Source organism: Euphorbia lathyris, chromosome 8 (assembly GCF_963576675.1).
Source record: "Euphorbia lathyris chromosome 8, ddEupLath1.1, whole genome shotgun sequence".
Lineage (NCBI taxonomy): Eukaryota > Viridiplantae > Streptophyta > Magnoliopsida > Malpighiales > Euphorbiaceae > Euphorbia > Euphorbia lathyris.
Window position 1 is genome coordinate 85,485,235 of NC_088917.1, and position 72,089 is coordinate 85,557,323.

The window sequence follows — 72,089 nt, forward strand, 5'->3', positions numbered from 1 at the left end:
TTGTGAACCCTTCTTTGGGAAGGGAGTAAGAGAGTGTAAAGACCTTGCGTCCAAGGAACGTTTTAACTCTACCTCGAATGGGGATCATCTACCGATGGATCCGCCCATGAGATTGTTCTCCTATCTTTGAGGAGAAAAAGTAGCTATGAGATAGCAGTACTTTTTAATGTGGAGAGCGTTTGATGCCCTCCCTCTTTTTAAGACTGGAATATTTATATTGCTGCAAGAAAATACTTAAAAAGAATATGGACAATAGAACAATTGCTTTTTATTAATAGGAGATACGCTTTAGTACAGCAAGCAGGTCTTATATGTGAGCCTCATTAAAACCTTTAATAAGAAAAACCACATGAGAAAAAAGCTTATTAAAGGAAAAAGAGTACTCAAGACCTTGTTTACATTCTATTTTCTGGCGAAGTACTTGCGGAGATTTTGGAGATTCCAAGTGCGCGACAATGTATTTCCGTCCATGTCCTGTATTTTAAATGTGGCGAACCCAATCTTGTCCACTATGCGATATGGACCAGTCTAGGTGAGCCGTAACTTGCCCTTCCCTTCTTTTGATTGGATTTTGTCGGCCTTGCGGAGCACGAGATCTCCCACATTCAATTCTACAAGTCTAGCGTTTTTGTAATGATAAGCTGCGATCCGCTGCTTGTAAGCCGCCATACGCACATATGCCTTATCTCTCTTATCCTCCACTTGATCAAGACTTTCTCTTAATCTCCGATTGTTGTCCTCCTCGCAATAGAATGCAACTCTGTCATTCGGAACCAATATCTCGACTAGGATTACAGCTTCCACACTATGAGAAAGGGCGAATGGGGTTTCGCGTGTGGCCATGCGAGGAGTAGTACGATACGCCCATAAGACGCTTGTTAACTGATCTGCCCATTTCTTATCATGCTTCCCCAGTATTTTCTTTATTCCTTTTACGATTGTCCGGTTTGTGACTTCGATCATACCGTTGGATTGTGAGTAATATACGGAGGTGAATCTGTTTAGAATGCCCAATTTTTCACAGAATGCCTTGAACTCCCCACAGTTGAACTGCATTCCATTATCAGTGATGATCGTGTGTGGAACTCCGTATCTTCCCACAATATTATCTTTGACGAACTCAACCATTCGCTCAGCATTGATGGAGGAAACAGCTTCAGCCTCTACCCATTTAGTGAAATGGTCTACTGCCACTACCACGTACTTCCTTTGTCTACGAGTAGGAGGAAATGGTCCAATGATGTCAATTCCCCAGAGGGCAAAGGGTCGACCTTCGATGATAGGCCTCTGGAGATGTTTGGCAGTATGATATTCATTCGCATGAATCTGACAACTATGGCAAGATTCCACCAGTTTCTGTGCATCAAGTTCTGCTGTGGGCCAATAAAATCCTGCTAGCCTGGACTTTTTTAGGATGGAGGCGGATGCCTCATGGGCTCCACATGCTCCTTCGTGCAACTCCTTGAGGACCTGTTGTCCCTCTCCTGGCAAAATGCACTTTAACCAAGGATGGCTAAAAGATTTTCTATAGAGGCAATCATTTATCATGGAGAAATAAGCCGCTTTCCTCACTATCTGCCGAGCTTCCTCCTTGTCCATAGGTAGTGCTCCCTCTAACAGATACTGGCGGATGGCCGACCTCCAATCACCCTCTACTATCGTGAGTAGGGATACTTCTTCCGAGGCGAATGCCGGAGCTGCCTTGATTTCGAATGGACATTGCGGATCCGCCCAGTTCTCCTTGCTGGAAGCCATTTTAGCTAGATGATCCGCTTCAGTGTTTGATCCGCGAGGTACATGGATTAACTCCCATTTAGTTTCTTTGGCTTCAAGGTGATCCAGCAATTTTTTAACTTCAGCAACGTATTTGGCCAAAACGTCATCTTTTACCTCGTAATTTTTTATCACTTGGTTGACCATCAGCTTGGAGTCACTATAGATCACGATACGCTCGGGAGTGATTTCTTTCAGCAGACGCAGTCCCAATATTAAGGCCTCGTACTCCGTTGCATTTTTGGTTGCAATAAAATCCTATCTTGCTGTATATCGGAGTTTTATAAATTGGGGGCCTTTGATCACGCCGATACCAGCCCCTTCGGCTGAGGAGGCTCCATCTGTATACATCGTCCATTCTTCGACTTGAGATTTAGGGAGATTCATCCCTTCTTCAGTGAATTCATTCACAAAGTCCGCCAAGACTTGACTCTTTAAGGCCGATATGCTTTCATATCGCACATCAAATTCTCCAAGGCGGATTGCCCACTCCATCAATCTCCCTGAAGTTTCCGGCTTTTGTAACACCTTCCTCATTGGTATATTCGTTCGAACTATAACAGTATGAGCCTGGAAGTAAGGCCTAAGGCGGATTACCGTGGTGACAACAGCCAACACCATTTTATCAAACTTGGAATATCTGGTTTCAGCATCCTTTAATACTTTGCTCACGTAATAAATTGGATACTGCTGGCCATCCTCTTCCCTTATCATGACCGTGCAAACAGCTTTATCTGTAACCGAGACATACATGTAGAGGTTCTCACCTTTCAGGGGTCGGCTCATCATGGGCGGTTCTGTGAGAAACCGTTTGATTCCCTAGAAAGCTTTTTCGCAATCCTCATTCCACTCAAATGCCTTTTGTTTCTTGATCACCTCATAAAAGGGCTGACATCTATGGGCTGAACAGGAGATAAACCTGCCCAAGGCTACGATCCGCCCATTAAGGTGTTGCACTTCCCTGATGTTCCGTGGCGCTTGCATCTCCAGAACGGCCTTAATCTTGTCAGGATTTGGGCTCACTCCTTTCTCGCTAATCATGAATCCCAAGAACTTTCCATACGTTGCACCAAAGGTACATTTCTCCGGGTTCAGTTTAATATTGTGACGTCGGAGTACGCCCAGTACCTCCCTTACATCATCTACATGTTTTTCCACAGTGGTGCTCTTGATGATCATATCATCTACATAGACGGAGTAGTTATCACCTTTGTTTTCCCCGAATATCTTGTTCATCATCCGTTGATAGGTTGCACCTGCGTTCTTAAGCCCAAAGGGCATGATTTTGAAGCAATAAGTGGCTTGGTGAGTCACGAACGAGGTCTTGATTCTATCTGAAGGCTCCATTGGGATTTGGTGATAGCTGGACTTTACATCAGTGAAGGAGTACATAGCATGTCCCGCGGTTCCATCTACGAGGATATCGATACACGGCAAAGGATAGTTGTCTTTTGGACAAGCTTTGTTGAGATCTGTAAAGTCAATACACTTGCGGTATGATCCGCCTGCTTTCTTCACTAGAACGACATTCGCCAGCCATTGTGTGTAAAGTACCTCTTCAATGGCATCCGCCCGCTGGAGCTTGGTGATTTCCTCCTCTATCACCTTCTGTCTTTCTAGGCCATGGTTTCTCCGCTTTTGGGCAACCGGAACTGCATCTTTATCGATGTTGAGTTTGTGAGTTATCACATCTGGACTAATCCCGGGGAGGATCTCATCCTTCCATGCAAAGACGTCTTCTGCCTCATGGAGAACCTTGGTGATTGCTTCTTTAATTTCTCCCTTGAGCCCTTTAGCCATTCGTACCTGTTTTTCATCCGCCATGAGGTACATCTTCGTTTCGCCCAAGGCCATTATGACCAGTTCCTCCTCGTCTTCATCTTTAGAATGTGGGCGAATCATTAGTGATGCTGAGTACGTCTCCTGAGCCACTTTTTGACTTCCTCTGATCATTACACCTCCCTTGGCCGTGGGGATGTAAAGAGTTAAGTGGCGTATGGAGATAAGGGCCGCTGCTTCGGAGATAAAGGGTCGCCCAAGGATAACATTATAGGCTAATTGGCCATCTAGGATGGAGAATTCCAGATCGCCTTTCCAGACTTGTTCTTCATCTGCTAACTCACAATCTAATGTTACCTGGCCTTTTGTTCGAATGGTATGTCCTGTCACTCCCAGGATGTCCACTATGGTGGTTTCCACCTGGATTGGGTCTACCATTAGTTTGGCAAATGCTCCCCTTGTGATGACATTGCACGAACTCCCAGTATCGATCATCACTCTTTTCATTTCCCAGCCTTCCACCATCATAGTAATGACCAAGGCATCCGCATGAGGGGAGATCTCTGGACCTACATCTGCAAAAGGGCGATTAAGTGATGCCCTGTCAAGAGCGGTGGTCTTTGCCTTTTTTAGTACAGGTTGGTACCCAGGTCCGCCTGCTATGACATTGATGGTCCCTTTTCCTTTCTTCTTCGGGTCATCTCTGGATCTATCACCATCTCCCTTCTTGCCATCATTTTGGATGAACCGATCCAATTTGCCTCTCTCGATAAGACGTTCTATTTCCCGGGCTAACTCCCAGCATGCATCTGTGTCATGACCATTTTTCCTGTGATATTTATAATAATTTTTAGGATTTTTACCAGTGTTGGTTCGGGGTATGAAATGCTCCGCTTGTGCTGGCTGTTCTCTATCCACATGAGCACTTCGCTCTTAGAGGCATTGAGAGGTGTGAAGGACGTGACAAATGCTAATTTGTTCTTGGAACCCCTTCGCCGGCCTCTAGAGGAGGAGTCTTGGTGCTTGTCCTTTTCTCTATCGCGGTGGCGAGGTTCGCCTTTGTCCTTTCTAGGCGGAGAAAGTGACTCGCGGCGAATGTCATCCACCTCCATAAAGTCCTTGCAGCGCTCCATCAGTTCTGCCATGCTGATGGGCTTCTTTCGAATTAGATCCTCCTGTAAACTCTTACATGTTGTGTTTTTTACCAGAGATTCTACTGCCATGGAGATATCCACATCGACAATTTGTATACACAATTTGTTAAAAGTGTTTACATACTCTCGAAGGGATTCGTTCGCCTTCTGTTTTAATTCGAAAAGCTTCCGTGACTTGACCACTAGAGGGATACATCCGATGAATTTAGCACAAAACTCTCTGCTTAGTTGATCCCAACTGTCTATCGATCCAGGAGGTAGAGATTGGAACCAGTCATAAGCGGGACCTCCTAACGTGGTGATAAACATTTTGCATAGCACTGGTTCCGTTGCACGGTTAAGGCAAAGCAATATTCGATATTTTCTGGCGTGGGCCTCCGGATTGTCAGCTCCTGTGTATATAGGGAGATTAGGTATTTTAAAATGCCTATCTGTTTCCTCCGCCTCGATCCAAGCCGTGAAGGGCGAATCTCTATTGGCGAATGGATTATGTCTTGCATTCTCCTCATTCATGTGGAGCACCGCAGCTCGAACTCTATCGTCAAAATTCTCCGGACCCGCCCTTGGGCGTCCTCTCCGTGGAGATCTACTTGGAGAAGATGAAGAGCTGGATCCAGAAGACGGATCCGATGGTGAACGTCCGCCTCTGCTTCCATGTCTGCCTCCTCCTCCACCTCCACCTCCTCCACCCTGTCCGCCCGGGGGAGCTTGACCGTTACCCACTCCATGGCCTCCTGAAGGAATGTGCCCATCAGCCTCTTGGTGTGGTGGTGGTGGTGGCCCATTCGAACGTGGTGTCTCTACTGGCCTTTTGCTCTGTCTACGTCCAGTAGATGGGGGCGATCTACCCTTGCGGGAGGATCTCGGTCTCCGAGGTGAAGGCGATTCGGACCGCCTACTTTTCTCCTTTCTACGCTTTTTGTGCTTTCGCCCTTCTGAACCGCCTTCAGAGAGACTCGACCGCGGGCGACTTGGATTGCCTGGTCCGCCCAGATTTATCCCTCGACTTCCACCGGCTTCAGAAAATAACTGCCGAATGAGTGGTGGGTTATTATCGGCTACAGTAGTAGTCACCATGGAATCCGTGGGTTGGAATTGGAAGAATGAGGAATCATGGGCGCCAGATCCTACGGTAACCTGTTGCCATTGAGATGATGTAGGGTTGGTACGCTGAAGCTCTGGTATGATCATGAATGACCATAGGCGTCTCTCCATTTCAGGGCCAAACTCTCTTCCTATGGCTCCAGCGCATGTTTCAACGAATGCATCTGGCGATAAGCTCCCTCCAGCTTATGCTGCTGGAGTGCTCAGATCAATGCGTCCAGCGCTTGATTCAGGTTGGCTCGAGGGTGTTGTCAGGGGCGTTTCAATCCCAGAGGAAGGATTCTGGCCTTCATTAGTTATATCTTTTCCTAATGTGAACGAAAACCCTTTATTTGATTAAGAGTTCCACGCTCACCGCACCAATTGATGACTTGTGGAGAAATTCCGATTTGCTTCTGTCCCTGTGGGGGCGTCGTTGGGTTCGACGGGGGGAAGCTCCGATGCCAAAGTCAGTAAGGAAGAACAAGAGAGCAAACTGAATTGACGAAGGATAAGTGAATGTGTACCTTGATAGCCTGAGACGTAGGCTATATATAGTCATGAAGTTCTAACCTTTGGTAGCTAGAAAGTCTCCATTAATGTCCCTTTAATGGTGGTTACAGGTTACTCTTAAGTCGGCGGTTAGCTAATTGATAGCTCATTAATGGCCTTTATTGCTAGATCGGCCCAGCCGTTCTAATGGAGGATTGAGTGTTTTATGGAGATCCGCCTCATAGGTTCGCCTGCGGGTCTCTCTTGGCAAGTTCTAGGAGATCCGCCCATCGGATCTCTTTACCTTGATACGCCGCGGAATTCCCGTGTCAGGCGACTAACACGTGGCGTTCTTTAGGCGAATATCCCTTTTGATCCTCGGGATAATATCACAATGTTATCACGTTATTTAAGCGGTGAATACTTTGAGGTTGATGGGGGAACCAACTACAAACTACTCCTAGCTACGGTTGAGGAAAATATATGTAACGAAACTCTTATTAGTAATACGGATGGCGATAAGTTACAACGATGATAAATAACGACTCCTAAAACATATACGCACTACAAGAATTCAAGCTTGTTGCGACAATTTAATTTGTCAAAATAAGTTATATTTTTGTCATAAGAAACTTCTTGTTACAAAGTGTTTTGTCACCATCCTAGTCACAATAAGCCCGTCTTAATAAGTTTTTAGTGACAAAATTGTATTACTTCATAATTAGTTTTTAATTATTGTTACAACTATAATTTGTCATTAATCTAGCTATTATGACAAAATTTAAATAACCGTGAAATATGATTTATTGTGACTACATAATGTAGTAAGAAAAATGTTACATACACACCCATACGCAAATGCCCATTGGACTTGCAGCGTCTACAACACAGGCCCAACCCGCTAAATCGTATATCTTATATTAATCTTTGACACACCTCCACATGCAATGCCCATTGGGCTTGCAGCGTGTACAACACAGGCCCAACCCCCATGTGTTTTTAATTCTACAAATTTCTGAGGTTGCCAGGACTCGAACTCTCGATCGTTTGGTCCAAGCAACTCTAATACCATGTCATGGAACCGTTTGAACTAAAAGCTCAAGATGATTAAGGCTTAATCGTATATCTTATATTAATCTCTGACACATTCTAATCCCCAAATAAATATGAAAATTTGTAAATTGATTTCCAAAACAATAGATTAGTCTAATTTGATAAACATTACTGTCATTTTGGTTTTGTTTTTTCATTTTTTTTACTTATTATAATTTTGTCATAATAAGTACATTAATTGCGAAAACAGTTATTTTATCGTATGAATGTTTCGTTACATCTTTATATATTTATGACAAAAATGACGTGACAATTTGTTTTTATTATAATACGTATTAAGTTCTACTTTGTTGTGATAAATATTTCGACAAAATATTTTTTTCTCACGATTTCTTTTGGTTTTTCTACATTTTCTTACTAATTATTATTTGATCACAATAAATACATTAGTTGTGATAAACAAATTATTTTTACGTATGAATTTTTGTCACAACCTTATGTATTTAAGACAAAAATGTGTGACAATTTTTTTTGTCATAATATTGATTGACTGGTGCTTTATTGTGATAAATATTTGGACGAAATATTATTTTGTCATAATTTTGTTTGGAATTTTCACATTTTTTTACTAATTATTTTTTTGTCACAATAAGTACATTAATTGTGACAAAAATTATTTTGTCAGACGAATTTTCGTCACAATATTAGATATTTGTTGTAGTGACGGTTAATGTTTTGCTCTTGCAAAGACGACTACGTGTAGTGTAACCGACCCGTGAAGTACTTAGACTACGTGGTTCCTAGTCAAGGCGTGTCTAATGCTTGGGACCATAAATTAGGGCCCGTAAGTTCCGTGGTTTGTCAATTCCTGCGGTTTTCGGAGTGTCACTTCCAGTAAGGCAACACCTATATGAATCCCTAAAGATAGCCCAAATGGCGCCGGAAATCGCGTTCCCCTACACAATAGTCAATTACGAGTATCAAAACAAGCAACAAATATCAACACATATATAGAAAAAGAGGTTAAGAATCATAAATTATAAATATGAAAGGTGTAAATATGGATTACAAACAAGCCTAGTACATAGGATGAGATCAAGCTAATATCAAGTGTAAAGGGAAGAATCCACCATCGGAACTAGCTAACCGGACTCAAAAGCCGTCTCTAAGGACTTGAATGGTGGAGCTCTCGAGCTTGGTGTGCGGAGATGGAGTGGGACTTTGATGAAATGCCGGGAGCAATGAACAAGCTCTCGAGATGGAAGAGTTTTATTACACAAAGCCTAAAACCAAAATCTAAACTACAACAAGAATCAAAACAAGTATAGTTTGCTCTCTCTAATGGTATATGGTGTGTATGGTGTTTTTGGTGGATCAAGAGCTGCCTATTTATACACATCAAGCTAGGGCAAAATTGTAATTTTGCAAGGTACAAGTATGGAGCAACATTATTTGTGCAGAAATCCCATAATACGCCCCGCGTATGGTGTGGCACGCCTCGCGTAAATGCCCATTCCGTCAGAAATCTTCTGCATGTGGACCAATTTCATGTCTTGTTGTCTCAAACATGCCCCGCGTAAATTGGGATGCGTCGCGCGTGTTCGAGACTCTGATCTTTTATTGCTTCATTTGGTCTTTATACGCCGTACGTAGCTTGAAGTACGCCCCGCGTAGATGAGTCTCTGGACTTTTTCGTTGAAGAACTCCCTTACACGCCTCGCGTGTAAGGTGGTACGCCCTGCGTATGGACCGTTGACTCATGGAGACCATGCAGTCTGAATTTTCAGGATTAGGCAATCATTTCTGTTATGTTGTTTTACGCCTCGCGTAAGTTGGCATACACCTCGCGTATGCTGAGTCAATTCTACGTGGTGTCTGCGGATAAGGCAATTATGTCTGACACCATGTTTCACGCCCCGCGTATAGGTATGGATTTTGCTTCTTCCTTGTACCTGAAATACAATTCTTGAGGGCCGAGTTAGCTTGACGTTTTTATTTCTTAAGCTAATAAAAAACAAGGAAAATCAACCGAAAGTACGGAGTTTATTATTATTTCGTTATTTTATTCAAAACACTCTATTTTTGTAATTAAACTTATGTGTATTACATCAATTAAATAAGTACCTTTGGGTAGCCCTGTTAAGGATCCCTCTGCAGTTCCAATACAAGACGCTCATTTAAACCGGACAAGGGTTTTAATGACCCGTTTTTTATGAGTTGTATTAGTTTCCTGATCCTTCCCGGTTTTCCTTCCCGTACTAGCTCCCACTTCCTGCCATTCCCCTTCTGCCTCCTTTTCCATATTCTCTGATTCATCTACCCAAGAACTGCTAAATTCAGACGTGTGATTAATCAAATTATCTGTTCCTGGGGATGGGGGCCTATCAATCTGATCCGCAATTGTATTGGCCAAACCTTGCGGACTTCCGGCAAGCACTGAGTTGGCTATCTTTGTTTCCTGTTTGAACTGATCCTTTTCAGGGCTCAAGGGTTGTTCTAACTGTTCCGTGCTCGTATTCCACTGTAAATCTGAGAGTATTCTACCCGTGGGTATGAAAATAGGGATTAAGTATCTATTTTGATTAATAGGTGGGTCCTTCTTTCTCATGACAATTTCATTAGGTGCCCGGCGTTGCTCCGATATTTCTGTTTTTGTTGCCTGTCGTTGTTCTACTTTTGTTGGTTTTTTGTTCTTACGACAGTCATAAGCCATATGCTCGATTGTTGAGCAGACTTTGCAGAAGGCGGGAAGTTGTTCATATGAAACCTCAATCCATAGCCTCTTTCCCTCTCTTTCAATTCCCAGTTGGGTTGGCAATTCTCCATTAAGATCAATATCCAAAAGCATACGGGCGTAATTCCCAAATTCCCCTTACAGGGTTGCTTTATCAAATCAGATTAGCCCTCTTATACCACTAGCAATATCTGCAAGGATTTGCGAGTCCCAATATTCCCAAGGAAGCCCATAAAGTCTAATCCAAACCTGCACGTTCGTTGAACGTTCTGCATACGGGTCAAAATTTGGAACCCAAGGCTGAAGTCTAAAGATCCCCGACTTTACATTCATGGCCCCTTTGCTCAATGATTTCTCTTTCGCTGATGGAGATGGTAGAATTACTTGAAAGAAACCACGATCGATGGATATTAGTCGCCATGTTTCCGTTATTCCCCATATCTTGTTCAAGGCATTCCAGAGATCTGCAACCTTCCATGGCGACTCGCCTTTTGATAGAGTTAACCGGCCTATCAGTGAATTCGAGCATAAAGTCAGTCTTCTTTTATAAGCCGCCTATGAAATTCGGATAGATTTAATACCCCCACAGTCAGAGATCTTTGTTTGGGGCGCTAGCGTGATTCCGATTTGGTTTTAAAGAACTGAAGCGAAGGAACGCTTCGGTGAAGCGACTGGAGTCGAGGAAGAGAATTAGATCTTTGGATTGAAGAGATTTCTGATGCTCAAGTAATCTTCAGGCGGCGCGTTTCGATCGGCCAAGGTGACCGCCAATCAGCGCCGAGAAACCCGCAAGCGGAGAGCAGAGGCAGCGGATAGGGTTTCTTCTCGTGGAGATTGTATATTCAATAAATAATTATCCCAACACATTATACAAAATTATTTAAAACTTGTAACACATTATACAAAATTATTTAAAAACTTGTGTCTTTACTAATTTAATATTCTTTTTGAGTAAAAAATGTATGCGGAAAACCAAACAGAAGCTTAGACATCTCAACCGTAAGTTAGCATCTTCGCGACACAACCCACGAAAGCGTGACCGATATTATTAAATGGAAAAAAAGGGTAAAAAGAGAAATAAAATCAGTATAAATGGAGAAAAACTAACATATTCTAAAATGAGAAATATTGTTCACATTATTCGAAAATGGGGAGGAGCAGAAGGCAGGGCTCACAAGTCCACCAGATGAGGTCATTCCTTACTAACGAGTTAGGATTAAAAGCATTCGCCACTTTGTTACTTTCCCTAAAATTGTGAGTGACCATAAGATTCCTGAGAGACAATGTAGCCAATCCTGCTTGATGCACTAAGGAATCGATGAAGGTCGTCTTCAGAAAAGTTCCTGTAACGATCTGGTCCTGAGCGGGTGGCGCCGGGGTAGAAGACATGAGCAAGAAGCTATGAACTGAATCTCACATTAGAAATGGAAATAGAGTGACAGATGTTTATTAATAAGATAAAAATCCAATATATGCCGATGCATTTTAAAGACGTGTGACTCAAGATGTTGGATTTTGGGTCAAAACGGACAATATCTACAAGATATTGGATTAGGATATTACAGTTTAACAACATAATGGTTATATTTAATCAGCATCCTTATGGCTTAAAAATTTACAAACTGATACCTTGAGGTTTATTCCGTTAGCAAACACTAACTAAATTGACTAATGATGTTAAAAGTCAAACGGAAAAAGAGTTAATTTTGTCCTTATATTTATTTATTTTATAAATTAACCCATTTTATTATCTAATTATCACAAACAAATCACAAAATAAAAAAATAAAAATCAAATAGACCATCTTCTCCACGGGTACAATGTTCGATTGAAAATACAAAGATGGCTTTGAAGGAATGGAGCCAGATAAATTATTGTGCGAAAGAACCAAGCGCTGTAACTGATCCAAATCTGCAATTTTCTCTGGAATCTTCCCACTGAATTTGTTATTCCCCAAGTCCAATGCAGTCAACTCAGAGCAATTTCCAATCTCAATTGGAATAGTCCCCAACGTATTAGGTACCGTTTGGTTCGCGGAATGGAATAAAGGAATAGAATAGCAAAGAATAGAATAAATATTTCTAAGAATAACTATTTCTATATTTAGTTGGTGGAATAAGATGGAATGAAATAGATAATTTTTTTACTCAAAAGACAACAATGCCCACAAATGTAATTTCTTATTTTTTTAAAAATTTTAATGTGCAAAACACACAAAACATGAAAAGAAAACACAAAAAAATGTACAAACAGTAAAACGTAAAAAATAAAAACGTAGAAATGTGGAAAGTTGTGAAATCGCAAAAATAGGAAAAAATGTAGAAAAACACATGAAATTGGGAAGATGCAAAAAACACGAAAAACGTTAAAACACGAAAACGTAAAAAACGTTAAAAACGTAAAAAAGTTAAAAACACGAAAACTTGAAAAAACATGAAAAAAGCCAAACACAAAACAAAATATAAAAACATGAAAAATTGTTAAAACACGAAAACGTGTAAATACGGAAAAAGATGAAAACAACACGAAAATGTGAAAGCATAAAAAACGGAAAAATGTCAAAATCACGAAAGTAAAAAATGTTAAACAAAAGAAAAACATGAAAAATTGGAAAAACACAAAAACATGAAAAAAGTGGAAAAACACGAAAACGTGAAAACACTATTAATTTTAGTTTTCTTAAATTCGCATTTTCATGTTTATCACGTTTTTTAAGTTTTCTCACGTTTTGTCACGTTTTTGTGCTTTACCATTTTCCGTATTTTTTCACGTTTTTGTGTTTTACATATTTTCACGTTTTTGTATTTTTCGTGTTTTGTTACTTTTGCGTGGTATTCATGTTTTGTGCTTTTTTCTGTTGATTTTTTTCGCGTTTTGTTGTTTTTCGGGTTTGTTCACTTTTTCATGTTTTCATGTTTTTTTTTTTACATATTTTCGTGTTTATAATGTTTTCGCCTTATTCTCATTTTCAGTGTTTCATAGTTTTCACATTTTCACATTTTTCATGTTTTTTTAAGATATAAATTATAGACTTGCTTAAAATATAAATTATAGATTTGCCAAAATTAAAGGATTTGAGAAATTTGATAGAGAAAATGTTAGGAATTTAGTGGAGGGTAGGTTTGTAAATTACAAAAATAAAGTATTAAGAATAGCTATTCTTTGGATAAAAAATAGCTACCGCGTAAAAAAAAATTGAATCAAATGTGGGAATAACTATTCTGTAGGAATAACTATTCTGTAGGAATAGCTATTCTATTCCCTGTATTCCGCGAACCAAACGAGCACTTAGAGTTCAAACTAAGAATAGAAAGATCAGTCAGATTCCCAATCACTGGCTACTCTTGGCCACAACAATAACAAAATTATCTGAAACATCTTTCGCCATCACTGAAGCAATTGGTAGTAAACATGAGTTAAGTTTATGGAGGAAATTAAACTCACCATTGAGAGTAAGAGGATTTCCACCTACAATTCGAACAGGAAGAGTAAGCGAGAGAGATTTGAGTCGATTTCTACCTCCAATTCAAACAATAAAAGTGAGCATGAGTGATTCGATTATCGGTTAAGGATCCAATACTTTCTCCATTTTTTGTGAGTGCGAGTTATAAGAGAAAGATATAAAAATTGCTTTTGACTGATAAATAGTAAAGAGTAATTTAGTCATTTCCGAATTCATAAATGGTAAAAAATCTAACAAACAGACGGAAGGACTTGGAAAATACATCATCAACCGAACCAGACAAGTTGTTTCCATTAAGATTGATCTGCGTCAGTGCCAAACAATTCCCAATTTCAATTTCAGGCGATATTTTCCCTGAAAACTCATTACTGTCTAGAAAAAGCAAATCAATTTTGAATTTCAGAAACTGAAACAAATTAAGAATTTTGAAGAAAAAGTAAATCTGTCTCGATTGATTTTAGAGAGAAAAAAATTTAAAAAAGAGGAGAATGGGCGTAGATAGGCCGCCGGAACCATTTTAATCCCGGGTAGTTTCGGTCCCCTGTTTCAAAAAATAATTCTCGTGGTATTGAATTAGCCCATTCAATATGGCCCATAAGTGTTAGACTTGTCCAAAATTCAAAATTTTAATATTTTGGACCTATTAAGTACACCCTAAATGTAAATTTCTAATTTTTTTTACCTGTTAGGTCATCCTTAAATCCAAATTATTATTATTATTATTTTGGCCTAGTAGGTCAAATCAAAATTTTTTATTTTTTTTACCTCTTCGGCCCTCTCTAAATTCATTTTTTTATATGTTAGGAATCTGAAACAAAATCTAGCTTAATTTTGAGAATTTGTATATTAATACTTAAAAATTGGTTCTTGACCACTCAAATTAACACACATATAATACAAAAAAAGATTGAGCAAGTTCGATTTAGCAAAATATTTTTTTTTTTGCGAACGGATGTGTAAAATCGGCCGCCCAACCGAGCAATTCTGTATTCGCCACTGAAAATGAGAGAGAAGGGAGAGTAATAAGAAGAACAAAAATAAGACTTTAAAGATAGATGGAGAGAAAATTTAATATATAAGCCTTTGGTATTTATTAATAAATCTCATATTATTCTAAACTTGTTTAAAAACGAATTAGTCACCTAAACTTAAAGAATGTCTCATTAGCCTCCTAAAGTGATATTAGCCATTAGTATTTTTACCTCTTTGCTCTCGTGAACTTATTAACAATGATCTATTAGCTTTCTAAACTTGTTTAAAGTGATATACATTTTAATTTATGGATCTCAAACTTAGAGTGAACTTGGAAACTAAATTAAGAGCCAGGTGTTAAGGTAGTGATTGACTTGTTGTATTGGTATTGTATTGTTAGTTTATGTCTAATGAAACTTGGAAGAAGTTTTTTATTTAAAAAAAAATTAATATATACATGACAGATTTAATTGTTAGCATTTTACTTATTTTTTTTAATTATGTTAGTAATATTAAATAACTTAGATATAATTATTGTTTTGAAAGTCCAATAGCAGCATCATTTTCAATAAAGAATGCAAAATGTTACCTAAACATATGAAATGGTAATATTTTTAACTTTTTTTTACTATAATAATAAAAAATTTACTTTCAAAAAGTATACACTTTTTTTAATAAATAAAATGACACCTAGGATGTGGAAACAACTCTTTACTTTAGGATATGTGGACCATTTGTTCTTTTATTTTCTTTCAATCTTATACTATTGTTGATAATATAGATTAGATAAAATTAATTTTCTAGTCCTCAAACATCTTTTTAGAAATATCAACCCAATTGAGTGGATAGAAAAATCTATTCATCAATTTTGAACAAAAATAGAATTCTATTACAAAAATAATTTTAGCTTTCAAATAAAATTTACTTTTTTTTTGTTTTCCAATTTCATACTTATCTCTTTATTTACTCAAAGAATGATAGTGTGTTTTCTTATAGTTGGAAAACATATTTAATATATTGTTTAGAACCAATTAGAATTACGTTTATAGATTAAATGGTTTTGAGCCGTCTAAAACAAAGATAATTTATGTCCTGTTTGTTTGCTGAAAAATATTTTGCAATGGAAATATTTTTTTTTGATTTTTTGGTATTTGTTTGTATAGAAGAATAAGTCAAGAGGAAAATTTGTACAGAAAGTAAAAAGTTTTACCTCTAAACTTTTGTTACCTTGCTCCATTCCTCCATTCCTTCATACCCATTTAAAAATAATAGTCATCCACCACTTTTTCTCATTTTTTTTTATGTTGTAGCTAAACACTGTAAAACATTTTATTTCCCAACATAATAGTTTCTTTTACCCACTATAGTAGTTATTTAAGGTGCAAGGCGCAAAGTTGGTCCTAGAGCCTTGACGCTAGGCGCAAATTAAGACGCCCACCCGAGCTAGACGAAGCGCAAAAAAAATCATAAATTCATAATACTAGTCACAAATAATCACAGATAGTCAAATACAAAAAAAAAAAAAATCATAAAATCATAAATTCATAATACTAATCATAAATTCATAATATTGGTCTCTGGTTGTCTCATGAACTCGATGAAAAGTATCGATACTTTATTTCTTCCTTTTTCTTTTATTTTCTAAACTAATCTCAGTCATTTATCTTATTTTTAATCCATAGTTGATAATAAAAGAATCTAAAAAAACCCAAAAAAAACCCTAAACAGCACCAACGAAGCAGAGACACATAAGACGCACACCTGGCTAATAGCGCTCACCTTTTTCATCCAGAGACGTGTTTTTAATAACTATGCCCACTATTTTTCAAAACACAATATTTTTTAATAAATAAACGAAGTCTTACTATAATAATAATTTTTTATATAAAATGACATGTAAGATTTAATCCTTGGGAAACAGCTCTTTATTTTCTGACACATTAACTCTCTAGTCCTCTTCTAATTTTTTTTATTGATGCCTAATAAATTATTAAGACTAATAAGATTGGTTAGTGGAATATTGATGAATTTAATAATAAAAATATAAATACAATAAATGGTAATTAATTTATTAGGCCTCTATTTTTTAGATAACATATTTTGAACATCCTTATCATTTATCAATGTTGCCTTTTGGTCTTTTTGGTTAATTTTTTTTTTTATCTTTAACTGTTATATAAAGAAAATAACAGTGTAATATGATCATTTTGTATCGCGTTATGGATATCCTGAAAGTTAAGATTCTGATTAAAAATCTAAAAAATAGACAAAAGAATCAAACGGTTTGATAAAAAAAAGAGGAATTTTCTAATATGTTTTTTAAAATAGGAGACTAAATAATATTTTCCGTAAAAAATAGGGATTAATAAATTCTTTACCCTATAATTCGTATAAAATAAAGAATGGTTAAAAATAATTCGTCCTCAAATATCTTTACTGAAATCCTCTTTTGATTAGTCAATTTGTTAGGACTTGTTGTCTCAATACTTTATACTTTTCCACAAATGTCCATTTCATAATTTGGTCGATGAGAAAAATCAAACCAAAACATATGAATTTTTAATTATGCTTAAATGAAAATTGAAAATACAGTTTGTGGAAATTGCTCTTATAATATGATTAATTTTTTTTTCTACTCAAAATACAATAGGTAGAATTTGTAGTTTTTAAGAATATTCAAATTCCATTAGTATATGGAGTTTTAAGCTTTCCAATAATTTGATTCAAAAAAAAAAAAACTTTCCAATAATTATTTTTTTTTCCAATTTTACCAATATCTCTTTATTTACGCAAAAAAAAAAATAAAAATGTTTTTTTAATTAAAAAACCTATTTAATTATTCCACCTTAAAAAATGTATTTAATCCATTGTTTAAAATCAATTAGAATTAAGTTTGTAGATTAAATAGTTTTGACTATTTTTAAAACAAATATAATTTAGCTTTAACTGTTCAAAATATTTTAATAAACATATAATAAATTATTTGTTGATTATATTTAAAATATGATGATTTTAATAATTATTAATTAAGTAAATAATAATAGTGGAAGCAGTCTTCGAACAAAAATGACATTTGCAATTAATAAAAATTACAAATGCATGAACACCACATGTAAGAGTGGGTTAGATTGAGTTAGATGTCAACATATAACATTTATAAATAATTGCAATATTTATGGACACTTTTTCGTTAAATATTTTTCCATAGACTTTTCATTGGTAAAGTTTACTTAAGGAATAAGGTAAGCAAATAATAGAGTTTTTGGACTAATATAAATGCCATATATTTGGTTGCAAATGTTTTTGGAATATTTATGGACACTTTTCATCAAATAAATTTCCATAGAATTTTCATTAATCAAGTTTACTTAAGCAATGGGCAAGGGAATACTAGTGTTTTGAACCAATACAGGGGTTATGTATTTGATTGCAAATCAAATTTGACCCTAACGTTTTTGTAGAAGTACATTGTCACGTCCATGACTAAATTTCTAGAATTTATACATTGGTATTAATATATATTATAATTATTGGGTGTGTGATTATTATTTGGTGCTATAGAAAAAGTTTAGGGTTAATTTGATGGGTTTATATGTAAATTAAAAATTTAGGGTAATTTTTAAAAGATTATAGAAAGACGGAAGATCAAATTGGATATTTTTCAGATTTGTCATCTGGTGCGGGGATATTCATCATCATCTTTCTTTCTTTTTCTTTTTCCTTCTCCTGTATCATCAGTTCTCTTCGACCGTTTCTCCACCATTTCTTTGATTTACGGAGATTTGACCGTCCAAATCACTTAAAATTTAAAATACAGCATCCTTAGGCATAGATCTAAATCCTAATCGAAAAGTTTCTGAATTTTGGAAGTGTTTGGAAGGGAAACGGCTTAGATAGAATTTATAGGAGAATTGAACCGGTGTATTTTCTTCAATTCATAGCCAATGTAAGTAACTATCAACTATATTTTGAGTTTTATGTATATAGATATATATATAATCAAAGAATTTCCAGAAATTGATATTTTAGGGTTATGCATGAATATTGTAAAATTGAGGTTTTTCACAATCTTGCTTTTTATTGTGAAATTATAGTTCAAATGAACTATTGACTATGTTTATATGTGAATTACAAATTTTATTTGGTTATGTTGATTTGAGGTTTCGTTGGTTGATTAACTTTGGAATTTTATTTGATTAAGGATTGATATTTTGGAGAATTGAACACTTGTGAGCTTGATTATGATCAAGTGAAGTATATATATATATATACATATATGTTTTTGGTTTCAATCTATATATATATATATATATATGGAATAAAATGTTTGGTATCCATTGAGAGTAGTCCGGTCTGGTGGATTTAATTTTAAAGACTATATTTAGTGAGAAATATGGCATGTGTACACAGTCTGAAGACCTATTGGGTATGACATAGAAGTGTTGGGTAAGACCATATGGGATAGGCAATATTAAGAGACGTCTCGTATATGTTGTGAATTGTGATTTGAATTATAAGGGGATGAACTCAAGAATGGATACAAGATTATATATTTTTGGTTTATGGTTTAATACCTTGATAATATTATGAACTTCAGGTTTGAGTATATTCTATAAGGTTTTGATTAAATCTTTATAAATGTATATAAGTAGCTATGTTAAATAAAATTGGTTTTTATAGCTGATAGTTTCTTATTGAGATTTTTGTCTCATTTTTTCCAAATGTTTTTAATGTTTTGTTTTAGGCGAGGAAGTGCAAGGTACCGAGAGGGGTACTCAATCCTAGGGCGAGGTTCGGTTACAGCTACGAGGTGCAAGTCGCCTCTAGGGTATTGCATCCATTTTGTTCATGTGCATATTTGTGGATAGTATAAGGACACTTGTATAACTTGTTTTTGGTAGTGTCCTTTTGTTTGGTTTGTATTATCTACATGTATATATATAATTAGTTGAAGTTGAGAACTTGAGGAATACTGTGATATGGGTTATGTGTGAGTCATAACTTTGAGCTAGAGATATAGAGAACTATCTATATAGGTGATGCTGGAAAATCAGATTCGTACCTTAATCTTGTGATGCATTTTTCGACCAGATATAGGCCGAATCTGTCATGGAGTCCTAAATGAAAATTCTTTATTTTTATCTTACGTTTCCAGGGGTTTTTGAATCGACTTAATCGGACTCAGTATGAAAAAGTTATGCTGGAAATGACATATGTTGGTCATTTTAGCTTTAAACTAGAATTTGGTTTTTGCTTTGACTTTTATCCTTATTTGAGAGATACTGCTACTGGTTTATATAACAAGTCAGTGGTAATGTCTCACCGTCTTATCTGATCTTATTTTAGGTCGGGTATGACATACATATTTAGTCTTAATATATGAAATTGTGCAAATTTGACTGTAATATTTTCAAGTAAGATCAATTTTAACCTTATGTTACCGAAAATTTGAAAAAGCTGATTTAACTGTTATTTAATTGTTAAATTAGATATTCCAAAAAAGTTTGTCAATAAATTGAAATAGTTTTGTACATTTTTTTTGTTGGTTATTTATGGTTATATTAGTAACACAATAAACATTTTAGATAGTTTGACAAAAAAACATTTTGATTAACTTATATGTGGTAAACTTATTTGTTAGTATTTTAACAAAAAAAATTACCTGTATTAGTAACAAATTAAATATCTTAGATAAAATTTTCAGAAATTTCTATAATAATATCCCAAATTTCTTATTTAACAAAAATGACAACGCAACTTGTAAGAGTGGGTAAGATGTCACTATTTTGGAATATTTATGAACACTTTTTTATGTAGACTTTCATTGGTCAAGTTTGCTTAAAGAATGGGTAAGGGAATAATAGAGTTTTTGGACTAATATAAATGTCATATATTTGGTTGCAAATGTTTTTGGAATATTTATGGACACTTCTCATCAAAAAAATTTCCATAGACTTTTCATTAGTCATGTTTACTTAAGGAATGTGGTAAGATAATAATAGTGTTTTTGGACTGTATTTGATTGCAATGTTTTTGGACTAATAAGGATCAAATTTGATCCTGACGTTTTTGTAGAAGTGTAGATTTATCTTAACTTATAAAATGATGCAAATTTAACCTTGCTATTTTCAAGTAAGATCAATTTTAGGCATATGTTACTGAATTTTTTTTATTAAGAGCTGGAACGAGGAAGGAGCGGCCCTAGACATCCCAACTATGTTGGCATCCCCAGGAACCGACCACCTCGACCAAACCGCAAACAAAGAAAAGGTTCATACAAAGGAGATAACAAACAAGGAGACATGGGCAACAAGGAAAAGAATCAATTTGTTTATGTAAGATCAATTTTAACCTTATGTTACTGAAAATTTGAAAAAGGTGGTTTAACTGTTACATAATCGTCAAACCAGACCTTCCAAAAAAGTTTGTTTATAAATTGAAACAGTTTTGTATATTTTTTGGTTGGTTATTTATAATTATATCAGTAAAGTTTGACAGAAAAAATTTGATTAACTCATATGTAGCAAACTTAATTGTTAATATTTTAATAGATTTTTTATGACTATATTAGTAACTCATTGAATACTTTAGACATAATTGATGTTTGGAAGTTACGATGTTACAGCTCAATAAAGTCAAACCATATTTTTCAAATTTACAGTAATATAAGGTAAAAATTGGATCTCGTTTGGAAACGTTATGTTGAAATTTGAACCATTTTGTATGTTAATGCCAAATCTACCATTTTGTATAAAAAATTACTTTCTGTTTGGCTCTTTTGTAGAAAATTGCGGGCGTGCCAGATAATTATAGTATTATCAAACTATGGAATGAAATTGAGTGCGCTTTCTAACTTCTAATTATCAAAACGATTGTATGGAATAAAAGAGATCGTAAAATTCCAAAAATTCGATTATCAAAACGATACCGACCTTACAGAAACGATTGAACAACAAATAAAATAAAAATGTACTGGAAAATGAATGAACTTTAGATCTGAAATTGAAACTAAAGGAACAACTGAGAAATTTAAAGATGCTGAAGTCTAAGGATAATTTGCTAGAGTTTTTGCTTGGGTTTGTTGAGTTGTTGAGTTGGGCTTTGTTCGTCAGATTCCTTCCTTTTATAGATGTTGGAGGTAACTTCCTGCTTCTTTCCACTAATCCACGTTCTCCACCACATTGAGTAACCGCTCCACTTTGAGTTCCACGATGAAATTGACGCTTTCTAACTTTCCTGCATTCTAATTGGCTCACAAAAATATACGTTAAAATAGTAACTGGCCTTCTGATGTTCCTTTGATTTACCTTAGGTTCCCCTTGAGGTTCATCCTAGAAAATAGTTTTCCCCCGGTGTTCCCTATTGAAAAATCTATTTAAACGTAAGTTAGGCCAATTAATATATTAAAAATAATTAAAAACCAAAAACTTAATTATGGTGCAAACACTTTCGAATTGTTAAAAATACAAATTTTGATCCGGGTGAAATGAATAAGGACCTGTTAACTCTGTTAACTGAGTTTTATATTAAAAGTTGATGTGTACAAAAATAAAATTTCAGAAACTTATGTATTCCTCTTAACGTGTTGAAATTGGAAACTATGAGCTCAATACAGTAAATAATGAGATACTCAAGATGTTTCTTGCTTACACTTTTTACTTGTATAATGATTTTATAATAAATTATTTGTTGATTATATTTAAGATGGTAAATAATTTATTAGTCTATACTGAAAAACATAGGTCTCTCTTTTTTTATTATTCTATTTGGTTATTTTATCTATTTTTTATTATTATTAAGCAAACATATCTTAACTTTTAAAACGGTGCTAGTACAATACAAAATTGCCATGTTATTCTATTATTGTTTATCTATCTGTTTATATTAAATATAATGGTTAAAAGTTTAAAAAATAGATAGAAGGATCGAATGATTAACATTGAAAAATGATAAATGTCTTATAATGTATGTAAAATATGCTGATATTTTAAAAATTAAAATCAATTCACTATAATTAAAATTTTAGTAATTATTAATTAAGTAAACCGAAATAGTTAAAAAAAATTACAAATAGAGTCTCTCCTATTGGAGTGTGTTAGGTCTTTTCCTCTGAGAAGGCGTTCATCCTAAATCCACTAGCAATAACTATCGGAATCGTCGTAATCCTTCGCCAATCCCTTAACATTCCGTCTATCCCCAATCCTACCACCTTACTCAATTCATTAATCATAGCCACCCCCTAATTTTGACTTTACCCAAATCGTAAACCTAGGAAATCCCTAATCTCCGTTTTACCCAAATCGCAAACACAGAAACTAAAAAACGATCATCCGACACGTATTCCAGTTTACAGACTCTTCAAATTCGATCTTATTTAACTAAATTGAGGTTATCGATCAATTTTGGGCTTTTCGTGATGGACAAAGGGAAGGGAATTCTAGATGCATATGCCAGACTTTGATTGAGTGACGACGACGATCAGGGGCTTATACTAACAGCGGAGGATGCTCCGGTGGACCTCTCAAAGCCTTCCTTATTTGTGATCGGTCAGTTCTTGAAAGCAAAATCGACTCACTTTGATAGTATGAAGTATACCCTGGCCGCTATCTAGCATCCGGTTAAAAACGTAACTATTACTGAAACTAGCATGGAAGGAAGGTATCTGTTCCAGTTCTATCACAAATTGGATATCTCTCGGGTATTAAACGACAGGCCGTGGACATTCAATCAGAACATACTGATCATCAAAAGGTTGGAGATAACAGAACAGGCTCTTCAGGTAGACCTCTCTAACTTACTCATATGGGTTCAAATTTCAGATATTCCAGTAGGGTCCCAAACAGCAAACATATGCAAACTTTTGGGGAACTACATAGGTCAGTTTGTTGAAACTGATACCAATAATTTCTCCGGACTTCGTCGTAACTATCTCCAAGTTAAAGTGGCCATTGATGTAAGAAGACCAATCAAAAGAGGGCAGAAGCTGAAAAGAAGTGGGGGAGAGTGGTTCTGGTTCAATTGCAGATACGAACGCTTGCTTAGTTTTTGCTTCTATTGTGGCATTATCAGACACTCTGACAAATTTTGTGTGCTATTATTCGATGATCCAAATCCCTCTACGGAAAGGAAATATGGCAGCTTTTTAAGGGCAACTCTCGATGAAATAGTTACCAAGCAGAGAGAGAATGGCTAAGGGATAATTTCGAGGAGGAGGGATGGTTGCACAATGCTGATGAGCAGGGGGCTGATTCTCTAAATCTGACAGGATCTGCGAATCAAAAGTTGACAGGGAATGTTTCAGGCTTCACTCATGATCCGAAAAGGCCAAGAACAGAGGAAAGGGAGATGGAGGTAGACGATTCAGAACTCTCAAAAAACGATATTAGGGCGAGACCTAGTGCTCAGGTCCACCCACAGTAATGAGTGTCCTTAGATGGAACTATCGTGGGCTGGGCAACCACGTACAGAGAACGTCCTCCTAGACTTATTCAGGATTCACAAGCCCACAGTACTATTTCTTATGGAAACAATGATAAAAAAGAACGTAGTTGGTGTTAGCAGGAAGTTGGGGTTTACATGAAATTATGTGGTCGACGGGTATGGACACGGGAGAGGCCCTACATTGTTCTGGAAAGAGTCTGTCAGCATGGATATCATCTCCTCATCCCAAAATTTCATTGATTCTTTAATTTTTTTTTCCTAATCTAATAAAATGCAGGGTTACTGCCTTTTATGGTTACCCCGAGAGAAGTAGACGCCGCGCATCTTGGGACTTGATGCGATCCCTCAAGGAGCAAGATGGGTAGGTATGGTGTTGTATAGGGGATTTCAATGACATTCTCAACATTCAAGAAAAATTTGGCGGTAGAAGACAACAAAATTCGTTACTTGATGGGTTTAAATCAGCGGTTGAGGAAAGTGAGCTCTATACAGTCGATATGAGCGGGCATCCATTTACCTAGGAAGTAGAAAGGGGGACTGGTCACTGGATTGAGGAAAGGCTTGATAGAGCAATGGTAAATTCAGTGTGGAAAGCCACATTTGCCAACACAAATCTTCAGAACCTCACAACTATAGCGTCGAATCATTCGGCCCTACTTATTGTGATGCAATCATGGATTCGTAAGGCCTCAATACGGCGGTTCAAGTTTGAAAATGCTTGGATGAGAGAAGAGCATTGCGCAAAGGTAGTAGCCGATTCTTGGGCTTCATCAGTCGGCTGCTCTATCACTGAAAGAATATTAAGATGTTCGAGGGCTTTACAGACATAGGGCTCAAACCTGGAAACTAATTTAAAAAAAACTCTTGGAGCCACGAGATCAGTAATGGAAAAATTCAGAGGGTCATTATGGTATTAAGTGCAGTTTTTTAATGCCTCCTCATTGTATTCTAAAACTTTGAAACAATAGGAAGACTTTGGAAGCAAAGAGCTAAAGTATTTTTGGCTCAAAGACGGAGACTCAAACTCAAAAATTTCCACTCTTATGCATCTGCAAGGAAACATAAGAACAACTTTTCCTCTTTACTCGAGGACCTGGCAGCGCAGTTACATGTGGCAACGGGCTTGAGGAGGTTCTCTAAAGTCATTTTGATTTTCACTAGCTCAGGGGTGGACGATTCAGAGGTATTAGCTCATGTCCAGACGAAAATTTCAGCAGCACACTCAGAACTTTTACTAGATCCATTTACAGTTGACGATGTGAAATAGGCATGCTTCTCTATGCATCCTGATAAAAGCCCGGGGCCAGATGGTCTTAATCCGGCATTCTATCAGCAATATTGGGATATCGTGGGTCCTGAGGTAAGCAACACGTGCCTTTCAATTCTTAGTAAGGGATCACTTCCTCCTCATCTCAATGAAACACTTATTGTTCTTATCCCAAAGAAGAAAAACATGCAAACAGTGTCCGACTTAAAGCCGATAGCATTATGCAATATTCTGTTTAAAATTCTTTCGAAGATGCTGGCACAACCACTTTAAGCAGATACTCCCTGATATTATATCTCATAGTCAAAGTGGTTTCATTCCAGGTAGACTAATAACAGATAATATTGTGGTGGCTTATGAGATAATTCACAAGATGAAGAGTCTCAAACATGGTAAGGTAGGGAGTTCGGCGCTCAAACTAGATATGAGCAAAGCCTATGATCGTATCGAATGGGTATTTCTCAGACACATGCTTCAGAAGCTAGGTTTTCCGTTAATTTGGATCAACTAGATCACACTATGCATCTCGACAATCTCATATAAAATCATTCAGGATAACAGGGAATATGGCCTATTATTCCTCAGCGGGGTCTGCGTCAAGGTGATCCCCTTTCTCCATTCCTATTTCTTGTTTGCGCAGAGGGATTATCGGCGCTTTTATCTGTCAGGGAGACAAGCGGCACAATTCACGGTTTCAAGGTAACTAGACGCGCACCGGCTATCTCTCATTTATTTTTTGGAGACGACAGTCTACTCTTCTTCAAAGCAAGCAAAACTGAAGCACATTTTATTCGTGAGTGTCTGTTAATCTATGAAAAAGCTTCCGTGCAGAATATTAATTATCAGAAATCAGCCATTTTCTTTAGTTCAAACTCCTCAAATTCGAAAAAGGCAAAAACTACGGATGAGATTTGAGTAACCCTTGACAATTACCTTGGTGCACTAATTGATATAGGCAGAAATAAATCCCAAGTTTTCGGCTTCTTAAAAGGTAAAATCTGGAATAGAGTGAGCAACTGGAAGAAGAATTTTCTATCAAGGGCGGGTAAGGAGGTGTTAATAAAATTAGTCTTACAATCTATCACAACATATATGATGAGCATCTTTCTCATGCCTAATGAACTTTGCGATGATATTCACAAATATCCTAAATAGATTCTGGTGGAAATCAGCAGACATTAATCTTTCAGGAATTCACTGGAAAAAATGGGAGAGTATGTGTAGGACTAAGAATAAAGGAGCAATGGGCTTTAGAAACATTCACTTGTTCAATTTAGCGTTGTTAGCTAAACAAAGCTGGAGGATAGTTCAAGAACCCCATCCAATGATGGCTACAAATACTAAAGGCGCGCTACTTCCAGAATGAAGAATTTCTCCAAGCGAATATAGGACACAATCCATCATTTATCTAGAGAAGTTTACTAGTAGGCAGATCTGTCCTACAGGACGGACTTCGATGTAAGGTCGGGACTAGTCGAACTATTTACATTTGGGACAACCCTTCGCTCCGAGATATTTAGAATCTACGGCCTACTAGTCTGAGGCAGGCGGACTGTCAAGCGGATCGAGTAAGCGACCTTAAAGAGGATAACGACAACTGGAATACAGGATTAATCCGCAATATATTCAACGATATGGATAGCCAACTGATCTTATTTATCCCTAACAGATTTCATGAGGGCACCTATTCCTGGTTCTGGCAGTTCACCTCGAATAACCAATACTCAGTAAAAAGCGGATATTGGATGGCGGTTGAAAACGAAACCGAGGATCTGCTACCCCTAGATCAGGTTAATTGGAATATGCTTTGGAAACTTCATGTTGCTCCTAAGGTGAAAAATTGCATCTGGAGAATGCTCTCACAATGCCTCCCAATAATGGCAAACTTGGCTAAACGATGCACTTCACTTCCGAACAGATGCTCGATTTGTGACAAGGTAAACGAAAATGAAACTCATACTTTTATATCTTCTGTGTTTGCCAGACAGGTTTGGGAGTTGTTCTATTCCGACAGCCGTATGGATCAAGTTAAGGATGTGTGCGAATGGTTCTCGGGGTTACTAGCGACATCTCTATCTCTTGTGGAATCTGTTGCTGGCATCCTGTGGCATTTGTGGAAGTACCGAAACAAGGTAGTGTGGGAGAAAAAATTCAGTCTTCCGAGTTCAGTTCTCGCAGTGGCTTCAACGGAACACCAAGACTGGAAAAGTGCTCAAAATAGACTCAAAAGTTCATCTCCCGCAAGGCAAGAAACGCAGGCAAAATGGCGAAAACCAACTCTCGGCTTTCTGATATGTAACGTAGATTCCGGCATCAACAACGAGGGTACATATTGTACATATGGAATGCTAATTCGTGACAATAAAGGAGAGTGTGTACACGCTAGAAACGGGGGGATGTCAGATTTGAACGATCCATCTCTCGCGGAAGCAATGGCAATAAGAGAGGCTCTCAGTTCGATTAAAACACTGAATTTATCCCAAGTAATAGTCCAATCTGATTGTCTAAGCGTGGTACAAGCTATTCATTCTAAGGTGCCTAACCTTTCTTATTTTTCTGATGTTATTCAAGATTGTTTGTCTATTCTTCAAGATCTGAATTCAGTTTCGATCTTATTTATTAAGCGATCAGCGAATCTTGCAGTCCATTCTTTAGCAAAAGCTGTTAGATTTAGGTCGGATTGGGATGTATGGACATGTCCACCATCTTTTCTTATCGATGTATTATGTATTAGGTTCTGATTTAAGTTAATAATATTCTTTATTCTTAAAATAAATAAATAAATAAACCGAAATAGTTATTACCAAATTTAATTACAATGCTTGTAAGAGTAGGGTCAGATGCTTAACATTTGCAATTAACACATTTTGGCTTCACACTTACAATGTATTATGCATAGTCAAAATAATTCATTAATACTTGGTCTATTAAATTAAATATTTTTATAGACTTTTTATTGGTCAATTTTGCTAAGGAGTGGGGTAAGGGAATAATTGAGTTTTTGGACTAACAGAGATGCTATATATTTGGTTGCAAATGTTTGATTTGATTACAATTTCTTAAAACCTTTCTCAGTATTTGGTGATCCATGGACAAAATAAATTCTTTCTTAGTGATAGTTATGTTTTATTTCATGTATTTGCTGGAATGCTCGCATGAAATTAGAGCTACGAGTAATATCAGTACAGATGAGGATGCATTGTTTGCCTTGAAAGCTCATATCACAGATGATCCTCAGAATCTGTTAGCATCCAATTGGTCTAAGGAGATATCAATCTGCAATTGGATTGGTATTACTTGCGGAACTCGCCATCGTAGAGTTAGAAGCATTCGACTAAGGAATATGTCTTTAACAGGGACCATTCCTCCATAAATTGGAAACCTTTCATTTCTAGTGATTTTCTCTTTACACAGTAACTCCTTCCATGGCTTTCTACCTGTTGAACTTTCCAATTTAGGTCGATTGAAGTTGTTTAGCTTGTCAAACAATCTTTTCAATGGGCATATCCCCTTATGGATTGGATCTCTCTCCCAACTTCAATTTCTTGCTCTCGACTCCAACAACTTTAGAGGTTAATTTATTCTTTCCCTTATCTCTATCTTTTTTCATGTTGTAAAAAAATTCAATGTTAGGCATAACTTTGTAGAATTCACCTCCATGTACAAAACATTACAATTTTAGTCAATTTCAAGCTTCATGAACGAGAAAATGAGTTTTTTTAACGTGTTATTTCATGTTCTGACCATCCTACAACATCTAAGGTTCTCGCCACCCTATAAAGTTTGAAATTGCATATATTCTAACGAGGTTTGAAATTACATTGTCTTGTACATAGAAGTTAAATTTATTCCTCCAATAACCATAAAACTATATCTGTTTTTTTTAACTAAAAATCATAAAAGAAATTGGCACTTGATTAATTATATATCATAAATTATATATTTTTCTACAAGGTGGATGTTAATTGTACTAAATTATTTGTAAATAGTCCGTATTATTTGCAAAAGTAATGAAATAGTTTGAATTATTTGTAAGTAATAAAATAAAATAAATACATAGACACAAGATGGGATAAAATTATTCTCAGTTTTAACATTATTAGAAAAAAAATTGCTACCATAAAAAAAACACTAATATAATAATTTTCAAAACAAAAACAATTCTTCTATCCTTAAAATCTTAAAGTTGAAATGAGAGGTGTTTTTTTTTTAAATTTTCTTGAAATAAATAAATAAATGTAGATCATTTTATATATTAATTTTCACGTATCGTTACAGGTGGCATTCCAGTAGAAATATGCAACTTATCAAAGCTACATCATCTTTACTTGGCACGGAATAATTTTGAAGGTCAATATATCTATTATGAATAATTATCTATATTACTAATAATTATTGTCTTCACTTTGACTATTGGATTTTTTCATAAATAATCTAACATGCGATCTTTCATCAAATATGTTTACTCATATTCATGTTTTAGAATTCTTATCCTAGAGTGTCGACTCATTCACTGGTCCATACTCACCCCATTAATGACGAGAATCTGAGTTCTAAACTGTCATTTGTCTTTGTATATTGTACCTGTGTCGGAGTAGTGCTTAGGATACACTCTGATAGTAAAGCTAGTAAGCAACTGGTACAAAGAGAATAATAGTATAGCAGAGGGAGAGAAAATCAGATCCCCTTATTTATATGCCTAGATTAGAGATGAGAAAATTCCTTACTGTCCCTAGTCTTTCTTAGGCCTCGGTCATGTAAAACTGCCTCAAGGCGACTGCAGAGGATGGTCCAACCTTGCTGGTGGACCTAATCCTAGACGTCGTTCGTGGTCTTTGAGGCCCAAATTCTTCATCTATAACTAATTATTTTATTTATATTTTTTTTGAATGAAATTATTTAGTTAGTTAAATGGTGGTTGAAAGCTCATTTAACTATTAAGTTATGTTTTATATTATAACATCATTTTTAGAATTCTATTAGGGAAAGAGTAAAATTTAATAACCAATAAATCATCTTTTACATAAAATTTAGTTAACAGAATGTTATTCAATTCATACGCATTCAAATTTTCATTTATAATAGTTTTAAAAATAACTTTTTTTTATATGTGTAATGTGGTTGTAGAGAAATTATAAAAATCTTTCGATTTGTAAAAATATATAATTTTAGACATAAATAAAATGAATGACGCTCTATTAACTGATGTTCATAATTAACTAATGTGGCAAGCAAGGAGCATAATGTGTTTAAATAAAAGATCATGGATTCAATCAACTAAAACATGAATGATGATATGGCTAATGATGCTTTTTTTATCAATTAATTTTAACTAGGGTAATTAATTGATTAGTCCCTATATTTTGACAAAACACATTGTTTAGTCAGTCACTGTATTTTCAAAAACACATGGTAAAGTCTCTAACCTTTTTCTCGATGAACTGTTTAGTCCCTAACGTTTTTCTCTATGAACTGTTTAGTCCCTACCGTTAGACTCTCACGAAGATTATGTTAGTCAATTTAGATTTACGTTCTTCTTTTTCTTTATTTTCCTTTCCTTTAAACTCTAATGCATCTGAAATCAACTTTGAGTGTTCTTCTTCTTGATTTTCTTTTTAATCGTTCAAATTCGTAAGCATTGGGTTCGTTCTTTTTCTTATTCTTCATACAAATAACTTCTTCTTTTAAATTGGATTTCCTTTTCTGAAGTTTGAAGGTAAATAGGGTAATTTAGTCATTTCCGAAGTCATATAAATGATAAAAAATCTAACAAACAGACGGAAGGACTAAACAGTTCACTGAGAAAAAGGTTAAGAATCTTACCATATGTTTTTTAAAATACATGAACTAAACAGTGTGTTTTGTCAAAATATAAGGACTAATAAATTAATTACCCTTTTAATTATAATACTTTCTCCTTTTTTTCTCTCTCTTAGAAATAGAAGCTAACCAAAAAGCATACACATGAGTATATATGTTATATTTGGCCTCTACAATTACTATTTTTAGTTGTTCACAATAAATTTCAATAAACAAAGCAAATGGATAAAGATATTTTATCTCCAACAAAAGTTTCTATAGCGATAAAATGTTTTCGTAGAAATCAATAAAATTAAATTTTTGCAGTTTTAAGAATTAAGAACAAGTAATTTTAAATTTAATAAAATTGCAAAAATTATTAGAGGAATTTTCTATACAAAAATTGACATGTGTTGTATAGCTCACAACACATTAACAAGTTAAAAAATCATTTCATTTATTTATATATCAATTTTTGTGTGGATGGTCCTTCATTTATTTTAGAAGGCCTGATTCTTTTAATAGTTTATCGTAGAAAAAGCCAAATTTATCATATCAATTCTTTTATTTCTTTAAAAAACATATACCCATTCTATTCCAGGTGCAATAACCTCATCTAAATCTGTTCTGGCAATATGTAGACACTTTTTTAGTACAAATGATTCGATTGATATATTACAATAGTTTAGTTTCTATTAGTATGAATAGAAAAATTGAATAAATATTTTAAATCCATACATAAACTGTAACTCCATATATTTTTTTTTTTAAAGTTGTGCGCAATGCACTTACATTAAACAAAGGAAAATTACATCAAGATGAAGAAAAACCCTTAACCCACCCCATCCGAATGTGATTCGAACCCATGACCTCTAGAGTCATAGGTAAGCTCTCAACCAACAGGCTAAGAGCTTCACCACCTGTAACTCCATATATATAACACATATTTGCAGTTACATATTGATATATATATATATATGTATATATATACAAATGAATTAAACTAATCAGTTACACATTTATCCTTTGTTTCATTATTATAGGACAAATTCCAAAGTCTATTGACAATCTTATAAATTTGGAGATATTAGCCCTGGGGGCAAATTCCATTAGTGGTAAAATTTCTTCATCTATTGGAAATCTTACCCGGCTAAGGATTCTTGACTTACAACGAAACAAATTGACAGGTATATACTTAGTTATAAGCTAGCCACTATAGGAGAAATTCGAATTAATCCAAATTCAGTTTTTTTTTTTTCTATTTTGTGAATACAAGAAATTTCTTTTAGTAATACCAGGTTATAAATTACTATTTTATATCAAAATATTAAATATTGATAGCTACTTGTATTTATATACTTAAAAGACTTAATACATCAGTGACCCCTCATACTTGTCCAAAAAAGTTAATTGTCTCCTTTACTTTGAAAAAGTTATATTTAACATGAAAAATACCTATTAGCTCCCTAAAATTTATTAAAGTGATTAGAGGTGAACATGGACAGATTCAAGCTAAAACCTGAGCGGAACTGAAAAAAACTGAATCAAATAAAGTGGATTTTTTTGAACCGAAATGTAATTCAGTTCGGTTCAGTGAATCTCATTAACTTTCTTCATCTTACAGTTTTCTATTTGAACTTCATATGAACCTACTAAATAGATTTCATGTGAAACTTATATGAAATTTAATTAAACCTCTAAAGTAAAATAAAATCCATAAAAAAAAACTCAACAAAACTAACTTAAAACATTAATATATGTATGGAACTGAAGCTTTTTCAATTATTTAAAGGTGGATTGAACCACTTGTTTTTGGTATATATTAGAGAAATAAAAGTTCACTGTTTGATAAAAATATGAATAAAAAAGCTTCTTTTATTTGGAATTATATGAAATTTCCATTAGATAAAGTATAGGATTAATTCGGTCTAAAATAATTTTTTTTATACTAGTTTGATTTTCAACTTGATATTTATATTAAACTAGTTCAAATTACACGTGTTAACTACAAAATTGACACTTGTAAAAAATACTAAGGGCACGTTTGGTTTACATGTTGTTTGTTGTTTGCTGTTGGAAAATGATGCTTTTTCAAAAAGCAAAGATTTTCTACTTTTCTAAAAAGCTAATTTTCAACTACAAAAGGCAAACAACATGTGTCTAATCAAACACCTAAAACTCTCCATTTTATGGTGAAAAGGAGAACATGAGAAGAAAAGTAAATAACTAAACATGCCCTAATCATATGGTAACAAATTTATTTTTCTGAACTCATTCTAGTTAAAAGTATTGTGGTAACTTAGGAAAATTGATCTTATCAAGCATATATATGTTGTTGAACTAATTCTACTCGGGGACTAAATCGTTTGTTTGAATAAATATTGTGATTTCTATATAAAAATCATTTTTTTCATAAATCTTATTAGACACAAATAAAATTTCCAAGGTATTTACAACATTCATTTGATCTTAAAATTTGACCGTAGATAATTACTGTGCTAATTGCATCTTGGGGTCCTAGATCATATTGATTTTGATGTATTAAGTTATGGAATTTTTTTTTTTTGGTCATGTTAAGTCCTCGATACAAAAAAAGATATCTTTACATAAAACTCGGTTAACGAAGCGTTATCTAATTCATATGTGTTCGAATTTTCATTTATAATAGTTCAAAAATATATATGTTTTATATGTGTGATGTGGTTGTAGAAAAATTATAGAAATCTTATTCAATTTGTAAAAAAATATAATTTCAGATATAATAAAATGTGTGAAACTATATTAACTAATGTTTATAATTAACTATTTGACAATCAAGTGATTTAATGTTATTTCAACAAAATTAAGGACTTAATAGGAATAACTTAGGCAAGTTGACATACAATATGAATCTCCTTCAAGGTTTTCTTATACATTAGTATTTAGAAAATAGACGAATTAGTCTAAAAAATTTTGAATTTTCATTCGAAATCTAGAAAAGAAAATATAGCAAATTAAGGGGAAACATAAGCTAACCAAAAAAGCATATTTCATGAGTATATCTGTTATATTTGGTCTCTACAATTATTTTTTTTAGTTGTTGATAATAAATAATAGGCAAAACAATTGGATAAGGATATTTTATCTCCAATAAAAGCTCCTATATCTATAAAATGTTTTTGTAGATATAAATAGAATTAAATTTCTATAGTATTAATAATTAAGAATGAGTAATTTGAAATTTAGTGGAGTTCCAGATATTATTAAAGGAGTCAGATTCTCCGATTCAAATTGACAAAAAGACATGTGTTGTATATCTCACACCACATTAACAATTTAAAAAAAATATTTCATTTATTTATATATCAATTTTAGAGGGCGAGCCTTGGCGCAACGGTAAAACGTTGTTGCCGTGTGACCAGAGGTCACGGGTTCGAGTCTTAGGAGCGCCTCTTGCCAATTAAATTGGTAAGGGAAGGCTTGCCCCCAATACACCCTTGTGGTGGGACCCCTCCCCGGACCCTCGCTCAGCGGGGACGCGTAATGCGACCGGGCCGCCCTTTTTTTTTTTATTTATATATCAATTTTGTGTGGACGGTCTTTCATTTATGTTAGAAGATCTGATTCTTTTAATAATTTATCACAGAACAGAGCCAATTTTATCCTATGAATTCTTTTATTTCTTTAGAAAAATATATACTCGCTCTATTCTACGTGTCATGGCTTAGCTAAATATGTTGTAGCAATATGCAAACACTGTTTTTAATACAAAATTCGATCGAACAATCAATTTACATGTGAAAGATTCGATTGACATTTGTAGATAACATAATTTCTATGACTATGAACATAAAAATTGAATAAATATTTTAAATCCATACATAAATTGTAACTCCATATATATAGCACCTACTTGCAGTTACATATTCTACTTACAATCTCATATATATTTAAAACAAATGAATTAAACTAATCAGTTACAAATTTATTATTTGTTTGATTATTATAGGAGAAATTCCAAAGTCCATTCACAATCTTATAAATTTGGAGATATTAACATTAGGAAGAAATTCCATTAGTGGTCAAATTCCTCCATCTATTGGAAATCTTACCGGGTTAAGCGTTCTTGGCTTCGAAGAAAATAAGTTGACAGGTATATATTCGTACTCGTAGATGTTTTAGAATTAATCTAAATCCAGTCTTTACTATTTTGTGAATGAAAAAAAAAATCCTTCAGTAATATTTGGTTATTAGGTTATTATTTATATCAAACTATTAAATCTTTATACCGACTTGCATTTAAATTTTTAAAATGTTAATTACATCTTTAGCCCTTTTTACTTGTCAAACAAAGTTTATTATCCTGTACTTTGAAAAAATTCTATTACCATGTGAACTTGTTTAAAGTGATATATTGACTCTCTAAAATATATATATATATATTAACCCCCTAAACTTTCTTAAAGTCATTAGAGGTGAGCATGATTCAGTTCGGTACAAAAACTGAAACAAAATTAAAAGAATCAAACCGAATAACATGGATTTTTATAAACTGAACTAAACCGAAATGTAATTCGGTTTGGTTCATGTTTGACCCGAACACTCTAAAAAAGTTAATTGTCCCTTGTACTTTTTAAAAAATTCTAATTAACCCTTGAACTTGCTTAATGTGATATATTGACTCTCTAAAAAATACCTATTAGCTCCCTAAACTTTCTTTAAGTGATTAGAGCTGAATATAGTCCGGTTCAATTCAAAAACCAAACCGAATAAAAAAGAACCAAAGCAAATAACATGGATTTTTGTGAACCGTAATGTAATTCGATTAGGTTCATGTTTGAACCAAACACTCACCTTTCCTTTCGTAATCTGTTTTTTAACTTTCTACGACTTCCAATTCTATCACTTACATATACATATATATATATATATATATATATGGGTGAGATTCAGTGTGACAAGGGGTTAGGGTGTGACAATGAGCTTATTTTGTGACATAACGAAACTACGTAGTTTTGATGATAATTAAAAAGGGCAATGTGACAAATTTGTAAATAAAATGAAAAAGATGATAGAGAAAATTGTTTTATTTCTTTTCTTTAAAATACATTTTCCTGACATCTCTAACATCGTTTTTCGAAAAATTTTATACTATTAGACTCGTCTAAATTAGGCGGTCATTTTAAGATCCCTGAAGCTCAAGTAAAAAAATTTCCGGTGAACGGCATCCGGGTGGACGTTTCCCGGCGAGAAAACAAGTGCCTGTAAAATTCTCAAAAAAATCCAGAAAATGTAAAACATTAATCTAAGAAACTTTAATTCTTGTGTCGAATTGGGATTTCTTACGGTTTAGTCCCAATAAAACTTTTTCCTTAATTTTATCAATTTTACATGCTTCAACAATTTATTGGGTCAAAACTGTAAGGAATCTCGTTTTGAGCCAATAATTAAAGTTTCTTAAAATGATGTTTTAAATGTTTTGGAAGTTTTTGATAATTTTATGGGTACGTTTTTTGTCCTACTTAAATTGTTCCAAATCAGTGTATCATTTGTTCCAACATAATACTTATATTGTTCCAACAGAAAATTGTTTTATTTCTTTTTTTTAAAATACATTTTTCCGACATTTCTAACCTCGTTTTTCGAAAAAATTTATACTATTAGACTCGTCTAAATTAGGCGGTCATTTTAATATTCCTGAAGCTCAAGTAAAAAAAAAATTCCGGTGAACGAAATCCGGGTGGGCATTTTCTGGCGAGAAAAAAGGTGCATAGAAAATTCTCAAAACATTTCAGAAAAATGTAAAACATTATTCTAAGAAATTTTAATTCTTGGGTCTAAGCGGGATTTCTTACGGTTTAATCTCAAAAAAACATGTTCCTTAATTTTATCCATTTTACATGCTTCAACAATTTATTGGGTCAAAACTATAAGGAATCTCGCTTTGAGCCAAGAATTAAAGTTTCTTAAAATGATGTTTTATATGTTTTGGAATTTTTTGATAATTTTTTGGGCACATTTTTTGTCTTACTCACATTGTTCCAAATCAGTGTATCATTTGTTCCAAATCAGTGTACCGTTTGTTCCAACATAACACTTATATTGTTTTAACCGGAAAATGTTTTATTTCTTTTCTTTAAAATACATTTTCCCGACATTTCTAACCTCATTTTTTAAAAAAATTTATACTATTAGACTCGTCTAAATTAGACGGTCATTTTAAGATCCCTGAAGCTCAAGTAAAAAAAATTCCGGTGAACGGAATCCGGGTGGGCGTTTTCTGGCGAAACAAAAGTTGCACAGAAAATTCTCAAAACATTCCAGAAAATGTGAAACATTATTCTAAGAAACTTTAATTCTTGGGCCGAAGCGGGATTTCTTACGGTTTTGACCCAATAAATTGTTGAAGGATGTAAAATGGATAAAATTAAGGAAAAAATTTTATTGGGACTAAGAAATTATACTTCGACTCAAGAATTAAAGTTTCTCCAAATAATGTTTTATATTTTCTGGAATTGTTTGAGAATTTTCTGGGTACTTTCGGATTTTTTTTATCGAAAAACGCCCGTCGAACCGCTGTATTCCGTTGATTTGGGACTAAACCGTAAGGAATCTCATTTTGAGTTAAGAATTAAAGTTTCTCAGAATAATGTTTTATATTTTTTGGAATTTTTTGAGAATTTTCTAGATATTATTTTCTCACAGAAAAACAGATCGCCGGATTCCATTCACCGGAAATTTTTTTACCCGAGCTTCTGGGATCTTAAAATGACCGTCTAATTATGCCGAGTCCAACGGTATAAAAATTTTTGTAAAACAAGGTTGGAAAAGTTGGGAAAATACATTTTAAAGAAAAAATAAAACAATTTTCTCTTTCCTTTTATTTACAAATTTGTCACATCCTTTTGGTTAATTATAAAATTGGTCATTGTCACAAAATAAGACTTGTCACACCATAAAAAATGTGTCACACATGATCTCATTCCATAGGAACTAATAAATATTCATATGTAATTTATCCAATGAAAATACTAAAACTTGTATATATATAAAATAAAATGTTGAGGGCATGAAGGAAAAGTTGAAAATCTATAAAATAATTATATATGTGTAATATATATGCTTCCATGACTTTCTTGAATATTCATCTGTTTCAAATGATATTGAAGGGCATGCTGGATAAAAGTTGAAAACCTAAAAATGAAAAATCAGCTCGGTTTTAAACCAAACCGAACTGGTTGAGAAATAATAACTGAACAGAATTATTATTTGGTTTTTTTCGATTTTTATTTTATTTTTGTTCGGGTTTGCTCATTGTTAAAAATGATATATTGGTTCCATGAACTTGCTTGAAACGTACACATTTCAACTTTTTCAAAATTTATCCTTATTCTATCATATGGATTTTAATAGGTTAATAAATCATTTTAAACAAGTCCAGATGGTACATATATCATTTTAAACAAGTCCAGATGGTACATATGATATTTAAAAAATATATGGAGGCAATTGAATTTTTTTAAAACAAATACATGGGGTTAGGAATGTTTTAGGCAGATTTAAAAGCATTGGAAAATATAGCATTAGTTGTGAAAAGATAACCATAAGAACCAAATAAATTAGGATTGAACCAATCAAATCCCCAAACTTGAGAATCATGTTCGCAACATAGTCCACACAATTTGAAAGAGTGAAATGATATGTCATGTCTTTTGACATGCATCAAGAACTAAGTAGTGAAACCAAAAGAATATTAATGCCAAAATATAAACCTAACAAAAGTAAATTCTAATAAGCATATTCAGAATTCATTTTCAAATGAATACTAAAATTTACAACTAATATACCAATTACAACTTTTTTACTTGAACAAAAAATCTCAGATTTGTATGAAAACCTCTAAGTATATTTTTAAATAAACAATGAACTTATGTATTATGTTTAGCTCTAGATCCTTATATTATCTAACTTGAGCCTTTAAATTAATAATGAAATATATGTCTAACCTGGACGTTTAAAATTGACAAAAAGAAACTACAATAATACTTATGTAATTATAGTTGAATTTTGTTTCAGTATCTCCTTAAATTTTAATTGATTTTTTCTATAAACACAATTTTAATTTCTAATTTCTCAAATGAATTGTGCAGGTAGCGTTCCTTTTGAAATAGGTAACATTGCTTACCTAGAGGAACTGACTCTCGGAATTAACAACCTTAGTGGAATGTTTCCTTCCAATATTTTTAATATTTCAACATTAAAAGAGTTAGAATTAAATCACAATAATCTCTCGGGCAGTCTTCCTCCAAAATTTGGACTCCATCTTCCCAATCTTGAGGGAATTTATATTGCAGGAAATAACTTTTATGGTCCTATTCCTATATCTCTCTCTAATGCGTCTAGGCTCACTAATATGGGTTTAAATTCAAACATGTTTTCTGGCTCTATACCCCTTGCCCTTGGCAATTTAAAAAATCTTCAATTTCTCAATTTAGCGGTCAACCAACTCACTAGTCAATCTTTATTGACTTTATTTTCCTCATTGGCCAATTGCAAAAATTTAACATATTTAGACTTGAGTAGAAATCCATTGAATACTCCTCTACCAATTTCCATAGGAAACATGTCTTCTTCCCTTGAACATTTCGACATGAGCGGTTGTGGACTAACAACAACCATTTCCAAGGAAATTGGCAACTTAACTAGCTTGATTTTTTTGGATCTAGGAAATAACAATTTAAAAGGATCCATTCCTAAGACGATTAGAAAAATGAGAAAGCTTCAAGCATTATATCTTTACTCAAATAGAATCCAAGGGTCCATACCTTCTGAAATATGTGGTTTACAAAGACTGAGTGAGATTCTTTTTGGAGAAAATGAGCTCTATGGAAATATTCCTTCTTGTTTGAGTAATCTCACTTCTATTGGGAAGCTCTATTTGGAATCCAACAAACTTAATTCTACTATTCCGTCAACTTTATGGAGGCTTAAAGATGTCCTTGAACTCAGCATATCATCAAATTCCTTAATCGGTAATCTTCCAACAGATATTGGTAATTTGAGAGCTATTACACTACTTGATTTGTCTGGAAATCAATTCTCAGGTAGTATCCCACCCACCTTTGGAGGCCTCCAAACTCTAAAAAATCTCTTTTTATCTAATAATAGATTGAAGGGTTCCATTCCTGAATCATTTGGTGATGCTATAAGCTTGGAATTCATGGATTTATCAATCAATGGTCTCTCTGGAGAATTGCCCAAGTCCCTAAAGAAATTAAAATATCTCAAGCTTTTTAATGTCTCCTTCAACAAATTACAAGGAGAAATTCCTAATGGAGGACCATTTAGAAGCTTATCAGCTCAATCATTTCTAGGAAATAAAGCACTTTGTGGGGCACCAAAATTCCAAGTCAATCCATGCGCAACCAGCAATCAGAACCATTCAAAGAAAACAAATATAATACTAGTTGCAATTGGACTAACAATTTTGGCATTTGGAATTTTTATTGTCATCCTAATTTGGTATTGGAAAAGGAAACCAAGATTGTTGATTCACCGAGCGGATTTTTCAGCTTTAGCAATATGGCAAAAAATTTCTATTCATGAACTTCAAAGGGCAACAAATAAATTTGATGAGGTGAACTTTATTGGCAAGGGGAGTTTTGGTTCGGTTTATAGAGGAACTATTTCAAATGGATTGTCCGTTGCAGTTAAGGTTTTTAATTTGGAGTCAGAAGGAGCATTCAAGAGTTTTGATGTGGAGTGTGAAGTACTACGTGAGATTCGACATAGAAACCTTGTGAAAATAATCACGAGTTGTTGTACCACTGAATTTAAGGCTTTAGTTATGGAGTTCATGCCTAATTGGAGCTTGGAAAAGTGGTTGTATTCTCACAACTACTTTTTAGACATGTTTCAGAGATTGAACATAATGATTGATGTTGCATCAGCAGTTGAATATATTCATCATGGTTCTATGGATCCTATTGTTCATTGTGATTTGAAGCCCAGTAATATCCTTCTAGATGAGGATATGGTTGCTCATATAACTGATTTTGGCATAGCAAAACTCATCGGAGAAGATCAATCTTTCATACAAACTATAACTCTTGCGACAGTTGGATACATGGCACCAGGTGATGTTTGATTTTCTACATATATATTATACTTGAAATAGTAATTGCTTTTGCCTGGCTAACTAATTAAATCAAATTTTGATGCAGAGTATGGATCAGAAGGACTTGTTTCTGTAAAGGGCGATATATACAGTTTTGGTATTATGTTGATCGAAACTTTCACAAGAAAAAGGCCTACAGATGAGATGTTTAACGAAGATATGAATATGAAGCAATGGATTGAAGAGTCGTTGCATTCTGGAGTCGATCAACTTATAGATCCCAATTTGGTTAGGGTCGACGAACGACACTATTTGGCTAAGACAGATTGCACATCTTCGATTATGAAATTAGCCTTGCAGTGTTGTGCAGATGTACCGGGAGAGAGGGTTAGTAGCAAAGATGTTCTAATCGCTCTCAACAATATCAAAGTTAAGCTTCTCAATGATATTCAACATGTTTAATATAGTGTGTAATCATATATATATTAAGATATATATCAATAAAAGTTAAAATTTATAGTACTAATGTTTTAATTAATTTTCCTTTTATTGTAACAATTTTTTTATTGACATGTATTTTAATACTTTTAAATGACTAAAAGTTAATATTATTTCCTTTCAACACATTATATCTTTTGACAAAATTTAATATTATTTTGACAAATATTTGTTAAATGTTAGCTAATTACATTTTTGGTTAGCTGATTTGACCAACTGATTTTGTAAATTTGTTTAGTTAGACTTAACTGATTGCTAATAGTTGTTTGTTGAAAATGACATATAAGAACATAATAAAGTCTTTATTTGGGGTTAAGGTGCAAAAATACCCCTAACGTTTTGGGTCTGGAGCAATTTTACCCCCTAACGTCTAAAATGGTGCAATTTTGCCCCTAACGTTTGTAGCCAAGAGCAATTTTACCCCTAACGTTGGTAATTTGGGTCAATTTCAGATATTATTATAAAACACATATATTTTTATTCATTATTTTGCACCAATTTCATATCAATTCATCCTAAAAAAAGAATTTCATGTTTTTTTATAATTTAATAATAGAATTGGAGATTAATATTTACAAATTCGGTGAATTTTTTGAATTTTTTTTTTATCTAATTCATACAAAAGACAATATATATTTTTTATTTTTTTCACATCCCAGCATATGTTTATGATTTGTTACTGATAAAATGACGCATATATGAAGTGTAGATGATAAGATTCATGACCGAGAAGACAGTTTGATGAATTATTTATGAAATTGATCCAATTTATCAACGTTAGGGGTAAAATTGCTCTTGGCTACAAACGTTAAGGGTAAAATTGCACCATTTTAGACGTTAGGGGTAAAATTGCTCCAGACCCAAAACGTTAGGGGTATTTTTGCACCTTAACCCCTTTATTTGGGGTTAAAAGATGGTAATGAAGGGTAAAAGCGTCATTCAAAATAAATGGGATAATAAGCTAATTGAAAAATCTCATAAAAACCAGCTTTTTAGACCCAATAAACTCTTTCAAACCTCTTTTCGCCAAACACCACTATCAGATGTTTGACTAATCAAAACCTCTAATTTTACTCTAAAAAACTCTTTATTAAATAAGGCCATTAAGTATGTTAATTGAATGAAAATAATATTGAATGAAAATAACACCATCTCACTATTGTTTGCCAAACAACATCATTTTGGAATTTTATGAAAGCATAAATGGAAATCTTTTCACTATTGTTTGCCAAACAACCTCATCATTTTGGAAGATTCGTAAATTATTCAAAATATACGGTAATACCTTGAAAATAATTTATCTGAAAAAATGTACTGTTAAAGTTAATTTGTCATATTTCGGTATAAATTGGTAAAAACACCGAATTATATTCAAAATGTGATTTAATAGAATTTACGAGGCGTTTGGTATTCTATTAGGATAGAGACAATGATAAATGGTTGTGATAGTGATAAAAATATGATAGTTGATAAGCCCAAAATATACGTAAAATACCATTAATAATTACGTTAGTTTTGTATGAAAATCATGTTATTTATATTCATTCAGAATACTTTTACGTCTATATTTGTTTCTATTATGTAAGGTACTTAATTATTTGGTTAAATCCAAATTGGAGCTAAAACGGAGCAAAAACGAGAGAAAAACCTAAGTTACGAGCTAAAAGTACATACAGAAGACTGATACAAGGAGACGGGAAACAGTCAAGGACCGGGAATAAACACCCATGTCGCGACCGAGATTCCCATATCTCAGTCGCGACACGTGTCCCTCAGCCTCGAAAATGAATGTCTGTCAGCAAAGTCTCTTAACCCCATGTCACGACTGAGATCTTAGAATCTCGGTAGCAGCAGCGAAGATTCCAGCACATATTTTACATATGTTAATTTCCAAACGACGCGTTCGTTCATCCGGATAAAGGCGACTCTTCACCAACGGATACGGCCCTTCAAACACACCCCTTGGAATATTGTAAATAGATGAAGAAGTTCATAGTTTAATGTTGGTTCAATGTTGATTATTTCAATGTTGTTATGTTGGTTGTTCTAGTTCATAGTTTTGTTACACAAACTTGTTATAAAGTTACAAGTTTGTGTAAATAATTTAAGATACAATATGTAGTTATTATAGTTGTCGTTTAGAGTTCAAGTTTGGTTTGAAGATAAGTTTTGCATTCTGGTAGCGAATCTGGCGATCTCTATTCCGAGATTCAACGAGAGGAATTAGCGGCTAAAGCGCCCCAAGGCCTGACAAAACTACGAAGTTTGAGGAAATGATTGACAACCCGGAACTCAAATTAGTTAAAAATTCTATCCGTGTTTCTTCTTCTCTGTTAACTTGATTCGATTCATAATCAATTAATAAGATATCTTTTCAATTCAATATATTCTTGTGTTGTTACTTTGATGTTATTTTCGAAGTAAGGTTCTGGTGTTTTCATTAAAATGTAAATATTTCATATGATTACCAGGGAACTTTGTTCAACACTTAAAAGAATTAGGATTTATGGATGATATGATCGTTGGGTCGGCTTATCAGACATAAAACACCAATTTGATTAAGGTAGAAATCTGCTCCGATCCAAAGAGATTTCTACCGTTCAAAGCCCAGTAATTGAATTACCAGATAAATTGTTACATCTTAATAATCTGATCAAAGTTATAAGTTGTTTTCTTGCTTTGTGTAAACAAGTCTCGAATTATACTTTAACCTAAACTTAATTTCTATACGTTGTAATCTTAACTATAACCAAAATTAGGATTAGAAACGAATTTAAACCATTTTAAACCATTAACGTTTTCCTATAAACTTTGAGAAGACAAATGTAATCAAGACAATAATTCCTGATCAAATTATCCTACGTTCCCTGTGGGATCGATATTTTATTACTACAAGTGAAACCGTGCACTTGCGGAATTCGCTTAACAAGTTTTTGGTGCCGTTGCCGAGAGCGGTGTTGATATTTGATTTTTAATTACTATTTTATTTTATTCCAAATCTTGGTTTATAGACTTATTTTTTATTTATGTATTTATTTATGTGATAGTTTTTTTATTAAGGATGGTAGGATTAAATCTTCGTTGTTATTTAACGTTTGCATTTAGAAGTTTGTAGATAAACAGAAAAAAACGAGTTTTCTCAAAGAAGATAAACTGGAGATTTGATCATCAGTACAAATTCACCGAAGGAGTCTACAGAAAATAAATTCGGCTAGCAGATACATCAGAAGGGAATGGAAATTTTTCAAGAAAATTGCATATATGGTTCCGCAACTGCAGTGTCCGGAACATGACAAATGGTTTTATAAAAAAAAAAATATCTCTTCCCAAACACCTTTACTTCTTTTCTATACACTTAACCCTTCACCAAAACATTATTTCTCTTTGTAAAATAAATATTCCATTCCTACATAAGACCAAATAATTTCTTCTTTTATCATATCATTTTCTTAAACACCTACATTTATCTCTCTAAGAAAGAATAGAATCATCACCAACAAGTTTGGCGCCGGTTGATCGATATCTCTTCTCAGACAGATATATCAGAAAGTTGGAATAAGGAATACAATCATTGAAATTATCTAATCCGCCAGGAAGGAATTGTCTACTTTTACCATAGTTTCAACAGTTTCAGTTCATGCACGTAGTTCCTATTCGTGCACAAAACTAGAAGTTCGGGCATTCAACCGGAATTAGTAGATCGTTAAATTGAGAAAACGTAAAAAAAAAAATCTTTTTCCAGATAAGTTAAAATGGATGGGACCACTATTTAAAACCGGTCGAGGTAATTCCTTGAGAATTCTTCAGGATTATCACATTTCTAGTTTTTAGTTTTTCGTATTTTAATCTTTACGTTTCATTTTAGTTTAATTTATATATTAATCTTTAGTTTAAAAAATAATAGTTAGATTAGAAATAAAAAAATTCATTAAAAGATATTCAAAATATGTTATGTATCTTAAATATTTGTAATTGATTAAGAAAGTGTCTTTATATTTTCAAAAAATCTCAATTGAATAAAAATCGAGAGAAATTACATCAAACTTAAATAGAGATTTTTGTTTTTTGAGTTTGATGAATTTTTGCTCATACAGATATTATTAAAATCTCAACTGAGATTTTTGATTTTTTAGCCTTGTAAGAGTTTCTACTTGTGCAGAGATTATGATAATCTCAACTGAGTTTTTTTGTTTTCAATGCCTTATTGAATTTTTGCTCATGCAGAGATTTTTAAAATCTCAACTGAGATTTTTGAAAATCTCTATAGAGATTAGGGAGAACCAACGCAAAGTATTCCTTGCCAAGAGGAAGGACGTGTCATGATCGATATTCCGGATTCTCGACCACGACACGCATATTTTAATAAAATAATTTTTTTCCCTTCCATTATCTCTATGCATTAATTTCAAATTTTAATTTTAATTTTTCACCAAAGACACCTTTTCACTTTTTCAATAGTCATGATTTTTAGTTTGAAACCAACACATTATAAACTTGCCATATTTTTCAACATTAAAATTTTAATTCTCAAAATTTCTGAAACCCTTATTTGTTTTAATTCATCCGTTTAAAAAAAATTCTTTTATAGTAATGTTGTGGATTCTTCACAAGTTTTAATAGAAGATTTGATATCTAATTCCCGTTCAAAGAACAAGAAAATTGGATCGGCGAATTTTATTAGTTGTATCTTAGCATGATTTTCGTTCCTTGGAACGAGAATGAACCTTTCCGCGTCCTTAATTTCGAGTTCTTGGAGAACAACGAATTTGTCGAACATGAATACTAACTTTTAGTCCAAGTTATACATCTTAAAATTAAGTTGATAAAAAGGAAGATAGAAACATGATAAGTAGTATCAAACACAACATTATGCCCAAAATAAGTATAGCTAATTTTGAAAAAGGCTTCACCGCCATTTTGATGAGTTTTCACTCAGCATTCCATAAAAAAAGAAAAGCAGATTTCTATCCGCCAATTGGATTGACATCCTAGTTGGTTTTGGCTCACCTAACCCTAGCTTAACATATACAGAATATAGCATCAGATTTATACTAGCTCCCAGGTCATATAATGCATTCTCAATATTTAACTTGCCAATAGAACAAGGAATGGAAAAACTCTCTGGATCCTTCAGCTTTTTATGAAGTTGCTGCTTGTTCTGGAGTATGGACAAACAGTCTCTGTTTAGCTGGATCATTGAGATGTTTTCTAATTTCTTCTTATTGGACAGGATATCCTTCAGAAACTTTGCATATATGGGCATCTGAGCAAGTGCTTCCACAAAGGGGATGTTGATATGCAACTTCCTCAAGGTGTGCAACACTTTTGAATTTTGCTCTTCAAGCTTTTTGTTTACGAGCCTCACCGGATAAGGTACATGTGGTACATAGGGAGGAGGTGGATAGTACTTCTTCCCTTGTTACTCCTTATGGATGTTAGATGTGAGATCTGTCTCGGCTGGCCTTTCTTGGTTAGGAACAGTCTGTTCCTTTTCTTTCTCAGCAGATTTGGACGTACCTTTACACTCAGCACTTTCATTAGCTACCAAAGGAGGAGTAGTTTCCTTACCAGACCGTGGAGTGATAGTCATCACATCTCCCTTAGGGTTTGGTTTGGTATTGCTCGACATCACCCCTTTTCCTTTTGATGATGAAGCTGCTAGCTGATGAACTTGTGTCTCCAAATTTTTGATGGAAGCCTGTGTTTGCTTCATAAACTGCATCGTCATGGTCTTCATGTCCTGTTTAATGTCCTCATTTGGTGGAACATGCTGTTTGTAAGGTTGTTGAGGCTGCCTTTGATAATGTCCTCCTTGCTCCTGCTGGTATCTTGGTTGTTCATGCTGGTTCTGCTGTCTAGTCCATCTGAAATTCCGATGATTTCTTGTGGTTGCATTGTATGCACTAGTACAGAAATGGCCTATGGCCATGGTCGTTTACGATCATTAGCCACGGTTGTACAACCATGGCCAAAAGGAGGCGTGGCAAATGCTTGGCGTCTTTAGCCACAGTTTATCGACCGTGACCAAAGGGGCATTAGAGTCGGTTTTTACATATAACCGACTCTAATGCCCTATGTTTTGGCCACGGTTGTTACAAAAAACCGTGGCTAAAAGGGTCTTTAGCCATGGTTGTCTGTAACAATCGACTCTAATGCCCCTAACCATTAGAGTCGGTTGTTGAAACAACAGACGCTAATGCTCTTACCATTAGAGTCGGTTGTTGAAACAACTGTGGCCATTGATATGTTTTTAATTAAAAAAATAAAATAAAATATTTTGGATTGAATGGAGATCTAATATTAAACTATAATCACATATCATAAGCATAAATATTACAATAATAAAATATGACGTAATTGTGGGCAAACGGTTTTCGTTGAAATAGGGAAACTGTAAGGAATGTTGAACCAACTAATAAATAGTAGTGCACAATGAAATGAATTTTTTTTCAAGGACACAGTTAAATAAAAACTACCACACACCAACATTTACAACCTTACACATTAGTTGAATTGTGTGGCTGCCCTAAATTAATGTCTACAAAAAAAACTTTTCTCTAATATCCCTACAGAAGCTCATTAATCTGCCTTAGCTAGCTCCGTTCTCGATCCTGAGCCTCGTTAATGGCATCGTCAATCTGCCATAGGCTCCAATGTGAAACTTTTGCTCTTCATTTTGACTCTGAATACTTAATGATCTTTGACATCTTTAATTAGACATTCTTGGTTCTAAAAAAACACCTTGAAACCTTTCAGCAACAGTTGTCCAACACTCAACAGATTTTGATCAATTTCAGGCACATACAACACATCAGAAATAGTTTTAGTACCTGAATAGCTTTCAAAAGCTACTGTTCCTTTTCCTTTCACTACAATATAGTCGCCATTCCCGATTCTTACTTTTGAGGTTTCAAATTTGTCAAGCTCTCTGAAGAGTTTTTCATCATTTGTCATGTGGTTAGTGCAACCACTATCAATCAACCAACTATCACTTGAACTGCAACCCACAAAACAAGTTGCAACAAACAAGTGCTCATCTTCTTGTTGATCTGCAACTTGAGCTTCAATTTCTTGTTGTTGGTCTTTGTTCTTGCATATTACTTCAGCATGCCCAAGCTTGTGGCACTTATTGCATCTCATGTCAGGCTTTCTCCAACATTTGAAATGAGCATGATTATTCCTTCCACAATGCTAACATGGAGGAAACTTTCCTCCTTTTTTGTTGCTGGAGTAATTACTACCATTGGTAGTAGTTTTAACGAGGTGCTTATTTCCCTTCTCCTTCTTGAAAGGACTTCCAACACTATGTTGTAGCTTGGCTTGTAATGCACCCTCCGCTGACACTTCTTGTCTCATCATCTTTCGTTGCTCTTGTGCCTGCAATGCACTTAGCAATTCTGCCAAAGTAATCTTTGACATGTCCTTAGTATTTTCTAAGGAAGCAATTGTTACTTCAAACTTCTCAGGTATTGTTACAAGAATGTGCTCAATAATTCTACTATCAGGAAGTTCAGAACCCAATAATCTTACCTTGTTTACAATACTGAGAAGTCTGTCTAAGTATTCTTTAATCGTTTCTGATTCCTTTATTCGCTGCCTTTGGAATTCTCTACGAAGATTCATCACCTTCATGCCTTTGATTTTTTCATCACATTGGTATTCCTCCTTGAGAAATATCCATATTGCATTAGCTGATTCCAGAGTCATAATTCTGGAAAAAATTGTTGGAGTTAATGCACCATATAGGCAAGCTTTTGCCTTGAACTTCTTTGCCTTTTTGTCTTTGTGATGTTTCATTTGAGCCATTGTTGGGTTGTCAGCTAAAGGTGGAATGACGTAATCCTCCTCTAATGCTTCCCAGAGATCAGATGCTTCCATATGAGTTTTCATCCTTATAGCCCAAACCTGATAGTTCTCTCCATCAAACACAGGTGGAGCAATTGAAATTGAAGAACTTTCTGTTTCCATGTGTTTAGATGGCTTTTCAGGGAATAGGTTGGGTTTTAGGTTTCACTTTGATAACAATCACAAATCTCTCACCAGTCCCTTAAGAAAACCAGCTCTGATACCAATTTGCTGGTGTTAAATAGAAGAACTTAAGGAAGACAAGAATTGGACTGTAAAGTCTGTATTTTATTGAATGAAAACACTTGCTTAAATACATAAATATCTTAACAGAAAATGCAATAAATCAGGAACATATCCCACTTCTAATCAGATAAATAGGAAGTAACAAACAAACAACTAAATCCCTATAAAATAGGAAATAACAACTAAAGAATCAGAAAATATATTTTAAACAGGCTATTGTAATTCAAAAGAATATATGTAGCCTTGTCATCATGCCAACTCAGCACAATCTAATCAACAGCTCATGAGGCATATTTCAACAAGAACGGAGGGTTGCCAAACCCATATAAACTACTAACGTAGAATCAGGGTTAGCTGCATTTTTCGCTACAAAGAGTGGATATGTTCCTCCTTTCCTCGAATGTCCTATAAGAAAATGAACGCTGATTGCAATGCTTGGGTGAGTTAATGGGATTCCTAACTTTGCTGCAATCCTTGAGGTAGTAGTAATACCTGTAGAACAACAAAAGACAGTCATATTGACATCTATGCTTAAAAGAGATTATGGTTTCCAGAAGGTTTTGTCCAATATACATGCTTTCAACAATCAAAAGTAATATTACTCAGAAACAAACCCAATCAAACCAGAATCAGACCTTTACTTTGTTCAGACTCAAGACCTTATCAATGTAATCAATTTCAAAATAACTATATACATGCTTCATTGCCCCCACTTCGAAAAATCCCCTCTTGACGGTCGATCAGCTCCTCTACTACATAAATGCTTCATTGCCATAAGAATCACTATTGCTTCTCTAGTCTTCTTGCAATTGCATGAGTTGATTCAGGTGTAGGTATTAACCCTTCAGATCTAGCAAATTGGATAGCACCTGCAAATACACACATAATTTGAGCTCGCAACGCTACAACTCCAACAGAGACTCATTCTCACTGAGCCAAAACTATTGGATGGTCTATAATCATTATTAACTAGAGCTCCTATCTTTTTAATGGAATCTATCAAAAGTGTAAGCTGCCACACGAATTCCTTTGGGCTTGAAGTGTGTGCAAGTGCTGAAATTTAATTCATAAATGGGGTTTAGAGACTCAAACTCTATACCTTTTGATTTAATAGGCTCTAATCCCATGTTAAATAACCATTCAACCCAAAAGCTTATGTTGATAAACAAGGTTCAACAATGGTTTTTATTATCTCTAACATAATTCTACTGCAAATTCAGAAATCAGCTGCAGCCATTTATGGGATAAACTTGCTGGTTTAAGTGCTGAAAAAAGAGAAGCTTACCTTAAAAGCACTCAGTCTGAGGAATTGTAATTGCCTCTATGAAACCCAACTCACAGACATGTGAAAGCAATGGTGCCATACCGTGATAATGCAATCCCCAAATAGAAAACAGAGAATATGTTATTGGTATAGGATAAGAAAATTAAACATGAGTCCTTGATTGAAATTCTGCATACCAGCATGAATAGGGTCAGGAATGAAATCATGCCCTAGTGTATACATCTTCATTAATGGAGTCATCCCAACTGTATCACCAAAATCATATGCATAAACGACAATTACTTCTATTAGCTGTTATATAACTTTGTTCCTACCTAAGTTTATAGTTTCAGCTTTCCTAAACTGGCTACATACATGTGGATGTAGTGCTGCACATTGAGGAACTGTAAGATAATAGCTTCACTAAACCTATATGATAAACCAAACCAGAAGAATGAATACGAACAGGGATGAAATCAGAAGACGGAACACGAACACCAACAAACTCATATAATAAACGAAACCTATAAGAAAGAACACAGAAAAAGAAATCATAAAGGAAATTTAGAAGATAGAACACGAACCCATATAACAATGAATCGCATAAGAATAACAAATCAAACTCATTCACTTACCTCTTTTATGTTGCTTCTGCCACAACCAAAACACGAACAAAACCCAGTCGGCGCCGATGAAATTTCAAACCGAGCTGCTAACAAGAGAAAGGAGGAGAGCTGCTAATATCTAGGTTGCGCAAAAGAGAGAAAGAGAAACAGGGAGAACAATTGGTACGATTGAAATATGAATCTCTAGAGTCAGTTTTTTAATTAACCGACTCTAAAGTGTAATTGCCGTCGATTTTCAATGAACCGACGCCACTAACCCAAATAATTAGGGTCGGTTCTACCTGAACCGATGCCAATTACGAGTTTATTGGCCTCAGTTTATATTTAAGCCGATGCTAATTACTAGGTCATTACTCTCGGTTTAAGAAGAACCAACACCAATGACAACCCAAACCATGCGCCACTTTTAAAAATCACATTTAGAGTCAGTTTTTTTAAAAAAACCGACCCCAATACTCTAATTATTTGAGCCGGTTTTTTAAATAACGGACCCCAATTACCTGTATCCACAGTTTTTCAAAGAACTGTAGCTAATAAGGTGTGGACGTAGGCCATTTCTACACTAGTGATGTATTGGAGTAAGGATTCAGTGGGTTCCTCTGATTGTATCCAGCATAATCACATTGTTCCTACTCACCTTTTCCTTGTTTCACTCTAGGGAAGTTGATGTTGAAGTGAGGCCCTCCACAAAAATCACACACATCATTAAATGGTGGTTCACTATGGATGGATGACACATTAATTTTGTTGAGCTGCCTGGCAAGCTGTTCCACGTGGGTGGTTAGCTTGGACACTACATCACCATCTGCCGTTATCTTCCCTTCACTCCTAGTTGAGTGCCAATTATAACTTGTTCTTACAACTTTCTCAATGAGGTCATACAAGGCTTGTGGGTCAAGGTCCTCGGAGTTACCATTCGCAATGGACTCAATCTGGATTTTGTATGTGTTAGTGAATCCATTGTAAAAATTCTGCACTTGCATCCACATGGGGATGCTATGATTTGGTACCCTTCGTAATAGCTCCTTGTACCTTTCCCATGCTTCGGCCAAAGATTCACCTCCTCTTGTATAAAACAGGACACCTCATTTTTTAGTTTTATAGCCTGTCTGGGCGGAAAGTATTTCATCAGAAAAGCACTGGCCATGTCCTGCCAGGTTATGATGGTTCATGGTTGTAAGTTCTTTAGCCAGTTCTTTGCTTTATCCTTAAGAGAAAAAGAAAACAGCTTCAGCCTTATCACGTCATCGGACACTCCTCTGTTCGATCGAAAAGTATTACACAGAATAACAAACTCCTGGATATGTGCGTTTGGATCTTCAAACTGGTATCCATTGAATTGCACGGCTGCTTGCAACATCTGTATCATGGATGCTTTTACTTCGAACATGTTGTTTCCTTCGTTCGGCAATACAATGCATGATGAGTGTCCTTATGTGGTACATCTGGAGTAATCCCTAATTCTCATGACAAGTGGATTGTTGTTTTCACCTTCTGCTTCTTGATTAGGTTGTTGTGGTACTCTTCCAACCATCCTTCTTTCTCTTTGTCTTGCTCGTCGAGCTCCCACTTGGTTTCGTCTACACGTTCTTTCTAATTCAAGATCGATAGGAAAAACTGGTGGTCCAGCTCTACGCATAGACAGTGAGAAAAACTGCTTCTGGCTGCACTATTTAACAAACATGTTAAAAACACCTTGTTTCAAAGAAATTTTCAGATAAACTTTGTTGCTTTCAATCCCCGGCAACGGCGCCAAAAACTTGTTGTCCACAAAACAGACTCTAGCAAGTGCACTAGATACAAGTAATAAAATGATAAATGGAGTATCGTCTCCACAGGGATTGATGACCAAACTTTACTAGAAAAACTTTGCAGAACAGGGTGTTCGTGGTGTGTGATTTTCTTTAGTTGAGAAATGGTTTGATATGGTCAAATAGAACTTACTAATAACAAAGATTCAATTTGAGAAAAACGTGTTTGTTATGATAAGGAGGCAGAACAGTCTAAGCCACATCGGAACAGGTTACTTTCAGTCTCTAAACATCCTATCTATTCATGAATGACATAAAGTGAAGTCAAGGTCTCTACTTTAAGGCTCACTTAAGTCAACTTCCGTGTGTTCTTAAGATTCTAAGATGTACTACAACCTTAAGCGTCCTTAATGTTGGTTCTTTCTTGCATTACGAGCGAAACAATATTTTTGTTAAGAAAACCCTTGATACTATCCCCTAACATTCCTATTTCGGGTATTGGACGTTTCATAAAGAGTTCCATGAAGATGAAAGCAGTTCCCTATCATTCATCTAACACTGAGATATATGCATATAGCAAAGAAATACAAGCTTTATCAAACACAACATCATATATCATCATTCATTCTTGAAAAGGAAAATAGAAGACTTACATAATCAGCCCTTACTGGCCTAACCAGTTCAAAACGACTACTCACTCATGCTAAAGAGCGAACAGCCTGAGTCGTAACTACAAATCTCCATGGAAGGAGTCATAATGTTTCTTAGAGAGCTTCTCTCTCTAAAATTGCTTCCCCCAAAAAAAGTATTGTTAGACGAGGTGCCGCGGCCTAATCTCCCGGGCGGACCGGGGGGTGGACAACCTCATGGCGACGTAAGCGGTGATTGGCGCCGAAAGCAACCAATCGTGGAATCAAGCTGCTCGGCAGGACCGAAGCTCGGAGATATGGAAGAGTCGCCACCCACGAATGGAAAAATGAACACCGATCCCTTGCGGAAGACCGGTGTGGGTTCGGGAAACTTAGGTACGAGCCGAGAAGGCTAGCTCCTTTTCGGAGAAAGGCTACTAGGCACCCCGACATCGCCCGGTTATGAACCACCGGCCTCCTACTCAGCATGTTAGGCGATAACGGACTAATCATATACTTCTTTAAGTTTAAAATTCATTTGAAACCCTTTTCTTTCTCTTTTTTTGAAACCGTTTTGAGCATATATTATTGAAAAGTCATATTAGTAAAGAATCACCCATTTATGTTATACATACACAGAGAGGGGGGAGAAAGAAGTGGTTTATTTACAACCGTATTTAAAAGTCATGTCGTGTGTTTATTCTACACTAACTTGTTCCCCCAAAACGAGTTTATTTACATGGTTCGCACCTTAATCGCCGTTGGAACGATTTAGGTGCGTTTTAAAACCCCGTTTGATGAAGTTTACCCGAATCGCCGTTGGAACGACTCGAGGGTTTGAAAACATTGAGATAAAAACCTTTGATGAGAAAACGTGGTTAAACATACAAGTCAATTTTATTTTGTACAAATCATTTAAGAAAACGATTCAAAACTCTATTATTTACAATGAAAACGATTTTAATTACAAGGCTCGCTTAATCCGTCGTTTGGAACGGATTAAGGTTTTAAAGCGTGATGTTTTAAGAAACGATTTGAAATGTCAAGAAAACACTATTTATTTACATTAAGAATCTCTAAAAAAACCTTTTAGTTTAAATAATTAAATTGAAAACTCTTTTTGTGATTTATTTTCCCCCTTTTTCCTTAATGGATTCTCTACTTATTACAATTACAATAATAAACCCCTTTAAACTAATATTCACACTCAAATAATACTCATTTGGAACATGGACCCATGAATGGGCCAAAAGAATAAAGAAAATAATTTAGACATATATATATATATATATACATTTAAATAAAAAAAGAAGATATGAAAGTAAGAGTTAACACAAAAGGAACTATGTGTATATGAAAATAATAGGTACAACACATTTATACAAAAAAAAATGTGAAAATAATAAGTAAATCTTATGAATAAGAAAATAACATTTACCCAAAAGTAATTTCATTCAATAATCAACAAAATAACCCAAATATCCCAACACTATATATATATACATAACTAATATAGTTTTAAATACCAAAAATAACATATACTAATGTCTATCAATTATTTCTCAAAATATCAAATAACTATCATTTAAAACATAGCCTAAATTAATAAAAAGGAAATACATATACATAATTATACTTATATTTAGAAAATAGTATAAAAAATGGTATACAAATATCATCAAATAATTATATATGCTAAAGGTCCAAAATAATTTGAAAAACATATATTACATAATTATACATATATATATTAAAGATTAAAAGCTTAAAAGTTAGGAAAAAGGGACTGAAATGGTATTTTTTACGTTTTGGCAGATTTACCGACGGAAAATCCGTCGGTAAACAGCCTTTAGTGACAGAATAGGTAAATTACAGCAGCACTCCTAAATGTTTCCAGATTTATTCAAAAGCTTTAAATTAAATCTAATTCAATCGTTTTGGATTTCCGAACTACCCAAGATGGATCATAGTCGAAAACGGAAGTTCCTAAACGACGTTTTTTATTTCAAAACATTATTTAGAAATTTCTTTTAAATTAAAAACTTATAATTACAACGTTTTCGATACCCGAACTACCTTTTTATCGGATCACGGTTCGTATTGGGATATCAAAACGAGGTTTTTTATTTTAAAACAAAACCGAATTTTATTCAACACGAGATGAAAATTAAATAAATACGCTAATTAAATAAAATGTGACAACATAAATAAATAACTAAATAAATAAAAACTATAACATAAAAATAAATAGGAGAGGAAGATAAATAAAATAAAATAAAAGAGAGTCTAGTCCTCGGATAATACCTTAAATTCGGTATCTGACAGTCGAAGCCGATTGATTCCACGAACCACGATCTTCCGTTTTTAATGAAAATTTAGTAAAAATTGAACTTTAGAAAATTTGGAATTTTTGAGAAAAAAAAAATATTTTTCTCAAAAAAATCACTCTCTCTCTCTAAAAATGTTTAGAGTGAGAAAGCTATCCAAAAAATCCCTCCCCCTTTTTTTGCATGGGGATCCGTGCCTTTTATAGGCAAACGGGTCCCCGGACCAATGGGCGACGCCCAAAGGAAATTGGGCGTCGCCCATTGGGGTTGGGTGGCCGCCCAACCTTGTGTTGGGCTACCGCCCAACCTTGTTGGGCGATCGCCCAACAATCGTTGAGCGATCGCCCAACGGCGTTGGGCGAGCGCCCAACGCAAGGTTGGGCACCCGCGCCCGACCTTCGTCGGGCGTTCGCCCAACGGTCGTCGGGCGTTCGCCCGACGTGGTTGGGCGCCCGCCCGATGACCCTCGGGGCGTGCCTCGCGCCGTCGGGCGTGCGCACCCCGCGGCCGCCGAGCGCGCGTTCCGCACCGCCGGACGCTCACACGTCGCGGCCGCCGAACGCGCGTCTCGCGCTACCGGGCGCTTGCGCTCAGCGGCCCACGAGAGTGCGCACCGTGCCATCGGACCCGGGCATTGCTCGGACGTCGAGAGCGTGCCACTCGCGGTGCGTCCGACGGACGCCGAGCGCACGTCCCGTGCCGCCGATTTTCCTTCGCTTATTATTCTTTATATATTTTTTCAAAACTTCCGGAATCAATCGCTTCAACCGTCTTGTTTTCAGGTTTTCGTCACAGGTCCTCTGACTCGGTGTCTACAGTTGCCCCTACTTTTCTATTTTGACAGTGACGTGTGTGTTTCGAAAACGTTTTTTGCTAACGCAACACATGCAATGTAAAATATATAAAAGTAAGAGACACGTAAAGAGTAGGAGGGAACATACCTGACCTTCGCGCTGCGCGTTCCGGTGTCGTCCTCTGATTCCTTCCATCGTCACCTTTGGAATGGCCATCGATGAATGTTCTTTTCTCGGAATCTAGCGTACGTTGGTTATGGCTCAAAAGCAATTTCGGTGTACGACCGCTAACGGGATGGCTCAAAAGCAACTCAGGTCTGCGATCGCGAGTAAGATGGCTCAAAAGCGACCCTGGTCCACGACCGTGGGTAAAATGGCTCAAAAGCAACTCAGGTCTGCGACCTTGAGTAAGATGGCTCAAAAGCAACTCTGGTCTACGACCGAGAGCAAGATGGCTCAAAAGCGACCCTGGTCCACGACGGCGGGTAAAATGGCTCAAAAGCAACTCCGGTCTGCGACGGTGAGTCAGATGGCTCAAAAGCAACTCTGGTCTACGACCGAGAGTAAGATGGCTCAAAAGCGACTCTGGTCTACGACCGAGAGTAAGATGGCTCAAAAGCGACCCTGGTCCACGACCGCGGGTAAGATGGCTCAAAAGCGACCCTGGTCCACGACTGCGGGTACAATGGCTCAAAAGCAACTCAGGTCCGCGACCTTGAGTCAGATGGCTCAAAAGCAACTCCGGTCTATGACCGTGAGTCAGATGGCTCAAAAGCAACTCTGGTCTACGACCGAGAGTAAGATGGCTCAAAAGCAACTTTGGTCTACGACCGAGAGTAAGATGGCTCAAAAGCGACCCTGGTCTACGACCGCGGGTAAGATGGCTCAAAAGCGACCCTGGTCCACGACCGCGGGTAAAATGGCTCAAAAGCAACTCAGGTCTGCGACCTTGAGTCAAATGGCTCAAAAGCAACTCCGGTCTATGACCGTGAGTAAGATGGCTCAAAAGCAACTCTGGTCTACGACCGAGAGTAAGATGGCTCAAAAGCGACCCTGGTCTACGACCACGGGTAAGATGGCTCAAAAGCGACCCTGGTCCACGACCGCGGGTAAAATGGCTCAAAAGCAACTCAGGTCTGCGACCTTGAGTCAAATGGCTCAAAAGCAACTCCGGTCTACGACCGTGAGTCAGATGGCTCAAAAGCAACTCCGGTCTGCGACCGTGAGTAAGATGGCTCAAAAGCGGGGATTGTCTCTGGATTCTTCTACAACACTGTTGTCTGTATTTTCTTACTGGAGCTAGCATCTCGGAGGTTTAATGGGGACGTATTTTAGTCTGGAATGATATAGACTAACGATTATTTTTCTGTTGACTGTTGTCTGTATTTTGACTGGTGTCACTGTTCCGTAAAAATTGACTGTTGTCTGGAGTTCATATCTTGACAATGTTGGTCGCTGTCTGGGAGAAATGCAGGCTGAAATGGACTGCAAATCGGTGGTCTGTGCACCTAGTAATTAATTATTTACTTTTTACCTTTATGTCAAATCGTACTGTTTTCACTATTTACGGGAATGTCATTCCCTTTTCCTATATAAGGTGGTGGGGTTTCATTTCAACCCCACACCTTTTCTCTCTTCTTTCTCTCACTAGACTTCAATTTGGATTATTCTCGGGATGGATTTAGATGAATGGGATGGCACTAGAGGCATGGACGAGGTTTACGTAAACCTGGATAGAGTGGATACTTTCCACGACCCTACGACGCATTTGAGCAGGACATGCTGCAACGAGGTAAGTAATTTCTCACTTTTATTTGATTCGAACTCTAGGCTTTAGCATTCCTATTCGAACATGATTTGCATGCTAACCCTTAGACTGCCTTAGAGGACTTTAGCTAGAAAACGTGAATTCCTTTACTTACAAGTAGCACTTGTTTATTTTTGTAAGAATGCGCGCTATATGCATGTGAATAGTGACACTACAAATTTATGCATGCTAACGGTACAAACAACGTGAATAGTGAAGATGTGAATAGTGTACGTGAATAGTAAAAACGTGAATAGTGCACGTGAATAGTAAAAACTTAGCTAATGCACGTGAATAGTAAAAACGTGAATAGTGAAAACGCGAATAGTGCACGTGAATAGTGAAAACGTGAATAGTAAAAACATGAATAGTGCACGTGAATAGTAAAAACTTAACTAACGCACGTGAATAGTAAAAACGTGAATAGTAAAAACTTAGCTAATGCACGTAAACAGTAAAACCTAATCTATGCTCCTTGTCCCCGCAGACGAGGGTGGATTAAAGAATTGACTAAACCCTACGTGAATGACCCTACAAGAGAGATTTTTACAGAAAATTGGTCCTAACTGACCGGATGTCTCTATGGAAGAATACCTAGTCTTAACACGTTCTTATCAATTGCATGCTTTAGGAGCTGTATTTAAATTTTCTTGTCTTGTTCTTTTTAGTTCATTGAGATTTCGGGGACCACCGCCGAGATTCACTCGTGGTACGATAGGCTAGGTGCCGCGGCGAGAGCCCGCGTGCGTGAGTTAGGCTTCGAGCCTTTTATTGCAGCGTTGCCCTGCACCAACGGGGTATGCGATCGTTTCGGCCTGCGGGCCTTATGTGAGCGGTGGGTTGACTCGACCCACACCTTCCACCTTTCTTTTGGGGAGATGACCATCTCGCTAAGAGATTTCTCACTGCTGACAGGGTTGCGAGGGAGCAACACTCCCGTTCCTTTCCATTTCGATATGATGCGACCACGGGTCGACCTTGCTAGGCTCGCTGCCTTGATTGGACCGGGAGTTTGTCTTTGCGCCAAATCTACTCCAGCGAAGTTTATTTCCACCGCGAGCCTCTTGAGTCGGCGAGATTTCTACGAGACAGACGATACCGACTTGGCGGTTCGCAGCTTCTTAGTGTATACTCTGAGTGAGACGATTTTCCGCACGAAGGGCGGAAAGGTACACACAGGTCTCATTCAGGCGCTCAGCGATCTGGATGCAGCGGCTTCCTACGATTGGGCGGGGGCAGGCTTAGCCTTTCTCTACAAGTTTTTGGATCTGACTTGCAGGAAGCGCAAGGATTTCGATGGTTACACCTTTGCTCTGCTGGTACGTGACGCCTTCTTGACTTGCCCGTCTTATCTTCTTCGCGTTTTTCACACTCCTAGTCCTTGTTTTTACTGCAGGTGTGGGCGTATGAGAGGCACATCCTTCCCAACCGGTCTCGATCTCGACCGAGAGTACCGAGGCCGCCTTTCATGACTCGATGGAGGGATTTTAACTTGAGCACCGAAAGGAGTCGGACGGTGCCACGGCTCCTAGATTGGATCGACTCGCTGACCCTCACACAGGTAGATTTTGCCTAATCATGCTCGGTTTTTGTTTGAGTCTTTCTGACTTTCTCTTTGTGCATTTTTTAGATTAAGTTCAGGTGGGACGACCTCGACTTCGGCCCCGATTATACATATGTATCGATGATCCAGGAGCAGCAGTGTGTGCTCACCGGCCCCTGCGTGCGGGCATGGTATTTAGGGGATCGAGGCATCACTGGAGTTAGGGACGCTCACTGGACACCGGGTGAGATCCCCGTCTCTATGTTCGTGGTGCGGACCATGCCCTTATCGATCGTTCGTCGGGACTTGACCCGTCGGTTTGTTGGTAGAGCGGTGTGTATTCACGCCGAGGGCCGTGAGCCTTACTTATCTACTCTGCTGAGCGTGAGGGATGCCCCGACGGCAGCGATGGAGGTGGATCCGGTGGCAGATGTATTTTCGAGGGAGGCTGTCGCGGCAACCTTCGGTCAGGAGGAGGTCCCGGTAAGTGGTTCCATCCCCTTCTTATTTTACCTTTCATTCATGAGATGTTTAGGGGTTTTTATTGTTTTTTTTTTTTTGCAGGAGGGGTCCTGGAGGAGTGCCCATTTATCTGATTTCTTTGACGGTACTCGAGCTCAGACGCCTGTGTGCGAGCAGCCCTACTACGTCGGCGAGTCCTCCAGCGCTGCCCGACCGGAGAGGTCTTCCCTAGGCGTGCCCCTACCAGACTACGGGAGAGATTATGCCACGATTTGCTATGATGAGTCCGGGGCAGCTTATGCGGGATTCGAGGCGGCTCCTCCTATCTTCTCCTCGAGGGTCCCATTTGATCCTTCAAACGCTTCTCTGACCACGAGGGAGACTTGTACCGATTACGTGGGGCTGTCTGGTTACCTCCGAGATCGCCTCAGCTTACGCTGCACCGATCACCTGGTATGTATCATTACTTTACTTTAGTGTAGTGAAATGTATGCATGTAAGTATGATTTATGTTTTTGCCTATGCTGCTTTTTATCTGTTCTTTTTTTTTCTTCTTTTTCTGTAGAGTGATCTGCATGCCCACGAGCGGAGGCAGTCAGGTGTATCAGGAGAGAAATGACCACTGGTCAGGGATGATGCGACGGGAGACTGAGGGTCGCCTTGCCGTCGAGGAGAGGGCGCATGATGAGTCGATCAGGCGCCTTGCTGCAGAGGAGAGAGCACGAGCTACTGATGAGAGGGTACGCGCCTCTGATGAGAGAGCGCGAGTTTCTTATGAGAGAGCGCGTGCTGCCGAAGAGGCACTATCTGTGGAGCGGGCATCACACCTGAGAGATTTTGAGGACTATTGGGACTTCCCTCCGTATTAGGCTCATTATGTATTGCTTTGTAGCTTTCATTATTGCTTTGTAGCTTTTATTAGAATTTCCCTGATGTATAGCTGATGTATAGGGAGTGGGGTGGATAGTAGGTAGGCTTTTTGTGAAAAGTAGGATAGGAAATGTATAACTCGTGATTCATATTACCATGCATTCAGTAGATTATGATGATTCCAATCATTCTCGTCAAATATATTCATGCCTTTATTTATTTACAAACAACAGAAATACTTAGTCTCTTATACATTGTTTTTGTAATTGCTCAAGTCATAACTATTGTTACCAGGATCCGCCTTTCGGTTTTCGGATCCCGGCGATTTTTCTCCTCTCCTTTTACTATCCCGGAATTTTTAAATGAGTGCCCTTTCGGGTTTTCACCCATTGGGATTTCCCTTATTGTTGCATAGGTCGCCCTTTGCGGGTTTTCAACCTATCGGGAATTTTTTTTTTTTTTTTTACGAAAAGTATTTCTTAAGCCTATCCAGGTTGGTAGGTTCGGAGAATTCCATGCCATCCATTGTGGTTAACTTCACCGCTCCTTTGCTTAGTATCTTCTTCACGATGAATGGTCCTTCCCAGTTAGGCCTGAACTTCCCCCTTGGGTCGGTGTGCGTCACACGGATCTGTTTCAGCACCAAATCTCCTTCTTTGATAGGACTGGTCTTGACCTTTTTATTGAAAGCCCGAGCCATCCTTCTTTGATATAACTGTACATGGTAAAGCGCTTCCATCCTTTTTTCATCAACTAGAGCCAACTGCTCACATCGCTTCTTCGCCCATTCCGCCTCGGGAATTTCTGCCTCCACTGCGATTCTCAACGATCGCTTTTCGATCTCAATCGGCAGGACTGCTTCTGTTCCGTATACCAAGGAGAATGGCGTTGCCCCAGTCGAGGTTCTGATTGTCGTGCGATAAGCCCACAACGCGAGTGGGAGGTGCTCATGCCAGTTCCGATGTGATTCCACCGTCTTTACGAGAATCCTTTTAAGGTTCTTATTAGCTGCTTCTACTGCCCCATTAGCTTATGGACGGTACGGAGAAGATCTGTGATGTTCAATGCCATATTCTCGAAACAGATTCCTTACTTCCCCCTGAAACTGGACCCTATTATCCGTAATCATGTGATGAGGCACTCCAAACCTGGTGATCAAGTGTTTTTCAATGAACTTCCTCATCTGCTTGGATCCCAGTTTGCTAAACGACTCTGCTTCTACCCACTTGGTGAAATAATCGATGGCGACAGCAATAAACTTATGTCCATTTGAAGCGTTAGGCCTTACTTCGCCGATGATGTCAATGCCCCAGGCAGCGAATGGCCAAATAGGTGCTAACACATGTAATTCCGTGGCCGGAAGATGACTGCAATCGCCGTGGATTTGACAATCATGACATTTCTTCGCATACTCGTTACAATCTCTTTCCATGGTGAGCCAATAGAAGCCTTGCCTTATGATTTTCTTTGCTAAGACCGCTCCTCCCATATGGGCCCCGCAAATTCCTGAATGCACCGATTCCATCGCCTCGCGGGCTTCTCCTGCATCTAAGCACCTTAGCTGTAACCCATCGATGTGCCTTTTGTAAAGTAAGTCGTCGTGGATGACGAACTGACGAGCTAACCTTCTAATCACAGTTTGATCCCTCGGTTCTGACTCTGTCGGATATGTTCCATTTTTCATGAAGTTCACGATATCGAAATACCATGGTTTTTCATCTGCCTCTAACAGCATTACGTCATCGTAGCAGGGTTTGTGAGATCTCCTCAATACCAACGGTTTCGAGGCAAGGTTCCGGGGGTTGTCCCAAACTGACACCAAAGTGGCCAAGGCATCCGCCGCCTGGTTCTGTGCTCGAGGAATATGATAGAAACGGCATTCTTTGAATCTTTGTGCCAACCCTTCTAGCTGGTCGAGGTACGGACATAGTCTTGCTTCTCTTACCTCCCAGTTTCCTTGTGCCTGTTCGATGATCAACTTTGAGTCACCCCAAATTTCGACATATGACGCTCCCAGTGCCGCTAATGACTCTACACCATAAATGCACGCTTCATATTCGGCCATATTATTAGTGAGAGGGAAGGATAACTTCTTGGCCATCGGGATCCTTTCTCCTTCCGGTGAGGTAAGTAGTACTCCTACTCCGGCTCCATTCGAATTAACTGCTCCATCGAAGAACATTTTCCACGGTATAACTTCGATTGCGTTCAAGTGTTCATCGGGGAAATCATAGCTTATCTCTTCTTCCTCTGCATTCAGAGGTTGGTTGGCTAGAAATTCTGCCACGGCCCTCCCTTTGATAACCTTCTTTGTCACATATTCAATGTCAAACTCGGATAAAAGCAACAACCATCTGGCTAACTTCCCCGTCAAGGATGGAGTTCGGTATAGATACTTCACGGGGTCCATCCGAGAAATAATGATCACTTTATACGATTGGAAATAGTGCCGCAGTTTCTTTGTCAACCATACCACTGCCACACATGTCTTTTCGATCATGTTGTACTTGAGCTCGTACTCCAGGAATTTCTTACTCAAATAGTACACCGCGTGCTCCACACCGGTGTCTCCCTCTTGAGCCAACATTGCCCCAATAGATCGCTCCTCAATTGCTACGTAGAGGAGAAGCGGCTTTCCCAGTTTAGGCGGTCTCAGCACTGGCGGATTAGACAAATAGTTCCGGACGCTCTCCAAAGCTTGCTGACACTTATCATTCCAAATAGCAGGTTGGTCTTTCCTTAGCAACTTAAAGATTGGCTCGCAGATTGCGGTGAGTCTCGCTATGAACCGACTGATATACTGAACCTGCCCCAGAAACCCTCTCACTTCCTTCTCATTTCTCGGCGCCAGCATCTCCTGTATAGCCTTCACTTTATCAGGATCCACCTCGATTCCCTTATTTCCGATTACATAGCCTAAGATTTTCCCCGACGAAACGCCGAAAAAGCACTTCTTCGGGTTTAACCTTAGCTTGAATTCTGCAATTCGGGCCAAAAACTTCTCGAGCGCGGCAAAATGCCCTTCTCTTGTCTCTGATTTGACCATCATATCTTCCACGTAGACTTCTACCTCCTTGTGTATCATATCATAGAACAGTGCTGTGGCCTTTCGCTGATAAGTTGCCCCGGCATTTTTCAAACCAAACGGCATTACTCTGTAACAGTATGTCCCCCACTCAGTTGTGAACGAGGTTTTGGCTTTGTGCTTTTCGGCCATCTGGACTTGCATGTAGCCCATGAAACCATCCACATTCGTGTGTAATACACTTGACGCTGCACTGTCGATCAATACGTCGATATGAGGCAATGCGAACTCATCCTTGGGGCATGCCTTGTTAAGATCTCTGTAATCAACGCACATCCTCACTTTGCCGTCCTTTTTCGCAATTGGTACCACATTTGCGACCCAAGGGGGATAGTCGATCACTTCGATGAATCCTGCTTCTAATTGCTTCTTCACCTCCTCCCTGATCTTATCTGCCCATTCGGGTCTCATACGTCGGAGCTTCTGCTTTACGGGCTTTGCTTCGGGATAAGTTGGAATGCGGTGAGTTACGATAGATTGATCAATTCCAGGCATGTCTTCGTATGTCCAAGCGAATACAATTTCGTATTTTTTAATTATTCTCTCAAATTCTTTTCTCTCTTCAATAGTTAATGCTTGAGCAATTTGTATAAGTTTAGGATTTTCATCCGTACCAAGATTGAAAGTTGACATTTCTATCGTATTGATTTCAAATGTAGGCATGTTATATGAATGAGAATGCATGGAATGATCATGATCAACATCAAGCAAGTAAGCAAAATCAGAATTCATTTCATTGATAGCATGGGTGATTACATCATCTGATTCAAACAAAGCGGTAATACAATTTTCATCATCAGGGTCTTCGGATTTCTCATGAATTTTGGAGGTACTAGGCTCATCTCCCGCTCCTGCAGTTGCTTCAATGGTGATGACTTGCTCCTCGGCATTCAAATCCAACATCATAATCTCCTCGACAAAGCAGCTCGCCTTTCCTTTGCCCCAGTCGGCAACATCATTGAAGATTTCGAACCCTGGTAGGATCTTCCCTTCGGTGCTAACAGCCACTTCCGACTCATCATCAGACTCATCCCAGATGTTGATCGGAACCCTCTGATTGATACCTTCCTCGTCGGAGGAACTTCCCCAAACGTCCACGACCATCAGATCCATTATGTGAGGGACATTCGGATTTATGTAGGAAGGGTCCGACGATCCATACCGAGCCCAGCCTATCAGTTCTTCATAGTCCTTGAGGAACACTCCATTCATTCTTCTAACCACGAGTGGAATAGCACCCTTCCGGATGCACATGAGTTGCTCCTGATCATTCAAGGTGACCCGACACGAGGCATACTTGAACCTCCATCTTCTAGCATAATCCACAAATGGTTCCTCGGGGAATTGCCTGATCCTTTCTAAATCTTCCAACGACCCTGTCCACAGAATGTTCCTCTCATACCTTTGCACAAAGGCCTCCATGAGGGATCCCCAGTCCCCTTTTGTCTTTGATGCGAGCATTCGGTGCCACATCAAAGCTTCTCCTATGAGTGTCTTTGGAAAATGCTGGACTAACTCACTTCGGTAGAGTCCCGCGTCAAACATGTAGGCACGGAAACGGTTTATGTGATCAATGGGGTTCTCATCTCCCTTATACTTAGACATGGCTGTTACTGCTTCAGGTGTCTCCTCTTCGGGTAATGCAGGCATTTCCTCTGGACATTCCCGTGCGGCGTATTTCTTGATGAATCTCTTAGTCATTTTTGCCCAATCTGCTTTAACGTGCATTGGAAGAGACATGTACCACACTAGTGAATCTCCTGCCAATGAGTTGCAAAACAAGCTCGTGATCTCCTCCTCTTTGAAACCTAGAGGACCCATAGCCGACAGATAAAAATGCAAGTGCTCCATGGGGTCCTTCCCTTCATTATACTTGTTGACAGTTGGAAACAGACGTTTGATAGGCCCAATTTGCATCGCGCTATATTCCCCTGCCCGTATTTTGTCTCTTCGATACTTCATCAAAAACAAGCTTGACATCAATGACCAATCATGCTTAGTCGCGTCAGGTAGCGATTGAAACCACTTCAAAGGTTCGCCCACCAGCGAAAGATGGAATCATGGCGCGACTTCTTCCACTTTGTATGGCTCTCCAAACATAGCACACACGTATCCATACAAATGAGCTTCGGGGTCTTCTACCCCACTAAACAATTTCAACATAGGCATGATCCTCCGAGATGAGACTTCCTCGGTCTCCTCAGTTTCAGTTCTATCATCCATCACTCCTTCCGTTGGCTCCTCTTCCAAAGCCGACACATACAAACCATTTCCCATATTATTCTTCTCATCGGAGTCCAACAACTCCTCTACGTTCTCCTCGAAGGATTCCATCACTACAGTTTCTGTCAAACCAACTCCGATCGTACTCACTCTATGATTAGGCAATGGATTGCGCCTAACGGAAGGGTTCGCTGACGAAGGATTAGCTATCTTCTTCTCCTCAATTAAATCTTGGATTTCATGTTTCAGCCTCTCACAATTCTCAATTGTATGCCCATAACTGCTATGGAATTCACAATACCCTCTAGCATGTATCTGCGGAGTAGGTTGAGCTTTGTTATATGGGGTAAGGGCTTTCAATAATCCCTTTTTCTGCAGATGCTCAAAAACCTTTGCGTTGGTCTGATCGAACTTGGCGAACCGCCTCTTTTCAATAGCATTAAGATCAACCACTTTCACTGCTGCGAATTCCGTACTCACACTAGGCCCTCCGGCACTATATCCAGACTTCGTCCACTTGGTATAAGCTTTCTTTGGCTCCCCATCCCCTTCAACAGTCAAGGCACAACTATACATCTGATTGAAATCAGTAAATGGCATATACCGCAACTCATTCTTGATATACGGCAACGTGTTGCCAACCACCATTCGGATCTGATCCTGCTCGAGCGGCTTTTGTTTCATCACTGCGGCCTTAGCCCTCCATCTTTTCACAAAATCGGAAAAGGATTCCCCAGCCTGTTGCTTAGTGCTCTCTAACTCTTTCAAAGTGACCTCAAGCATGGTGTTAAAGCTATACTGAGCGATGAATGACTTCACTAATTCCTTCCAATCCCTCTTTGTCACCATCGGCAATGCATGGAACCACGTGAGGGCAGCCCCCTCTAGGTAGGTGTTAAACAGCCCTAAGACTTGATCCTCAGTCAGGATCGTGTGCTTCATCACAGCAACATACTGATTCATGTGAGCGGTGGGATCCCCAGTTCCATCGAACTTTTTCATGTCAGGGAGCCGGAATTTCAAAGGCAAAGCTGTTGCCGACAAACAATTCTTCAAGTTATAGAAGTCCTGACTTTCGGAACTTCCTCCACGCAAGTCCTGCACTTCCTGTGTGATGTGTTGCTTCCACTCCTCTTCCTTAGCTTTCTCTTTTTCCAGCTGTTTTCGGATATAATCCTGATAATCCTCCTCATTCCCAAAGCGAGGACCATCGTTCACCTCATTCTCAGCACGCTTACTACCACTCTTGTTGTCCTTCAGTGCTAACTCAGCTAGCTGGGCCAAGATCGCGGCCAGCTGATCATTGATATTGTTCACAGAATTCTCCAATTCAGCCACTTTCTCGTCGGTCGCAGACATACTGACGGAAGACTGAGTATACCCAGACGAAGATGATTCAGAAGCCACAACTACTGATTCTGAACTGTCTACTCGTAGCTGGTCAAACTGTCTGACAAGCCGATTACTCTCGCGAAACCACAACCGCTTAATGATGACGTCTGCGCGAACGGTATCCATTAGTATGTATGCATGATTTTATATGCATGATTCGTGGTGTGTGCGTTTATTTATTTTACGGATATATAAGATAAGAAGAACAAATGTTAGTCTAATTACACGTATCACAACATCTCTCTTCCACCCTTATTCCTCAACACACTCGTTGGTCCAGGTCTCTTTTCTAGAATTTCGGTTTGGGGCTCACATTGCGGTCCAGGGGACGCGTGATGCCGTCGATTATTGCGGAAAAATAAATCATTCACCATACAACACAGTTCGTTTTGACGTATCAACGTTCAGTGACTAAGATATCGACCAAGCGGATTGTCCTTTCGGAATAACTCGTCTTTTGTCCTTTCGCGAGAGGCATTAATTCAGGTTTTGACTCCCTTTGAGCGCATCTCAGTTTTTAGACGTGGTACGAGTTATTCTTCTAGTCCAATCGTTCGTTATTGTCAATGATTCGTTCCCTTTTGTTCGCGTGGGTTCGTGTCTCGATTTTTGGATTACAACGGGATCTTTTAGATCTATCGAGAGACGTAACCACATGTTTATTTAGTGATGGAATCACTTTTGGATTTTATTTTAGGGAACGGACTCATCGCGTAACGCGTTTGTTCTTAGCGTCGAGCATCCGTTTGCTCATTTTAGCTACGTGAAAAGACGGTGAGTCTTATTTTGAGCGCACGGTAACCTTTCCGCTAGCAACAGTTCGTTGTTCTTCTCAATCCTACGGGATATATCATCTTAGTGTGGTTATAGAAAACCCACCTTTCGTTAAATCGCGTGTTTGTTCGAAGCGAGGATACCACCGTTTTCTTTCCTTTAGGCGCGAATTTAAGCAAACACGTATATCGGGCTACTTGTGCGAAACTTTTCACGTTACGACAGGGTCGTTCAAGATAGAAATGTTCTTCGTTTTCGTTTCGTCGTGATCTCGTTTTATCCCAATTTATCTAAAGAATGTGAATAACGGCTACTGTTAATATAGTCTTTTGTATCGAAATGTAACTATCCTTAACACCGAACCGATTCATACTAATACGTGCTTACGTCATAACGTATTTCCTGAACACGTGCCTTCGTCGGGACACCGAAAGGGACAAGGCGGGTCGCACATGTTCATTCATACGAGATAACTAAGTCGTCTTTAGTTCAAATCGTTTCGATGTTTTTAGGGTAATTAGTATGTCGATTCATAAGTATATATTAACGCATCGTCTCATTTTCTTTACATACTTTAGGATTAGACACGTATCATGGCGGTTTGAAAACACGAATTGATTCATTTATCACATCAAAAATAGTAATGGGTGATCCTATGGAAACTTCTAAGGCTACTATATGCTGACACGGCTGACCGCGGGACCTCACAGGACCGCACAAATTCGCCCCTAACGAATGGATGGGGACCCTTTGGCGCCTTACTGTAAGGGGGAACTTACACTAGCCTCTTTCGAGCGACGAATGGACTCTCGCTAGAGGTTTCGTGGAAATTACCCAAATGGTTTGCAATAATGCACATGAATGCATACGAAAAGAAGTAAAATGATCCGTCCCCGTTAAGGGCTTAATACACGCCTTCCGGAATCAAATTTCTCGCTTCCCCAGCAGAGCCGCCACTTGTTAGACGAGGTGCCGCGGCCTAATCTCCCGGGCGGACCGGGGGGTGGACAACCTCATGGCGACGTAAGCGGTGATTGGCGCCGAAAGCAACCAATCGTGGAATCAAGCTGCTCAGTAGGACCGGAGCTCGGAGATATGGAAGAGTCGCCACCCACGAATGGGAAAATGAACACCGATCCCTTGCGGGAGACCGGTGTGGGTTCGGGAAACTTAGGTACGAGCCGAGAAGGCTAGCTCCTTTCCGGAGAAAGGCTACTAGGCACCCCGACATCGCCCGGTTATGAACCACCGGCCTCCTACTCAGCATGTTAGGCGATAACGGACTAATCGTATACTTCTTTAAGTTTAAAATTCATTTGAAACCCTTTTCTTTCTCTTTTTTTGAAACCGTTTTGAGCATATATTATTGAAAATCCATATTAGTAAAGAATCACCCATTTATGTTATACATACACAGAGAGGGGGGAGAAAGAAGTGGTTTATTTACAACCGTATTTAAAAGTCATGTCGTGTGTTTATTCTACACTAACTTGTTCCCCCAAAACGAGTTTATTTACATGGTTCGCACCTTAATCGCCGTTGGAACGATTTAGGTGCGTTTTAAAACCCCGTTTGATGAAGTTTACCCGAATCGCCGTTGGAACGACTCGAGGGTTTGAAAACATTGAGATAAAAACCTTTGATGAGAAAACGTGGTTAAACATACAAGTCAATTTTATTTTGTACAAATCATTTAAGAAAACGATTCAAAACTCTATTATTTACAATGAAAACGATTTTAATTACAAGGCTCGCTTAATCCGTCGTTTGGAACGGACTAAGGTTTTAAAGCGTGATGTTTTAAGAAACGATTTGAAATGTCAAGAAAACACTATTTATTTACATTAAGAATCTCTAAAAAAACCTTTTAGTTTAAATAATTAAATTGAAAACTCTTTTTGTGATTTATTTTCCCCCTTTTTCCTTAATGGATTCTCTACTTATTACAATTACAATAATAAACCCCTTTAAACTAATATTCACACTCAAATAATACTCATTTGGAACATGGACCCATGAATGGGCCAAAAGAATAAAGAAAATAATTTAGACATATATATATATATATATACATTTAAATAAAAAAAGAAGATATGAAAGTAAGAGTTAACACAAAAGGAACTATGTGTATATGAAAATAATAGGTACAACACATTTATACAAAAAAAAATGTGAAAATAATAAGTAAATCTTATGAATAAGAAAATAACATTTACCCAAAAGTAATTTCATTCAATAATCAACAAAATAACCCAAATATCCCAACACTATATATATATACATAACTAATATAGTTTTAAATACCAAAAATAACATATACTAATGTCTATCAATTATTTCTCAAAATATCAAATAACTATCATTTAAAACATAGCCTAAATTAATAAAAAGGAAATACATATACATAATTATACTTATATTTAGAAAATAGTATAAAAAATGGTATACAAATATCATCAAATAATTATATATGCTAAAGGTCCAAAATAATTTGAAAAACATATATTACATAATTATACATATATATATTAAAGATTAAAAGCTTAAAAGTTAGGAAAAAGGGACTGAAATGGTATTTTTTACGTTTTGGCAGATTTACCGACGGAAAATCCGTCGGTAAACAGCCTTTAGTGACAGAATAGGTAAATTACAGCAGCACTCCTAAATGTTTCCAGATTTATTCAAAAGCTTTAAATTAAATCTAATTCAATCGTTTTTTATTTCCGAACTACCCAAGATGGATCATAGTCGAAAACGGAAGTTCCTAAACGACGTTTTTTATTTCAAAACATTATTTAGAAATTTCTTTTAAATTAAAAACTTATAATTACAACGTTTTCGATACCC

The 72,089-nt window shown here is 36.7% G+C and overlaps 1 protein-coding gene and 1 non-coding gene across 2 annotated transcripts; both read left to right on the top strand.

Annotated features, from left to right (window-relative positions):
- The first annotated feature begins 23,150 nt into the window (after window positions 1-23,150).
- Window positions 23,151-41,730, top strand: LOC136204049 (receptor kinase-like protein Xa21). The gene is made up of 15 exons (XM_065995239.1): window positions 23,151-23,515; window positions 23,671-23,919; window positions 24,222-24,305; window positions 25,001-25,127; window positions 25,212-25,304; window positions 25,489-25,608; window positions 25,852-25,910; window positions 26,881-27,945; window positions 28,377-28,501; window positions 28,595-28,783; window positions 29,490-29,561; window positions 32,054-32,197; window positions 34,999-35,142; window positions 39,140-41,125; window positions 41,213-41,730. Exons 1-15 carry the CDS (start codon window positions 23,151-23,153, stop codon window positions 41,566-41,568), a joined length of 5,178 nt encoding a protein of 1,725 aa, XP_065851311.1. The 3' UTR covers window positions 41,569-41,730.
- A 10,848-nt stretch (window positions 41,731-52,578) lies between these two features.
- Window positions 52,579-52,684, top strand: LOC136204427 (small nucleolar RNA R71). Its single transcript, XR_010675268.1, has one exon. It is a non-coding gene; the product is annotated as a small nucleolar RNA R71 (small nucleolar RNA).
- Window positions 52,685-72,089: the final 19,405 nt, after the last annotated feature.

Excerpts from the sequence above, each read along its gene's own strand:
- LOC136204049 (XM_065995239.1), top strand. The coding sequence starts at position 23,151 with ATGGAAGGAAGGTATCTGTTCCAGTTCTATCACAAATTGGATATCTCT. Across the intron at positions 24,306-25,000 it reads TCCCTCAAGGAGCAAGATGG|GAAACATAAGAACAACTTTT; the intron begins GTAGGTATGGTG and ends TGCATCTGCAAG. Across the intron at positions 25,911-26,880 it reads GCACAATTCACGGTTTCAAG|ATTTCATGAGGGCACCTATT; the intron begins GTAACTAGACGC and ends TATCCCTAACAG.